Genomic DNA, 69,869 nt, shown 5'->3' on the forward strand with positions numbered 1-69,869 from the left:
TTAATGTGTTTTTCTCAGAGGTTTGTAGTTGGATATAAAAGACTTGGTCAGAGTTGCTATTCTATGTAACTTCCTTGTATATTTTTCTAGTTCTCAAATAGAATAATAAGAATGGAAGGTACTTCTCTCATTTGATTATTAATTGAAATTTGGTTAGAGAGAGAGCTGTAGAGTTGGTGTTAGATTGGAGATGCCGTTTTAAACTTGTCATGTACATTGTACATCAATATGTCATAAGAAGATTGATATTCAGCAGTGATGTCTTCTCCCTTGCTTGTGGTTATTATCTATAATCTTAAACGTTCCCTTACATTTTTACTTTAGCATATTGATGTCTGTATCTATCATTGCAGAAACTGTAGTTACAGTTCTATAGAAATCTTACAGGGCTGTTATTATGGTTGAACATTTTTTCATTTGAAGAAAAAAACTGTTGGAAGAAGATATGTCTATCCAGTTGCTACTGTACCCAAAGCTTTTGCATGTATAAATTGAAAAAAAAGAAATTTAAAACTTTCAATATTATCTTTTTTTTTTTACTATTGAACCTTGTAGAACACGTTGAGTTAGTTTAATGACGGTTATCCTTGAAAATTTTAATTGGTTTTTGGAATTTTAGAGCTTGATGACAAAGTAAAAAACAACAGATATAAATAAATTAACGTATAAAATAAAATAAAATTTGCTCTTATCAATTCATACATTCCTCTGAGAAAGAGAGCACCAAATCGAGTACCCTCTCTCGAAACCCTAGCACGATGCCATCAATGTCAGTCGAAGAAGTAACCGCCGACACTCCCCAGCCTCCTCCTCCACCTTCCTCCACCGCCACCGCCGCCGCCGCTTCAAGCAAAGCCGCGCCGTTAGGATCCTCCGTGATTCCGATCGTCAACAAGCTCCAAGACATATTCGCTCAGCTAGGAAGCCAGTCCTCGATCGAGCTTCCTCAGGTAGCCGTCGTCGGAAGCCAGAGCAGCGGCAAGTCCAGCGTCCTCGAGGCTCTCGTCGGCCGAGACTTCCTCCCTCGGGGTAACGACATCTGCACCCGCCGCCCTCTCGTCCTCCAGCTCCTCCAGACCAAGAGCAAGTCCAATGGCGGATCCGATGACGAGTGGGGCGAGTTCCTCCACCTCCCTAACAACCACCGTATCTATGATTTCTCGGAGATTCGTCGCGAAATCGAGGTTCGTAAATAGCTTTGATATTATGCTGACACGTGTTAGATTTTAACCAGAGCCGATCCTCAGCATAGTAAGATGAATATAATCAATGTTCAAAAAATCGTTATGCTGTAATTAGGCGATTAGCGTGTAGGTTGTAGCCTAGTGCTGCATTACCTTCAATTTGATTAAGAAAATATGAAACAGTATATACATTGTATCAGTGGCGCGCCTATTAGTGTTTTAGGCGCGCCACTGATACACTACCATTGTGTATATCATTAGGCCCCAAATTGATTAAGAAAAAATATATGTATTGATTATTTAGTAATTGTTTCAACTTTCGAGTCTCATGAATCTCAGAGCTAGCCCTAGATTCAATGCTCTAAACTGAACGTATTTTTTGTAGGCTGAGACGAATAGGTTAGCAGGAGATAACAAAGGTGTATCAGCCAAACAGATTCGTTTGAAGATATATTCACCTAATGTATTGGATATCACGCTTGTGGATCTCCCTGGTATAACCAAGGTGCCTGTGGGTGATCAGCCAAGTGACATTGAAGCACAGATAAGAACCATGATCTTGTCTTACATCAAGCAGCCTAGCTGTTTGATATTGGCTGTTACTCCTGCGAATTCTGATTTGGCGAACTCGGATGCACTTCAGGTTGCAAGAACCGCCGATCCTGATTGTAAGTTCTGCTAAAAGTTGATTACTTTCATGTGTAGTATCTGACATTGTTCATCTTCACCTTTCATGTATGCTGTCTCCAGGTCACAGAACAATAGGTGTTATCACGAAGGTGAATATTCCTTGTCTAGGCATTTGTTTGCTATCATTGTAGTGTGGTCGTGAAGCTAGTCGTCCCTGTTTTTTTTTCACGTGTTTTAATATTTTAATTGCTCATTGGTTTCAGTTGGATATCATGGACAAAGGTACTGATGCTCGTAATCTACTTGCTGGAAAAGTTGTTCCTCTACGGCTTGGATATGTGGGAGTGGTAAACCGTTGTCAGGAGGTAAAGCTGTGGTCTTGTGCTTATATTTCTCTTGCTGGCATATAGTATGCAGACTCTTTGTTTATTTTTTTTACTATTTCTTAGTCTTAACTCAACCAAATCTTTTCAATGCTGGTGATACTTTTTTCTGCTTTTATTTTGTGGCTTTGTATTCACGCAACGTTTGAATTTACTTTGTTTTTTTTTGTAAACAGGATATTATGCTGAACCGTTCAGTCAAGGAAGCTCTTAGGGCAGAAGAGAAATTCTTCCAGAGTCGTCCAGTATGATTGCATCATTTTCTACTCCCTTCCTGATACTCTAGCGATTTGTTCTTGTTATAGGTTTGTTTTTGTACTATACAGGCTTACCATGGTCTTGCTGATAGTCTGGGTATCCCTCAGCTAGCGAAGAAGTTAAATCAGGTATTTCTGCAGTTTTGAGAGTTATCTTCTTATTTCTATTAACTCATTTCTCAGCTCAACATACTGGATATATTTCTGGACAAATGTACTATTGTGAGATGATGTTAGAGTTTTATATGCATCTTTGTAGACAATATACTTCTGACAAGTTTATTATGATAATTTCAGAACTTTATTCTTCTTGACTTGTTGTTTCCTTTTAATAGGTTACATATTGGTAATTGTTATATTAGAACATGCAGCAACCATTTCTGTTTCTTTTTTTTCTAGATTCTTGTTCAACATATCAAGGCTCTCCTTCCTGATTTGAAGTCGCGTATAAGTAATGCTTTGGTTGCTACAGCTAAGGAGCATCAGAGCTATGGTGATATTACAGAATCCAGTGTACGTATTTATTACCCAGTTTGCGGTTCTTTTACCGAACTCTTTATTAATAAAGACACTGTTATTGACTTTGGTAACTTACCTTTTCTTGAAAACTGTAGGCTGGCCAAGGAGCTCTTCTCCTAAACTTCCTTTCAAAATACTGTGAAGGTAATATCCGAAGATGATATTTTGGTCGAGGCAGTAGATATTTTGTTTTATGCTTCTTTGGTTCATAGTGAGTCTTATGATTAACTTCTTTAAACAGCTTACTCTTCATTGCTGGAAGGAAAGAGTGAAGAAATGTCAACATCCGAGCTCTCCGGAGGAGCAAGAATTCACTATATTTTCCAGTCAATCTTTGTGAAGAGTTTGGAGGTTCGCTCGGCTTATACTTTTTTGTATGTTTTTGGAGCAATTTGAGGTGAATTTAGTCTAATAGACTTCCTTAACATTGCTTCTCCAGGAGGTTGATCCATGCGAAGACTTGACAGATGATGATATTCGGACTGCAATCCAGAATGCAACTGGTCCGAGATCCGCATTATTTGTTCCAGACGTACGTTTTCTAATATGTTTCTTAGTATGTTTGGATGTCACCCTGGTTGCAGGACTTCTAAGCATACATATGTTTCATTTTCTTACCTTTCTACTTCTCAAGATGTCTAATCACAGTCTCTTGATTCCAATCTTTTCTACATAGGTTCCATTTCAAGTTCTTGTTAGGAGGCAGATATCTCGTTTGTTAGATCCTAGCCTTCAGTGTGCTAGGTTCATTTTTGATGAGCTTGTGAAGGTGAGGTTTTGTTTTGGTAATTGATATGTTATGATAATAATCTTAAATTCATTTTCTTTATAAATTTGGATGTCTTTACAGATTAGCCATAGATGTATGATGAATGAGTTACAGCGCTTCCCGGTCCTGAGAAAACGCATGGATGAGGTTATCGGGGACTTCCTGCGAGAAGGTCTTGAACCCTCAGAAGCAATGATCGGGGATATCATTGATATGGAGGTCTGTTTAATAAATTGGAGATCCCTATGTTCGTTGAACGTTTGTTTCACAAGAATATATCTATTGAAATCCTGTATTGTGTGTAGGGAGTAGAGACTGATCGTTTCTGGTTTTTTGTTGACTAAGAGCCCTTTTAAATCTTGAGCAGCTACTCGTTTTTAGTGATTAGTTCCTTCTAAATTTGAAGTTAACTATTAGTGCTGGTTGTCATAATTGCTTCAGTGGTGATGTTGATTTTTTGAGTGCTGTTTACAGATGGATTACATAAACACTTCACATCCAAATTTTATTGGTGGAGCCAAGGCTGTAGAGGCTGCCATGGAAAAAGTGAAGTCTTCTAGGATTCCCCATACTGTGCCGCGACCAAAGGTATGAAGTTCTTTGAGCAACACAAAAAGTTAGTTTTGTGTTTCTTATATTCTCTGCAGTGTTTCTTATACGTTTAATTTGATGTAGCAGGATACAGTGGAGGCTGATAAAACATCTTCTTCCGCAAGTCAAGTGAAATCTCGATCTTTTCTCGGCCGACAAGCTAATGGAATTGCTGCTGATCAGGTATGCCTTTATATCCAATATAATATAGTTTTATCTATTTATCATCATGCACTGTTGGTTGGTACTCAACGCCCATGAGCAGATTAGAATTGTTTCAGCAAAATAGTTGTTATTTGACATTTTCACCTTGGCATGTTCCTAGGGAGTTGTATCTGCAGATGCTGAAAAAGCTGCACCAGCTGGTAATGTTCTAATTACTTTGATAATTTAGGATGTTTCGGAATATTTTTGGCTCTGTGATGAATCTATGTGTTTAAGATTCTAGGTAGAGTTTAACTATGGTTTTTATTGGACAATTGACACTTGACAGCAAATGGGAGTAGTGATTCAAGGTGGGGTCTCCCTTCGATTTTCCGAGGGAGTGATAGTCGGGCAGTTACCAAAGAAAACTTCTTAAACAAACCATCCAGTGAAGCTGTTGAGGATATGTCTCAGAACTTATCGATGATCTATCTGAAAGAGGTTTGTCTTCTCTGCCGTCTTAAATGAACTTATTGCCCATCAATTTTTTTTACTTGTTCAACTCAAACTGTTTGCTTTACTTTCCTGAAGCCCCCAGCTGTCTTGAGGCCGGCCGAAACCCACTCCGAACAGCAAGCAGTCGAGATTCAGATAACAAAGCTGTTACTTAAATCATACTATGACATTGTGAGGAAGAACATTGAGGACTCAGTACCAAAAGCAATCATGCATTTCCTGGCAAGTACCTTCAATACATCTCTAAATTTTTTTGCACTAACTCAAAACTCATACAAATCCCTGTTGCCGTCTTTAAAGTAACCGAACTCTGAAGATATTGATACCATTTCTATTATCATACTCAGGTTAACCACACGAAACGTGAGCTGCACAATGTGTTCATCAAGAAGCTTTACAGGTGATAGCCTTTGTTTTGTTTAATTGCTTCACATCTGTGTTTTGGATAGTCTCTTATTAGTGGGTAGTTGTATCATGTGGTGCAGGGAGAACTTGTTTGAGGAAATGCTCCAAGAGACAGATGAGATAGCAGTTAAGAGGAAACGCACTCAAGAGACTCTCCATGTTCTTCAGCAAGCTTACAGGGTATGTTCTCAGCCAAACCTGATTGTGTATCTCGTTCCCTTCAGCAAAAAAAAAAAAAAAAATTCATATATTCATGGTTTTGTGTGTTAAACAGACACTAGACGAGTTGCCTTTGGAAGCAGAATCAGTCTGCAATCGTGGTACCGAGACAACAGGTGTGTCAAAACATCTGGACTTACCGACCTCTTCTTCGAAGTATAGCTACACTGCATCTCCGGGTACAGGAAGAAGATCTAGAAGAGCTGGTGATCAACACCAAAACGGATATGGATTCTGACATGATCCCAAATCAACATATCTGACTTTTGATAGACACATTTCATTCATTTAATGGCTCTATAAGGTTTTGGTATTATTAAATTGTGTTGGCAAAATGAATAATTCTTTTATAGAAAATTGGTATACACTGGTTTTGGAGTCTGCATCTGCGTTTTGGCTGTTAAGAGAGTTGTGAAGGGAGTGACAAAAGGGTTGATACAGTTTGTATTTGTTTCAGACTGTAGAAATCCTATACGTTGGGGTATTAGTTAACAACCAATAGACGATTTGCTTACTCTTTAGTTCAGAAAAATTGAAAACACATCAATAATCAAATCTATGATTTTGTGATTAGTTTGATACTTTACTAATAATACCACAAATCAAGTACTCCAAGAAGGCTTTTAGTTTTGATTGATTCCGCTCGGCCAAGTCAGATTCTTTACAGGCTCGAGAATAGCTTCAACTTCAGATAGAGTTTCTTGATCCATCCCCAAACCAACAAGCTCTGTAAATGCTGCAACGTTTTCTTCTACCTGATTAAAACAAAAACACATATCTCATAAATCTAATTCCCACATGTTATATGGAACACTTTGAGGACTTTGAGAGGAAAGTTATGCACCTCTGAGACAGAGCCCATCCCAACCAGAACAGATGAAACCTCCTCGTTTGCTAAGCTGTACTGCAGTGCTAACTTTGTGATCTTCTTACCCCTTGATTTACAATGAGTAACTGCTGCTTTGCACGCAGACTACAAAAAGCAGCAAGGGGTTATCAGCGATTAACTCAAGAGTATTCCCTACTCTCCCAAACCTCAAATCAAGCAAAGATTCCAGAGTCTGTTCAAGCCTCTACTTAGTACCCATCAAAGACCAACAGATATGCTAATTGTACGGTTAGCTAAGCTGACGGTTTCCTAGGCAATGACTGCCCTCTCTATATCACCGTGTTAGTTCCAGTGAGGAATTGTCCGGCTAACAAGTATAGCATTTTAATCTACAGAAAAACAACCTGTCTATGCTACAAGTGACAACGTTCCAACACAAACAATACACTCTTCTTTGGTATTTTTCAATACGAGTGCTACAAATATTGTTAACAAATAAATGCATTCTTTCCAGAAAAAAACCTTGATCTCAGGAGAGGCAGGGTGCCATTCAGGAGGACCTTGTTCCGTAAAAAGACCCATTGCCAATGGAGAAGCAGTTATCACACCCACACCTTTTTTCTTCAAGTATGGTAACATATCAAGCAACGTTGAATCATTTATGCTGTAATGGCAGTATGATAATATCACATCCATCGTCCCTGGAGGCACTCTATCAAGAACATAAGTGAAAATATTAAACGGAAGACCAGTGATACCAATGAAACGTATCTTCCCTTCCTGTTTCAGTTTCTGGAGGGTGGGGATTGTTTCACTCACAATCTGGCAAGCCATGAAACAACAATTAGCAAATGTTGACACAGACAGAATAATAAACAAAGCGATGGAAGAGGTAAAACCTGATCAAGAGACCAGAACTCAATGTCATGGCAATGAAGTATGTCAACATAATCTAGCTGAAGATTCTCCAAGCTCTCGTCGACGCTCTTTCTTACTCTCTCAGCACTGAAGTCAAAACCTTTTCCATATCTTCCACACTTGGTCGCCACAATATAGTCACTTCTAGGTACTTGTAGAGTCTTGAGCGCCTTACCAAGCACTTTCTCAGAAACTGTGCCTCCATAATACCTTCACACATACCTAACGATTAAGCAGCCTCAACACTGTGAACGTTCTCACATGGTCATACACAAGTAGCAAAACTGTATGGAAAGATGATTATAAATGTCTTCAAGTAGAAGAAGTGATTACGGGGAGGTGTCGAAGAAGTTGATGCCATGCCGGAAAGCCTCACGCACGGCGGCGATGCCATCATCTTCGGCGACTTGACTGTAATGACTTCCGAGCGGAGATGCACCAAACCCAACTGCACTAACCTTAAGCCCTGTATTCCCCAGAGGACGAAGCTCCATTGTCAAGAGTCAACGAAGCTTGTAAGAAGACAACTCTTTTATTCAAGACTTTCAGACACATGGTTCTCAACTAACGCAATATACGAGAATACCCTTTTCAGACCAAACATAACTAGAGTTTTTTTTGGCACGTTCTCGGACTTTTGACGCATTAACGTTCTTCTCGCAATGATTGCAAACGTTTGTTTCTTAGTTGCTACAATTCAAGAAAACAAAGGAGACGATATTATTTTTTTCAATCCTGATTCGTAAAAGGAGGATAACGATGATGATGAATGATGATTACAAGAATCTTATTCATTTGTAAAGCTGCTTGAATCTCCGACACGCCTCCAAGATGTTCTCTCTGTGACCAAAGGCGCTAACGCGAACAAACCCTTCACCTCCTGGACCAAACCCACTCCCTGGAGTTGTAACCACATGAGTCTTCTCCAGAATCTCAGCAAACACATCCCACGAGCTTTGGTTTGGGAAGTGAACCCAAACGTAAGGCGCGTTCTTCCCTCCGTACACATCATACCCCAGAGAAGTGAACGTGTCGATGATTATGTTTGTGTTTTCTTTGTAGAACCCAACCACCTTCTGCATCGCCTGCAATGTTTTAAATATAAAGACAAAAAGTATATTATTACTTGTGGGAACTGTGTTAAGTTTTGAAATCTTATCTTTAGCTAAGCTAACCTCTAGTCCTTCTGGTGTTAGGCAAGCAAGAGCACCGGCTTGAGAGATATTAGATGCACCGTTGAAACAAGTGCAGACGATTCGGTTGAAGTCTTTTGCAACAGGGAAGCCGTCTGAATAGAGAAGCTGTTTGGGGATGACAGTCCAACCAAGTCTAACTCCAGTGAAACCGGCGTATTTGCTGAAGGAAGCTGTCTCCATAGCGACCTGTAAAGGACAATGAGTAAGAAGGTTGTTAAGAAAATGGACCTTTTGACACTTGTAATCATTCATTCTATTACCTCCTCTGCTCCAGGGATTTCGAAAATAGAGCGTGGGTTATCATCAGACATGTACATTGCATAAGCTGAATCATACACTATGATTGATCCATTCTTCTTTGCAAACTGTACTAACTGAGTCAGTTGCTCCCTGGTGGCAGCTGCACCGGTAGGGTTATTTGGGGAGCAGAAGAAGATTATGTCCGTCCTGCCAACGGTAGATAAGTCTGGGAAAAAGCCGTTCTCTGGAGTGCATCTCATGTACTGTATGTTTCCATACTTCTGCACATCTGTGTTAAATTGTCCGGTCTGACCCATAATGACACTGGAGTCGACATAAGCCTAAAGAAGATGAGAAAAGCAGAGTTAAAATGTCATACTGAAGCAAACATAGACAAAACTACAGCTGAAGTTTGGGTTCTGATCAGCTCAATTACCGGATATGAAGGATCCTGAACAGCAATAGTAACATTGGAACCAAACATAACCTGCAACAAGTGGAAAAAGGAAACAGATGCTAAGTTCTCCTGATCTTGTATATCAGCTAAGGGTGAACAGTTGGAAGTTAAGCAAACCTGAAGACGTGAGATATCGCATTTGGCACCATCAGATACAAAAATGTCGTCTTCACCTATGCCAAGGCCACTGTAGTATGTTTTCGCAAGAGCAGCTCTCAATGGCTGTTCAAATGTGTGAGATTTAAGGTTTCGTTTGGATAGAAAATTTAAACAAATAAAGCTATAGTTTTTTTTTTCTTCTTCAAATATGAGAGAGGTTTAAATCAATCTTCTCTTGGATTTATTTGGTGTAGTTCAAGACCATCCATATATGATATTAATTAAAGTGACTTGCAAATGCATATAATAACAAAACAATGTATAAGGTGCACTGACCTTTGCACCTTGTTCAGCACCATAACCGCTGTATCCCTCTAGTGTGGACAACTCATGAGCTTTCTGGCAGAGAGAAAGAAAGACAAAATCAATCTCTAATATAGTATAAAAAACTATGCTACCAGACCAATTTTATATTAAGTTTTTGTTGTTAGATGTGGCTCTTGTTATATTGCAGAGAAGTTCTCATCCATCAAACAAAAAAAAAAAAATTAAGAAAATGTACATGTTTTGTCAAGATGGTAAAGTAAATTAAAGGTACATGAAGATACGTTCAGAAGGAGGTACCTTTGCCATAGCAGAAGTGATCACTTCTGGAATAGGCTCGGTCGTGTCGCCTATTCCAAGACTTATAATTTGTGCATCTGGGTGTTTCAGCAAATGTGCAGACCTTCTTCTTGCAATCTGTTTTGCAATATTCCAAGAGAAAAGAGAGCGTCATTTAGAGAGAAAGACAAGAGGATAACTAAACTTATTGCCAAAGGCGACCCAATGGGTATATGGCTTATACATATTTCAGATGAAGAAAGAGTTGTATTCAAAGAAAGCCATTTTCTTTACAGATATTGGCAGAGCATAATGCAAACAAAGTATCAGAAGATCTCTTAAGTGTAAACAAAGAGAGCAAACCTCAGGGAATAAGTAGCCAGCCTGAAGTTTTGACATGTTTGGATTCCGTGACACATTTGTCTTATATTCTACAAACATTTAAAAACAAGTAACAGAGGTCAATAAACCATTAGCAGAATAACTAATCACTAGAGAAAAAAAAACAGCATGAAGTTATATTATTTCAAAAGAGTAAAGAAGAAGAAGTGCTACCGATCTTTTCTTGCGGGGTAGCGACGCATTTGCACGTATTGACCCGTTTTGCCATTGGTAAGCAAGCATTTCGAGTTCTGTATCAAAAAAAAAACAAAAAGAGGGAAAAATCACAAGAGAATAGATAAAAAAAAAAATTTAAAAGTCACCGCTAGCAAATGCACTGTTCAATGTCCAAACAAGAGTGAATCATAATGAAAGTACAATTGGTTTCTTCTAAATCAATCTTCATTTAAACAAGAAAGACCAAGTAAAGAAGTCATCTTTAATCCTCTTTAGAGTGAGAGCAAAGAAACACAAGTTGACTCTCACCTGCGGTTGAAAAGCGAAGGAGCTAAGAACGTGGAGGAAGAAGAAGAGATTATCGCAGAAGTTAGCTGATGATGAGTCGACGCCGATGACGACATTCTCTTCACACTTTGGCTCAGTGAGAAATTAGTTTGGAGATAGAGGCAACGAAACGTGTTTTGGGTTCAGACATATAATAATTAAAAACGAACTAGGGTTCTTCTTCTTCGGTTTTGTTCCCAAGGGACAACAATTCTTTCCATAAAACCGAACCAAACCGAAATATCTCCCGTTCCGGTTCGGTTTATTTATTTATTTATTTTTTTTGCACACCAATTGTTCTTCTTATCTAAACTTTTTTTACAAACGACGACTTTACACTAAGTTTAAATTTTGCTTTCATGAAAACTAGATTTTTGATGATGTTAGAGGCCGATCTACATTATATTTTCAGTGTTGTTAGAGCTGTAGGATGAAGACAAACCTTCCATGGTTTCACTTTTGCGCCTCTTTATTAGTGTTTACTTGGATCATCCATAGTTTTTTTTTCTCTTCTTTCTTGTATGCCTGGTTTATGTTAAAAGGAATCGAGTTTCTATGGTTTGTTTCTGTTAGGCATCATCATTTATAGATTCTGCTGTTTAACCTGCTTCTGTAACTCTGTTTTGATATTCCTGTCGAACAACTAGAATTCAAAACTCTTGTTTAAGTTGTTGTCTTATATGTTCCTTCTTTGCGCCTTTACAGCGAACAAAGCGGTAGAAACCGATGACATGTGGAGGTTGAGTTTGAAGAGAGGGGAGATCTCAAAATAAAATCAAGAAGGAACATATAAGACACAACTTAAACAAGAGATGTTGAGATTGATACTTTTTTCTCCAATCAAAGTATTTCCTTTATACTCTCAATCTAGATTAGTACATGTTACCTGGTTATTTTATATATGCATGAATCGAATTGGGATTTTATTAAACTTGTGACTCTACAGGGTACTGCTACTTCTTCGTCTTCAAATGAAGAGGTTCATGGGCGTTCTCATAGAAAAGTAAAGGAGGATAAGCAGAAACTTAGTAAGAAGCACAAGTCAAAAGAGAAGGAAAGAGAAGAAGAGAACACAAAACATGGTAGGGACTAGGTTTTTTTCTTCCCTAGGTTGTCTTTTACACTGGCAGAGATGTTGTGGTATTATGATGATCAAAATTTCAGTATGCTAATAGTGTTATCGATAAACCATAGATAAAAGTTGCCGCTCATGCCTAACATCGCATTACATTTCGTATTTCTTTCCCAGTTTGCTTCACAGTGTTATATTGGTCGGTACTCAACAACCAATTACTTTTTTGCTTCTACCTTTCGTAATAGATTCGCTTGGTTTCTCTCTAAAGGAGTAAACATTTTTTCCCGCTAGAATTGTTTCAAGGGAATGAAATGTCCTGCAAACACCAACATGGCAAGTGCAAAACGAGGAACAAGTGGAAGATCAGGGCAAAGAGAACACAACGCTCCACACAACATTAGGATAATGTTGATAACTTTTATCAATACGAGTTTATCCTTATCTCAATAATATCTTAGCTTATCACAATAATTATTAGACAAAAAGTGTCCAACATCCGTAGTTGTAAGAGATTCTCAGTAATATATAAATTGGATGGACCACTCCTCTTATCACCAATCTAAACTATCTTCTAAACTATTAAAGCTGAAGTACATTTTGTATTTAGCCCAGACTTTTCCTAAATAATTACCATTGTATACCACTGAACTAAACCATATCAATACAATTAAAACAGCAGCCTTTTTTTTGACATCCCCTTAAACTTTCAAAGTAATTACAAGTGTGCCACTACTATTTAATTTATAATTATATTGATTATTTATTTAAACTAATAACAATATTTCCTAAAACCACTCAACTATAATCTTGCCTAACATTATGTACCCTATTCCTATGTTTGATGCAACACAATATTCACATTTTTCTGTTTACGAAATACACAGTGTTCGAGAATAATGGTCAAAATCAGTATTGTTAAAACCGGACCGGCAAGCGAACCGGAATTCTTTTGGGTCATGGGTCAATGTGGTTCGACCGGGTTCGATCCAGATTTGATTAGACTAAATTGAATTTAATGATATTCTTACAAAGATAAATATTATATCAAATAAAATATTTCAATAACCATAGTATTAAAAAAAAATTAAAAAGTACCAAACTGAAAATGTAATAAAAGTAAAACAATGTAATAGTTCAAATCTGAAATCCATAGAAAAACACATTTAAATTTTATTCTCTAGATTTTTGTCACTCCAAATCTTCATGAGCTTTAAAAAAATTATAGACACATTAGTTAAAAATTTATACTATAAAATAAAATTAAAAATTATACCATGATTGAGACGGCTTTACTTTATTAATCTGAAACCCTATTTTTATTTTAAAAAGAAAATGTTAATTGTTTCATTAATAATTTTTTGGTTTATACAAGAACCATGGTTTAGCCGGTTCGTTGGGTCGTCGGTTCACGGATTTTTAACGGTTCGATAGGGGGTTTTAACCGGTTCAACTATAGGGTTTTATCATTAACCCAAACCGCATTTGTGTCCGGTTCGTGGTTGAAACTGGTCCGATCGCCGGTTCGATTCGGGTTTAATAACACTGGTCAAAATCTAGATTATCTTCTTGGAATATATAGGGCTAATCAAAGGTTTTGGAAACATGAGATACATAGTGTACAAATTTATTTTTTGTTAAAAAATAATAACTTTGAATTTCTTTTACATTAAAAGATCTAAAAATATTGAACAAATAAAATTTGAAATCTTATTCATTTAAAATTAATGAATTAAATAACCAATTTGTTGTTTTTTTAAACAATAAATTTAATTTATATTAACACTAAATTTAAGTATCTAATTAATTATATTTTATTAATTAATATAAAAGAATTAATTCTTATAGATAGAGTACTGAAATATACAGATATATATATATATATATATATATATATATTTAATAAAATAAATATTAGTAGTTAAATATTATTAATATTTAGTGAAACGATAAAATATGTTATTATTAATATTTTTATGAGTATAGTTTTACGGGTTGTTCCAACAAACATTTAAAATATTTATCAAATATAAAATTAACTAAAAACTAAAACACATTTGTAGTTAGGTTTGAACGTTTAAGTATTTGTTAGAATACATACTGGATATTTTGAATTTTGGTATATCACATCCTAAGTTTCATACTGGTAAATTTGTATTACAAATCAGGTTCGGATATAACACAATGGTTTTAGTTTTAATTTGTATCATATCATAAAACTCATAAATTAACCATATATCGTTTCCGGATTCAGATTATATTGGTTCGGTTTGGAAATATTTGAAGTTAAATCTAAAATTTAAAAGCAAAACACAATAAATAATTATTTCTTTTTAAAATAATTATTTAAATTTAAACTTATTTTAGATATTATTTCAAAATAAATATAGAACTGAATATTTGAAGTATATATTTATGTTTCAATATTTATATTTATGATTAATTTGGACATATGGATCAGTTATTCGGATTTTCGGGGTTTTTCTGTTTTTTTGGTTATTCGTTCGTGTTTGAATAATAACACTTTGGATTCGTATATGTTTTATACCTGTTTTATTTTTAGACCATGTAAAAATTAGATTTCTTTTGGTTTGGGTTTGGTTCGAACTTCGGGTTACAAATCTTATGCACATGTCTACTTAAATAAAGAGAAAATGCTTGTGATTATATGAAGTTTTTGTCAAAAAATATCCCGCGCTTTGAAAGCGCGGGTCAAAATCTAGTTTAATACTTAAATTAAACCACTTAAATTTAATTAAACAGTTAACCAAACATACATAAATACTACATTTTAAATAAACCGGACTGCCCAATATAATCAAATCTAAACAGTTATGACACGTATTTGTTAAAATCTAACATTCCAAATTAGGAATAATAATAAGAATATTCTCAATTACAGTGAAACCTCTATAAATTAATAATGTTGGACTACACCAAAACTATAATTTTTTATTAATTTATAGAGATTATTAATTTATCGAGATACTAATTAAACCAAAAACTAAATTTGGGACTAATATTAATTAATAGAGATATTAATCTATCGATTATTAATTTAAAAGGTTATACTGTATATCAACTTTACTATCAAGCAACATCTAACTATAAATTAGGGATACCAATACCTAATAATAGCATGCAATATATCAATGTTTATATATATCTACACAACTTCTCAGTTTTGATTGGGAACAAGAATATATCGTTTGACGACTTCGAAGATATTTAGAGATAAAGTTTGTTGTTATAAAAGACTAAAAGTAAAACAAAATTAGTTTTTTTTTAATAATAAAATACTACGTTGTTTGTTTTTCTGGAAAGAAAATCAACATACACTTAATGGGCTTTCATTCTTATTCATATCTATATTATAAAACTGAATATTAAAATTGAAATATAAATTAAATTTGTTTGAAAATATCGATAACAATTTTTAAAAAGATGTTTATTTGAAAATTTGGATAATAGTTTTTTTTAAAATAGGTTTGTCTGAAAATTTGAATAAAATTTTAAAAAAGATTTGTTTGGAAATATGAATAGTAGTATAAAAATATATAATGTTGTTTGAAAACATAGATTGCAGTATATTAAGGAAATAATGAATTTATATTATTAAGAAAAATTGAAAATCTATTATATCATGAGAAACTATATATCTGGGTCAACTTTAAAATATATTAAAATGAGTTAATTTAATTATCTAAAAATATAATTGTTTAAAATAATCATCAAACAAAACTTAAACTTTATATATATACATATTTCATCTAACTATTAAAGCTGAAGTACATTTTATACTTAGCCCAGACTTTTCCTAAATAATTACCATTGTATGCCACTGAACTAAACCATATTAATACTTAAATTAAACCACTTAAATTTAATTAAACAGTTAACCAAACATACATAAATACTACATTTCAAATAAACCGGACTGCTCAATATAATCAAATCTAAACAGTTATGACACGTATTTGTTAAAATCTAACATTCCAAATTAGAAATAATAATAAGAATATTCTCAATTATATCAACTTTACTATCAAGCAACATCTAACTATAAATTAGGGATACTAATACCTAATAATAGCATCAATATATCAATATTTATATATATCTACACAACTTCTCAGTTTTGATTAGGAACAAGAATATATCGTTTGACGACTTCGGAGATATTTAGAGATAAAGTTTGTTGTTATAAAAGACTAAAAGTAAAACAAAATTAGTTTTTTTTGTTAATAAGCAAAGACCACGTTGTTTGTTTTTTTGGAAAGAAAATCAACATACACTTAATGGGCTTTCATTCTTATTCATATCTATATTATTAAAATTGAATATTAAAATTGAAATATAAATTAAATTTGTTTGAAAATATTGATAACAATTTTAAAAGATGTTTATTTGAAAATTTGGATAATAGTTTTTTAAAAATAGGTTTGTCTGAAAATATGAATAATTTTTTTAAAAAAAAAATTGTTTGGAAATATGAATAGCAGTATAAAAAGATATAATGTTGTGTGAAAACATAGATAGCAGTATATTAAGGAAATAATGAATTTATGTTATTAAGAAAAATTGAAAATCTATTATATCATGAAAAACTATATATCTGGGTCAACTTTAAAATATATTAAAATGAGTTAATTTAATTATCTAAAAATATAATTTGTTTAAAATAATCATCAAACAAAACTTAAACTTTATATATATATATATATATACACATTTCAAATCAAAATAATAATTTAAAGTTTATTTATATCAAAAATTGATTCAAAAAATATATATATATATATATATATATATATATATTCAAACATTTATTTTTACTAAAATATTTTCCAATAACCATTATTAAAAAATGTTTCCAATTAGTTAAAAAATATACTCATGCGGAGGGAGTATATGTTTTATTTTCCTTATTCAATTCAAAATATAGATATATATAATTATTTATATGATACTAAAATACTATTAATTATATGTTTGCTATGTTTTTAAAGAAAAAAAAATAGATTGTGAAACTAGGGGTGGGCGTTCGGGTACCCGTTCGGGTTCGGTTTGGGTCTGTATGGATTTCGAATTTCCGGGGTCAAAGATTTCAGTCACATTCGAATATTTCTAAATTTTGGTTCGGATTCAATTCGGATCTTTGCGGGTTGCTCGGGTTCAGATAACCCATTCGAATTATTTTTAAAATTCATTAATACTTTAAATTTTTCAAAATATATAAACAAAATAATATATTACATATAAATTTGAATAACATATATCAAAATGCCTGAACTTAGCATATAAATTGGTTTGATTTAAATATGTGGATAGAGAATCAATAATTATTTTAATTATTTTTGGTGTTTTAAATATACTTTAACTATTTTAGATATTACATTTGACTATTTATATATATTTTCAATTATTTAAACCAAATTAAAAGTACCATATATATTCTGGATGTTTTTATATACATCAAATGTAAAAAAAAAATATAAGTATATAAATTTATTTTGAATACATTTGGGTATCCGAAATACTTCGGTTCGATGAATTTAGTTTCAGTTCTCTAAATACTAAAATTTTGAAATTAAATCAATTTCGGTTTGGGTTTAATATTTCTTTTTGGATCGAGATCGGTTCGATTTTTTGGATTTTGGTTTTTTGCCCAACTCTAATATTGACATGAAAAAAATATTTATAAGAATATATATCCGCACGGGCGTGCGGATCAAAATCTAGTCTATCTTATTAAAGCTGAAGTACAATTTCGGTGTGTTTGGATACTTGAATAGGAGGATTAAAAAAAATTGGAGTGTTTGGAAACTTGAATAGTAGTCTTAATGTGTTTGGATACATAAATAGTAGTATCTATTAATTGTGTTTCCATATTTCACTTAGTTTAACAATTTAATTAATTATATTACCTTAATAATAAATTACATCATTAATTATATTTACCATAGTAATAATACTGCATATTTTTGTTATTAATTAATCAATATTAACTTTGTGCCAATTATAAAATCAAAAATGTTAAATAATAAGGTTTTACATATGATTAAACGTTTGGTTTAATTTATTTTAGTAAAATATTTTTATTTTAGTTTCAATCGGTGGAAAATTACGTACCCAAAAACATAGTTCAAAGATATGTTTTGTGAATAAAATAATAACTTAAATCAAAATAATTGCCACTTAATTTTTCACTCCATATAATTATTTTACTTGATAAAAAAACTCTTTCTATTTCACTTAATTTAGCTAAACACATAGAAAGTGTTTTTTTATTAATTTATAAAATCAGTTAGACATGAACATTATCTATCCATTAGGTAGATGTTGTTCCTTTCGGGTATCATCTACTCTATTAAAATAGAGTCCTAAATTTATCTACCATTGAAGTTGTCATTTAATTTTTAGGCTGTTTCAAGTTTGTTAGGATGTTGCATAAATTATGGACCATATCAAATTAGTTACAATTAATTATATTATATGCTACAATTAAATTAAAACCAGACTACTTAAATTAAACCAACAATGTACTCTAATATAAGTAAATCAAACGACTTATGTTCTATTAAACCAATCTTTCTGGGATTTTTAAATTAATCATGAAAAAAAGTGCATGAGGAAGGGCCACTAATGCTAATAAAAACGAGAATTATGGTTTGAGTTATGCACATTTGATTGGAGCTAGATTGAACACGTGGTTTTGTGCATTCTGATATCGACCTAATCTTTGCGTATATATATATATATATTATTTTGTTTATAAAACATATATATACATAGAGATGAATATAGAATATCCATTCGAGTTTGGTTCGGATCTATTCGAGTTTCACATTTTTGGATGAAAGATTTCAGCCTCATCAGAGTAATTATAAATTTCGGCTCTCGATCTTTGCGGATTCGTAAAACCTATTTAAATTATTTTGAAATTTTAAAATTTAAATATTTTAAAAAAATTTCTCAAAATCTAAGAAAATAATATATAACAAATAAATTTAAATAATGTATGCCAAATTACCTAACCTTAACACAACAATTAGTTTAGATTGAATATTTGGATGAAAAATTAATAGATATTCTAAATACTTTTGGTATTTTTTACCTATTTTATATATTTAATTTTGACTATTTTTTATCAAGTATTTTGGACAATTTCATAATATATTATATATTTAAAATATTTTTTGGATATAATTCTGAAAATAATTAATATATTTAAGTATTAAAATCTGATTCTGATCGATTCGGATATTCGAGATATTTCGGTTCAGACCGGAGTTTGATTCTAATTTTATACCAAGTTTGAATCTTTAACCAGTTTTGGTTCAGATTCGTGATTATTTTTGTGGACCGGATTCGTTTTGATTTATCGGATTCGGGTTTTCTGCCAAGCCTCTATATTTCATTGAATAGATTTGTGGTTTGCCTTTGGTAGCATTTATTTGATTTAACTCCCAGTCATATTAAGATCATTCATAACAAAAAAAAAACTACGAGGTTATAAATTTCAAAGAATATATCATTTTTAATGGGAAAATTTAAACATCTCCTCCTTTCTCGAGAATTTTTCATATTTTTAATTTTTTTAGCTTTTTAGTATAAATATAAATCACTTTTACAGTTTAACAGAGAATTTTTTTTTTCAAAAACTTAATGTAAATATATTTACCTTCTTCAAATTAGAATCTGTATATTCGAACTAATTAATGTACACATAATTTATCTTCACATGCTATTATACACACAAATTATCTTCAATTGTTTTTCAATGATTACAACATAAGTAATAAAATCAGATATGATTGCTCCTACATTAGTAACACAGGTCCAAGCAACAAAACATTTAATTAACATTCATAATAATTTAATTTACCGGTTTTATAAATCAAACAACAAAAAAACATAATCCGCGTTTTAACGCGGGTCAGAATCTAGTTTTTTTTTGAAACCAAGTCCCGTTTGAATATTATAAACTTATGTGTGGATTCTGAGTTGGGTCATTCTGGATTTGGTTCTGATGTATCTAAAAATATCTAAATAACCAATATATCTAAAAAAGGTCCGGATATTTGTAACAAAAATAGCCATATAACTTGATTCGGTCTAGGTCTTTTGAATATCATTAGTTATATTATGATACATCTAAAATATATAACACTAATTATGAAAAATAAATATCTATGTATAAAAAACTCTTTCTATTTCATTTAATTTAGCCAAACACATAAAAGATTTTTTTTATTAATTTATAAAATCAATTAGAGATGAACATTATATGTCCATTTAGGTACATGTTGTTTCTTTCGGGTATTTTTTTTTGTTTAAAACCAAGTCCCGCTTGAATATTATAAACTTATGTGTGAATTTTGAGTTGGATCATTCTAGATCTGAATGAATTCGGTTCTCATGTATAGGAACCTAAAAATATATAAATAATCAATGTATCTAAAATAGGTTCAGATATTTGTAACAAAAATGACCATATAACCTGATTCGGTCCAGATCTTTTGAAAATTGTTAGTTATATTATGATACATCTAAAATATATAACGCTAATTATGAAAAATAAATATCGATGTATAAAAATATATTTAAGGGGCCAATTTAACAAAATATTAGTTAGTTCAATTGAAATAAATATATTAAAAGAATTTATATGAACTGAAAAAAATCAATATAAAAGTACTGATACATTTGGATTCAAAATCATTTCTTTTAACAACAAACTATGATTTGTATACAAATTTAAATTACAATGTAAATATTTAATTAATATAGAATATGTCACATTTATTGTTCAGTTGCGTTCTAAAATCATTTATTTTAACAACAAGCCAAATAAATGTGTTGATTGGAGAAGGAATAAAACAAAGCTAGAGAAACACATAGTTTACGAGAGACACTCTATGTGTCGAATTTATTATAAAGAAAGTTTTACTAAGATAAATACATTCAATAATTACAAACAAATAATATATTTCATAAAAGTGAAAAATAATACCCGCGCTTTCGAAGCGCGGATCAAAATCTAGTTAATTTTAAGTGTGAAGTCTATCTATCTTAACATGGTATAAGAGCCCGATCCAAATAATCCAAACCGATCCACATCGATCTGGTCCAATGTTGGCCCATAGATCCTTGTCCGAGCATTCCAAAATTGACGCTCAAAAATTCATCATTTCAAAGGAGTGTATTAGACACAAAGTGTCCAAAGTGTCTCACATCGGTAGTTGTAAGAGATCCCATCTAGCTTGACACAAGAAACGTGAAGAGAATCGAGAAACGATTTGAGACGGAGAAACACTCATCGATTCAGAATCTCAAAGGTGGAATAGCACGAATCTGAGCTAAAATCGAGCTGAAATCAAGGTGAAATCGAGGTAAAAGATGAAAAGAAAAGTGAATTTTTCGATCGAGAAAATGCTGAAGAGAAAGTCAGTTAGATCTCTGGTACCATATTAAACTCTTTCTCATTAAGCTTAAAGTGTATCTGTACAGTCATCGCATATATATAGTATCCCGTATTATGTACACGTATACAAAGCTATATACAGTATAACTACTACTCTAATAGAGGTATGCATGGTGTTATATCATGAAACAATGAAGAATCAACCATTCAAAAGCTCAATATAGCAAATGCTTTTTTTTTATTCAAACGAGTCAATACATGATGATATGATGCCCTGTACTTTTTTTTTGAATAGACAGCTCTCTTAAATCTTGCTTCCTGCTAGAAATCGGCTATAGAAATCCAACGCCTCTCGCGGTTTGTACTCAGGAACTGTATGTCCTGCACCCTGAAATTACAAACGTACACAAGGATAAAAATAAGAATATAGAACAAATCATTTAATTTTCCAATTTGAGTAGAGAATTGGATTCAATGCCTTGATGGTTAAAAATGTGAGATCGTTTGCATATCTCTGGGTATACCTGCAAGAAAATATGCATGAACTTTTGAAAACATTAATTTAGAGCTCCAGAAAAGATTACTAAAAGATTACCCCGCGACTTGGTCATTTGATATCCATGCCCTCCATTCATCAATCACCTTGTATCCAAGAGAGCGTGTCCAAGCTTCAGAGCCAGTAAATGGAACACACAGATCGAGATCACCGCTTCAAATGATCAAAACTTAGATTCATTATTTTTCGAAACTAAAGGCTTTCATGAGAGTCATTGTTATAAATTTTCATTTGAAGTACCTGTAAATGAGTGCTCTATATCCACTTAGAGTGAGGTTTCTATGGAAACTGATCATACTCCCTGCATCGTGATGGAACGATAGCTTACTTGTGCAGAGTGCCCATCTTCCTATCTCGCTCTCCTGTAAAAAATTCCAGCACATCAGTAATCAGTGGTCCGGTTTTTTGTTTTTTTTTGTTTTTAATATATAAAAATATATCAGCAGGATCAAAACAAGAGTTTGAGACCTCTTTAGCATGAATAGCTTTCCTGGTCGCTGGATCGTTTAGCCAAGCTGTTGCAATTCTATCATCCTGCAAATATAAAACGTAGACTACTGTTTCATCTTATTCTGTGATTGGTATGAGAGAGAGGCACTATCTTTTTTTCTTGTTTCTTACGATGCAAGGAACAGAGACGTCAGCAAGGAGTTGAGACCAGCTAGGAACAATTCCTGGAAGAATAGGCGCACGAACAGGCCACGCTCGACCAAACATTCTTTTTCTTACAGCCAAAGGTTTCTCGGTTTTGCCTGCCTGTAGAAGACTTGAAGGCAGCGATTTTATGTCAAATGCGGATAGCGATGTTCCATGGTAACATGGCTCAAGAATGTTGTATATGTTCAACCTGTCAATATCCTGAAAAAATATATACACATATGAAACTTTATATGATCACACTATATTAGTCTTTAAATTAACATCTTGGAGAACCATTATATATTTACCATTGAAACTTTAGCCATCTGTTCTTCGCAATCAGGGCTAAAATTGTCATAGAAATTTCCATTGCAAACTTTTGTAACGTTCTGCGGGTTTTCTCGTTAGGTGTTTAGATATGTTAACCAGAAAAGAAGTGGAGAACAAGTAAGAATCCATTAAACAAACCTCAAAGAGCTGATCAGAGATTAGTCCCATCCCGTGTGCAAACGGGACAAGAGCGTTTCCGTCATACATGGAATCTGCAACTCCATTTCCAACCAAATATCCCTGTACCAAAGCAAGAGTACAGATCACATCCAATCCTTGTACGAAAACCAAACGACAATTCGTGAAACTGAATCTTGACTCTTCTCATATCGCTACCTTTAAATTAAGAGCCGGCTTTAACCCTTCTTTGTTCCCTGAAACATAAGCAAAACAACATGGAGGAAAAAAGCTCAGGAAGATATATGGTCGTTATGTTTATTTATGAAAGGGGAAGGTAATTTACCTTTGACAACTTCTGAAGCCAGAGTTGGGACGTAAACTCCAGCATAAGATTCTCCAGAGATGTAAAACGGATTCGACTGAAACTCGGAAAACATCTCGAACCACTAGTTGAGTAACATTGGAAAGAAGCGTTTAGTGATCTGAATAACACCCAAACTTATGCGGGCGTATTCAGTCTAGAGGTTGAAGTGATCTTTTATTAATCAGTTTTTAGATGATTGTATATAAATAAGAGAGTTAAATATTTAAATATGATTTCATATATCACTGTCGAATCTCAACAAAAACTATGATAATTTCAATAGTAATAGATTTTGAAGTATTTTATGAAATATCAAATTTAATAACAATAGATTTTAAATGAGTTTGTACATTTCATGTTTGAGTCATTTTATTACAAATCAACTCAAAATTTGATTATTCAAAGAGATACATTTATATCTAACAATTTATAATTTCTGTAAGAACTCTTTTGTTACTTTTATTACTGGAAGGAGTATTTGAAAATCGTTTGTTCTTCTAAATTTATTTGTTAAATTCCATTAGTTGTTAGAGTTTTCATGGTAATGCCTACCAAAAAAGAAAGAGTTTTCATGGTAATTTCAGGGAAAATATTCATTCAAGCTCTCATTTTGATAGCATAAATTAAAATCTTATAAAGCTTTACACTTAGAAAAGTATATAGCTTTTTCTTTTTCAAACAAAAAAAAACAGAACATATATTTAACAAGGAGCTCTTTAAAAATTAAATTAAATACAGTATATTGTTTATGAGTTCATCGGAATTAAGTTTTATCTTTGAATGTAAACATTTGTTTGGTTTTTTTTTGTCTGGTTAATTATGACATTTGTTTGGTTTACCTTGAGAAGAAACGCGTGAGAGTCAACCGCGGTTTTCATATCACCGGTTATGTAGTCAGATTCGTTCTTTGAGTAAGAGAAACCCACACCAACAGGTGAATCAAGGTATATCATGTTAGACACCTGATAATGAAAACAAATCGTACATGAAAAACATTATTTACAACTAGGTAAAAGAAATAGCAAATATTGATACGATTTATAGACTTCGAAAATTTACCTTTGACCAACTGTAAGGATTAAGATGCAGGAGTGGGAGACTATAATTTGTCTTTGCTGGTTCGAAATTGAAAGGACCATGCTCGTACACAAATCCATCCATGCTTGAGCAGCCTGGACCACCATTGAGCCAGAGTACAACCGGATCTTTCAAAGGATTCATCTCTGATTCAACAAAGTAATACCACAGATTCTTCCCATGCTCCTTATCAATTGTGATGTACCTTTAGAATCAAAACCAAAGAATAATAAATAAAAAAAAAACAAAGAATAACATAGACCCTCGAAAATGCAAAAAGATAGAACATGATCTAAAGTACAAAATTGAAAAATAAACGAGAACTCAATTTTGGCCATTGTACAAAATTCAGCTTGAAAGAAAGAAAACAGAGAACTCAATTTTTACCCAGAGTAGTGTTTTGAAGGAAAAGTGCCACTGAAACCAGGAAGTTTGGTGATAAGAGCAGATTCAGGAGCTGATTCTGTTGTTATTACAAACACTAAAAGTAATGCCACAAAGGCAAGAAATTTCAGTAAGGAGCTCATTGGGATCAACAACATAAACTCAGGACAAAGAGATTTTCACAGTGTAATAGTAAGAATTGTGGTATTGCTTTATATAGAACAACAAGATAGGAAAAACACTTGAGAATATTCGGGTTAAGTTAGGAAATAATTTAGCAAGAGTTATTGGTGAATAAAAGGAGACAAAAGAGATGATGTGGAGAAAAACTGATTATAAGAAGAAATTGTGGAACATAGGATGGGATAAGTAAATATGTGATTCTGCAAGCTACAGTTACCTTAAAAGGCACGATCTGATATTTGAGCATCTCAATAAATAATATGCCTGTATACACATGTATGTATCTATCTATCTAGTGATGTGAGGCTGTGAGCTTTGCGTATTTGTTGAGTTGCGTAAGCAAATTGAGTGGAAGCAGAGAAGCGGGAGTTGACTTGGGGACCGCCTACGTAATAAATCCACAAGTTACAGGCGGTTACTTCAAGTGACGACTGGGTAACCGAACAGTGACATGTGGCAAGAATTCAGGATTTTTTTTTACTACCGTTTTCTTCAACAATGAATTAACTTGCAGGTTCCTATTATTAAATCCTGTAAAGAAGGCTAAAAGCGAAGACAAAACTTTCTAACTTTTAGTTTTACCAAAAGAAAAAAAAAACTTTCTAATTTTTTTTCTTCCATTTGATTTTTTATTACTTTAAAATGAAATACAAGTTCGAATACAGAAACTAGTTACTTAAAATGAAGATATCCCCAAAAACTAAATTCCAAAGAAAAAAAAAAAACTAAAACCCACATTTTACAACGGCGCAAAACGAAAACCCACACCAAACAAAAAAAAAATCGCAACTAAATCCTAAATTTAAAAAGAATTCACGATTTTAAAGGAAAAGAGATATTTTGTATATCAATAAACCAAACGAATATCCAACAAGAAGAAAGCCACCTAACTAGATTGACAACCCATTCAAAGGACAGAAAAAACAGGCTGCCACAAGAACTAGCAATACTAAAAGAAGCCACTGTAATGTTTCAAGATCAAACCTTTTCACCGAGAAAAACCAATGATAATTCTTTTGCAAAAAAGAAAAACCAATGATAATAATTTTAACATTTTACCAAAAAAAAACCCAATGATAACCCAGGATCTTTGAGACAACGCATCATTGTAGAAAAAGGGTCAAGACACCAACAAATTCCAATCAAAACCAGAACCAGTTGGAGAAGCCACCGCAGAATAAAGACCATCCGAAGAGACAAAGCAAGATGAGTTCTTTTTGTTGAGTTTTATACTTTTTTTCTAAAAAGTGTTCTTTTATATTTATTATTTGCTGTATTTTTTTTCAAAACAAAAAATCATTCTATTACTCAAACAAAAAGTGAGGGAAAATCGCATAAAAAACTCTCAAAGTGTCACTCACTAGCACTTTGAACCTTGAAGTTTTTTCACTAACACTTTTAACCTTCAAAGTGATATTTGTATCATAAAAAACCTCCAAAGAAAAAAATTGACCGGTTCAGCAGGTAATTTTTCAAAAATAATTATTTAATTAATAAAATAAACAAAATAAATAAATAAAAATCCATAAATAAATAAAAATCGAAAATTTTAATAAAACTTTTTAAAAATTAAAAAAAAAAAAAAATTAAAATTTTAGAAAATAAACAAATATATTAAAAATTAATAATAAATAAGATTAAATTTAAATAGAGAATAACTAAATAAAAAGTTCACAATTTTTTAAAAAAATGGAAAATATAAAATTCAAAATTCAAAATTTACAAGTGACGATGATGGTTTCTCACATAACCATTAACAATGAGGATAATTGCCATATCTCCAATGATAGTTTCCAACATCATCTTAAAAATGACAAAAAAACTTTTTCAAACTTTTGAATTTTCATTTTTTTGAAATATATGAATTTTTTTATTTTCTGTTTTTAGTTTGATCTGATTTATTTTTGAATTTTAATTTTCTAAATAATAATTAATTTCGGAAAATTTTCTAACTTTTTTGATTCTTATGTAATTATATATTAATTAATAAAAATCAGAAAATTAGAAAAAAATCAGAAAATTAATTAAAATTTAGAAAATTAAAATTCAAAACTAAATGAGATCAAATTACAAAAACAGAAAAATAAAAAATTCATATATTTCAAAAAAATGAAAATTCAAAAGTTTGAAAAAGTTTTTTTTTGTCATTTTCAAGATGTTGTTGGAAACTATCGTTGGAGATATGACAATTATCGTCATTGTTAATGGTTATGTGAGAAACCATCATCGTCACTAGTGAATTTTGAATTTTATATTTTCCATTTTTTAAAAAAAATTGTGAACTTTTTATTTAGTTCTTCTCTATTTAAATTTAGGGGAGTGTATTCAATTTAACATTTGATGTGATTTGATTTTTAATGGAGTTTTAGATGATTTTAATAAATTGCAGAGATTTAGGTGATTTTTGTTAAACTACTCTAGAATATCACCTAAAACCATAGGATTTGAGTTTTAATTTTTTAACTAAGGAACTCCATCCAAACACCCTAAAATCACCTCAAAACTTTAAAACTCCACAACTTAAAATATTTACAATAACAGTGGGTTTCGAAATACTTTACGAAATGTCAAGTTCAATAATAGTGGATTTTAAATGATTTTTTAAAATTCATGTTTGAATAACAGTGGATTTGTCATTTTAATACAAATCACTTAAAACTCTCGGTTGAATACACCCCCCTTAATCTTATTTATTATTATTTTTTTAGCTATTTTTTATTAATATTTTAGAAAATAATTAAATTTTTAATATATTTATTTAATTTTCTAAAATTTTAATTTATTTTTTTGATTTTTTTTATTTTTGTAAATTTTATTAGAATTTTGATTTTTATTTATTTTGGATTTTTATTTATTTATTTTGTTTATTTTATTAATTAAATAATTATTTTTGAAAAATTACCTGCTGAACCAGTCAATTTTTTTATTTGGAGGTTTTTTATGATACAAATGTCATTTTGAAGGTTAAAAGTGTTAGTGAAAAAACTTCAAGGTTTAAAGTGATAGTAAGTGACACTTTGAGGGTTTTAAGCGATTTTCTCCAAAAAGTGATATAGATATCTAGATCAGAATATTATGAAAAGGTCGCATAGTTCTAGGGAAAAGGGTGAATTTCAACCCCGACAATCCGTGTCGTGTGTTTTCATACCCAAACAAAGAAGCAGTGCATATACATACCCAAACTAAGATATTTTTAAAATTTCCAACCCGAACTTAGTTCCGTAACGTGAAATCCGACATTGACTAACGTTTCGTTAATTCACCGTTAAACCATGCTTAGTCAGATAATATGTGGCATATTGATTTAATCAAAGACAAAACAAAACGACGTCGTTTGACTCATTAATCAAAACGACGTCGTATTCAATTGGGGGAAAATCAAAATTAAAAACCCTAATTCCCTTTGTTCTTCTTCTTCGACTCACGACTCTCACCTCTCTCTCTCAGACCTGAACTCGAACCAGAAGCTCTCGTCGAACGCTTGTATTAGTGAAGTGGAAAGAAACTTTCGAAAGTAAATGCAAAGGCGTTAGCGACTTGGAAAAGAGGTAAAGCTTTCAATTTTATTGAAGATACAGCTTTTGATTTGTATCGATTTTAATCAAACCGAGTTTGATTTTCCAGTGTATTAAAGTTGAAATTTCCTCCTCTCATTTACAGAATGTTCGAGATTGTGACGTTTAATATTAGTTGCGGTGGATATTGGGTGAAGAAAAGAACCGGTGATGTTGGGTATATCGGTGGAGATGTGAAAACAATTGAGTGCAAACCGACAGAGTTGTTCACATTGTTATCAGATGAGTTTGGGGAGGGATTATATATCAACAAGTTGTGGTACACGCTTCCTTTTGAGGATCACAAGGATAGAAAGAAACTGAGCTATGTTAGAGATGATGCTTTTAAAGAGATGTGTGAAGCTGGTGAGTGGAAAGGAGTTGTTAATTTGTTCCTAGTGAACACAGTCGATCATCCTGAAGATCAGTTTCAGGAACCTTGCGAAGAAGAGATCAGAGTAGAAAGAAATGTTGCTGGCTTTGTGGATGAAGATGAAGATTTCGACTATCATAACACACCTCCCAATTCTGATGGCGAGGAAGAAGTAGAGCCTTTGTTGAGATTCAAACCAGGCAGTGGTCACCTAGAGCTAAAGCAAGTGTTCGACACCATTGAAGATTTCAAAGATGCATTGGTTGAGTATGCATTGAAGGGAGGGTGGAACATTAAGTTGAACAAATGGGGGGGGCATTAAATCTGGGGCTGTGTGTGGGACTGAAGACAACTGCCCATGGAGAATCTATTGCTCTTATGAAGAGAGATATGGAAAGTGGATGGTGAAGACATATGAAGCTGACCACAAATGCCAAAAGGATGGGTATAGTAAGATATTAAAGTCGGGTGTGATCATGAAGATCTTCATGGACGAGATTAGGAATGATATCGATTTGAAGCCTAAGTATATTCAAGAGCAGATTGAGCAAAGGTTCAACTTGATAACCACAATTGACAAGTGTAAGAATGCGAAGAAGATGGCAAAAATCATCATCAACCGTGACCATGAAGAGCAGTTTAGTAGGCTAAAAGACTACCGACTTGCGATTCTGGCGTAAGTGAAGTTTTTATAATAATTGTAGTTTTTTTTTTAATTATTGTCTCTGTTTTTAATAAATTAACTAACATTTTCATTTCTCTTTTGTAGTACCAATCCAGGATCAACTGTCGTGCTAGACACGGTCTTAAATGATGATGGAGCTGAAGTGTTTCAAAGATTCTATGTGTGTTTTGAAACCATCAAAAGCTGTGGACTATGTGGTGTCGGCCTATATTTGGATTGGATGGATGCTTCCTCAAATGCACACTGAAAGGTCAACTCTTGGCTGCTGTAGGAAGAGATGCAAATAATGGAATGTACCCAATTGCTTGGGCTGTTGTTGATGTGGAGAACGAGGATAACTGGACTTGGTTCCTACAGAAGCTGCAGTTTGATTTTAACCTACAAGGAGGTCAAAATTTCACCATAATATCTGATAGACAAAAGGTATCACTTGATTTTGTTGAGTCAAAGTTTATTAGTTTATTTACATTCATTCTGATTTTAGTTATTTAAATCATCCAGGGGCTGTTGAATGCTGTTGAGAGGATTTTACCACATGTTGAACACAGGATGTATGCTCGCCATATATATGGCAATCTGAAGAAACTCTTCCCGCGCCAAGCCGAGATGAAGACTCTGTTTTGGAGAGTAGCTGAGAGCACCACAGTTCGTGAGTATGAAGCTAGTATTGCGGCGGTCCAAAGGTATGATATGCGTGTCTATGAAGCCATGATGGAGAAAAATCCCAAGAATTGCAGTCTCGCTTTCTGCTCTCCGATGTCTTCTTGTTTGGATGTACACAACAACATCTCAGAGTCATTCAACAACGCCATTGATCCTGCTAGATACATGCCGATGGTTGAGATGCTTGAAACTATTAGAAGAACAACAATGGTCCGTATTGATCTGAGAAAGAGGATTGCAGCTGACAATGATAGGAGGTTCCCTTCTAGAATCACAAAGATCATAGAGGCTGAGCAGAGAAAGCTGAAGTATTGTAAGATGATCCCCGGTGGTGATGGTAGATGTGAGGTGAAAGAGGCGAGCATATCTTACAGCGTGAATATGAGGCAGCGGACATGTGCATGCCGTAAATGGGAACTAGGTGGTATTCCTTGTCGCCATGCATTACGTGTGATCACAGAGAAGAAGCTGAATTATGAAGATTACATTTCTAGTTGGTACCTCAACACAAGGCAGCAACAAATTTATAGTGATTCAATTAGGCCGGTGAATGGAATGCGTTTTTGGGAACAAACCGGTACCATTGTTATTCCACCTCCTAGCTTGGAAGAAGAACTCGAGAACATGAAAGGAAGGAAGCCAAAACCAAAGAGGAAGAAAGGTAAAAACGAGTCACCAACAAAGAAGAAGGTCAACCGAAGTGGTAGAGTGATGCATTGTAGTCGATGTGGCGGTGAAAATCACAATATTACGAAGTGCCCACGTCCAGGAGTGCCAAAGAAGAGACCACCCCCAAGAAAGAAGACAAGAACGATGGCAGAAAATGAGCAAGACTTCATGAATTGTGATGACTTTGCTGGACCAAGTCAGCCAACACAAGAATAAATGAAAGATGAAGGTACACAACTCTCTCTTCTCTTCAGCTGTGTTTTGATGGTTTTGCTGTGTTTTGATGGTCGTTTGGATCTGTTTTGATGCTTTTCTGTCTGTCTATTTTTGCTAGAAGCATGAACCATGAAGGCGGTTTTTGATGGATCATGAAGGCTGTTGCGGATTTATCTATTTTGTTGTTATGTTGCTTTTGTTAAGACTTATGTATTGACTCTTTTTTCCTTTTTATCTTGATTTGTAATGACTAATAGTCTTGTTTCAAGCATGGTTTTTATGATTTTTAGTGATTCAAAATGAAAAAAAATCAGACTCTTTTAGTGATTAAAAATGAAAAATAACAGTCTTTTAGTGATTCAAAATGAAAAAAAAAACAGAAGCTTTTAGTGATTAAAAATGAAGAAAACAGAGTCTTGTATTGATTCAAAATGAAAAAAAAAACAGTCTTTTAATGATTCAAAGCATACATAAGCTTGATAAGATCATCATCATCATCGTTCATACAACATCATCGTTCACACAGCATTACACAAGGCAGTTTCACTACACTAAACCATACATAAGCTTGATAAGAGCTTTACTACATCATCAATACATGAACTTGAAGAACAAAATCATGACCAAAGCAAACACTACTATGTTCTTCAAGCTTCGGAGTTGCATTTTACACTCTCGAATTTCTTTCTCAACAACCGCTTCACAAACCCGAGTCTCCATTGTCAATGTTTCAATCTCAGCTTCACAAGTGTTCACTCCCTTTTGCAAAGTGATTGAAGCTCCTTCAATGTTATCCATTTTCTCAATCAAGTCTTCAAGCTCTTCATACATACATACATCAGTCCACTTAAAAGTATGATACCAATCCTGTAACATAACAATATTGAAACTCATTTCCGAAAGGAAAGCATCAAACAATCTACATATATATATCGACACTTACCCCATCTCTAGCAAAAGGACAAGCATGAAACAGTCTACCCGGATTTTTCACAGTTTTTGATGTTTTCATTGATACAGCTTCTCCACAACGACATATCTTAGGAATTCCTCTTCCTTGTTCACCCATTTTCGCCACTGTAACATTCATCAATTTGATTCAAATACATTGATTCATCATCTATAACCTAACTAAGCAAGTTCTTCTTGAATAACAAAAGCTATGGAAGCTTACCTCGACGAGAGCTTTCGGTTCTTCAAGTTGTTGTCTCTGGTTCGAGTTCGGGTCTAAGAGAGAGAGAGAGGTGAGAGTCGTGAGTCGAAGAAGAAGAACAAAGGGGATTAGGGTTTTTAATTTTGATTTTCCCCCAATTGAATACGACGTCGTTTTGATTAATGAGTCAAACGACGTCGTTTTGTTTTGTCTTTGATTAAATCAATATGCTACATATTATCTGACTAAGCAGGGTTTAACGGTGAATTAACAAAACGTTAGTCAATGTCGGATTTCACATTACGAAACTAAGTTCGGGTTGGAAATTTTAAAAATATCTTAGTTTGGGTATGTATATGCACTGCTTCTTTGTTTGGGTATGAAAACACACGACACGGATTGTCGGGGTTGAAATTCACCCTTTTCCCCATAGTTCTAACTGAAGAATCAGCATTCACATTTTGTCTATGAGTTATCTAATTATATATATAAAAAAATGTTCTATTCTTCACAGCCCTCTATGTCATCGCCAGCCTGGAAAGTCGAGCGTTCTCCAGCCGACACACGTCCAAACGCAAGAAGTCTTGCCGTTTCATTTAATCGTCGGCGTTCTGGGCTTCGTTTGTGTCTTTTTTATCTGGGCTTCTGGCTGCTGAGTTTCTTCCATTTTCTGGTCCAATATCACAGGACTAAAATCTGATATGGACCAAGTGGTGAAAAAAAAATCTCCAACATCCAAAAATATTCTACATGGACCAAGTCATTACAAATTACAATAGTATCTTTAATGAAAGAATAATAAGAACCATTAGATCATTCCAACTATCTTTTAATCTTAGCCACACGATTTTCCAGATATTTCATTCTCTCTCTTCCTGTTTTTTAATCTCAATCACTCACAACCACACAATTTTCTTTATCTCATCCACTCATTCGAATATGTACAACTAGTATAACTCGTATAACTAAACATATTAAAATTATATAAATGATATATAATAAATGTTATAATTTACATATGAATAAACAAGTAAATGTTCTAATTGGTATATAATGACAAAATTTCATACATTTTATTTGAGATTTTTCATTTCTTATTACATTATTACATTACACTTTTAATTTAATTTAATTTTACATTATATGCTCTATACTTAAGATTTATTAACTATATTAGCAATATTATTATTTGATAAACATACATCAAACATATTTTTACAAAGCTATGATGCGAAAATATTGGTACAACCCCTAAAACTAAATATATAAACAATTGACGTAGTTTTTATTATATATTAAACAAGTATTACTGGTACAACTGGTACAACTTTGACATTTCAGAAATTAAAAAAAAAAATTAGTATTCCATATGAGAAAATAATTAAATACATCAACTGGTATGTACTCATACAGTTTCTCTTAACTTATTTGAAGTTTTTGAAAAATAAAATAAAAATTATTACACAACTCCATAAATCTACATGATCTATCTTATACTTTTAAGGTTTGTTAACTTCTTTGTCAACATATTTTTTGGAAAACATATATGAACTGTATTTTAACAAAATTGATGATTTCATTTTATTAGGGCAAAGTCATGTACACATAAGGAAGTGGTACAACTCAGATAAGTTTAAATTTTATGTGGTACAACTAGTTTTTCGATTTCACTACCAAAGTACAACTATGTACAAACCGGTATAACTCAAAAACTAGTACAACTATGTACACACCGGTACAACTCGAATACTAGTACAACTATGTATAAACCAGTACAACTCCAATACTAGTACAACTATATACAAACATGTACAACTTGAATATTAGTACAACTATATTACTTCATTTTGTATGCACAATCAAATATTTGATTGGTATTCTATATGAGAAAAAACAATCAAATATCTCAATTTGTATGTACTCATAAAGTTCCTCTTATTTATTTGAATTTTGGATTTTTTTCTGAAAATTATTACAGAATTCCACAAGTTTACATGATATACCTTATACTTTTGAGGTTTGTTAACTTATTTGTCCACTTAATTTTTGTAAAACATACATGAAATGTATTTTTACGAAATTGATGATTTCATTGTAGCTAGGCAAAGACATGTAAACATTAATAAGTGGTACAACTGAGGTAAATGTATTTATTATGTGGTACAACTAATATTTTCCGATTTTATTGCCAAAGTACAACTATGCACAAATTGGTACAACTCAAAAACTAGTACAACTATGTACAGCCAGTACAATTAAAAAACTGGTATAACTACTTGTTATTTTATTTATTGTAAATGATTGAAGAATTTTTTGGCTCTGCATCTAGCTTTTTGGCCTCGAGACCAGAAAGATGAAGATGATTTTTTTCCAAAAATCGTACAACTAGTATAACTAGAACAATTTGTAAACGTATAATTCCAAATCAATTATTATTAAAAATATACTATTTATATATTTGACACATGCCGGCGAGGAAGACTAGACCAGTATGTCTTATTGGTTCTACATTATTCTTTTTTCTAGTATTTTCATATGCTGAAAACAATAAATAAAGGAATTTATACATCTCATAATTAAGTGATGGCATTTCATAATTTCTCAAAGCCATGTCATTTTTTTGTGAGAATGGATATGATGATGACACATAAGAAATTCACTTCTCAAATAATATATATGAGATACCCAATCTATTTATACTAGTTATACTCGTTTTAGTTGTACTAGTTGTACTAATTTGATTTGTGCAAGTTGTACTAGTTATATTAGTGCGAGTTGTACTAGTTATACTAGTTTAAGTTGTACTAGTTGTACTAGTAATACTTTGCGTTCTTTATTATCTTGAATATTGTTTGTAAAAGATAAAATTTGAAGTTGGATAAGATATAATTGATTAAATATTACTATAGGTTAATCGATTTGAGATAAGAAAGGGAAAATTAATGGATAGTTGAAAAAAAAAATTTGATTTTGTCTTGAGGTGAAGGAACTATGAATGGAGAAGAAAAGGGGAAGAAGAAGGAAAAATGGTTGGGTTTCGGGTCTAGATCCGGGTCTGGTTTCAGGTCTGGATCCGGGTTGGATAGTAATGGCATAAGTTAGTAAATATGTTGAAGTTCTTAAGTTTTTTAGTTATTTTACTTAGGTTTCTATTTAAATTTAAATATAAAATAAAATAAAAAAGGGATGGGTCTAATTGAGATTTTTTGGAGACCAAGTGGTCCATATCAGCATTTGATCCAATATCACATCGTCTGTAAATGTTGTTAGGACAAGAAAACGACAGTTGCATCCCCTCTCCGTTGACGGCAAGTCGATGCCGTTTCAGCTTTCACTCACCATACGAAATGCTCCGAGTAAAGGATTCCTATTTAATCCACTAAATTTGCCTCCCCCACTATGTGTATTCAAAGCATTCTTCAAGGTCAGAGGCGGTGTGGTATATGTATAAATAGATGTGATATTTCTCCCTTTCAACTCATCTTCTCTTATTCATCCTCATATATAAAACAGCTAACTCATCAATCTTTTTTTTAAGATTTGAAGTCCAAGACAATGTTCTTCCACCTTGGAGGTGAGATTGCTTAGAGTCTGGGTTTTAAGTTCATGTATAAATGTTTAGATGTTCATTGTCTCTGACTAGGATACACTAACAGAACAGTCCGCCTTAGAGACAGAGCTTGACAGATGTTGGTGATGCCCTCAAGCTCCACCACTTTGTTCATTGCTCACTAATACAACATTGAAAATTATATTGGTCACCACTGATTTGGATGTCAGAGAAACCATTGTGAGAAATGTAAGCAGCTTTCCATCTCAGTTACTACTTAAATTTAATTTTAAACTAACTTCCTGCAACCCAATATTTCATGCTCTCTCTATGTCGATGAAGAAAAAGGCTAAGCTTCTTAAAGTTTTTTCTAAGAACTTTTGCATATTCTCAAGAACAGGGTTTGGTTGCTGACGTTGACAATAAGAAATCGTGGTAAGATTTTTTCAACATTGTAAACTGATGATCTCTTATGTAATTTGACTATTTAGTGGTGAAGACTGATTGGATTTTGATTGGATTTTGAAAAAAAGCAGGAAGCAACATAGATTCTGGTTAAGCAATTGGGTCAGTTGAAAGCAAAGAAGAAACTATTCCAGAAACAGAGGAAATAAGAAAATCCAAAAGCTAAAGCCATGATGATTATGACTGAAACTGAATCATAATCAAAGGACAGTGATTATGGCATAGGAAAAGTTGTTGACATGAGCTCTTTTGGAGATAAGGCTACACTGATTCTTGAGTTGTTACAGCCATAATCTGGAGTAGAAACCCTTGCTAGAATGTAAGAACACTGAGAAAGCATTGAAGCTTGCTCTACCGCAATCAGCTGCTCATCGATAGCCTTTTTTCTCTATTGTTAGTCATTGACAGATATTGAAGAATGTAGAAGTAGTTTCAGTTGTTAGATTGCCTTTAAAAAGAGTAGAAGTTTGTACTGGAAGAAATTGCAAGAAGTAAGGAAGAGTTGTGTTATTGGATAAGTTTCAGAAGGCGTTAACGGTCATGGAAGGGTCTGTTGTGGCTTGCAAGTGCTTGGGGGAAGTGATGAGATTGTCAAAACGTTAAAAGTACTAAACGAGTCTGATCTGTGATGACTTTCTGTCAACACTTTTCAAGGCTTTTTGTATTGGAGTTGGGTTGCAGGATGTGGAAACTATTGTTGTGAAAAGATTACTTTATTTTGATATATTCTGATCTTCATCTCTCTCCCTCTGCACTGTCAAAATATGTACCAATTTTTTTCGCTGTTGCTAATGATAGAACTGAAAGTAAAATGAAATTAAGATGGTGTTTAAAAAATGTAGAACCAAAACCCATCAGGGTTAACCGGACTTGGTATCACATATTGGTATTTTCTAGACTAAGGTTTCCTTTAGGTTTCATCATTACGCTTACTATAAAACACATACAAGTAAAAGTACAAATAAATATGAAAAAGATCAGAAGAAAAAAATTACATAGGTATCAGAAGAAAATAAAAACAAGCATAGATATCAAAAGATATCAAAAGAAAATAAAAATGTATAAGACGTAGTTGATTGTATTGGGTTGCAAACATAGTAGTGACATTCTCCAACGATACATTCTCTTTGCATTTCCAACATTAGATCTTCTCTATAGACAAGATTTGTTTGATGTCTAGCGAGTCTTTCTTCGTTATGACCAGGATTGAAGAAAATCCTCAGTGTGACCAAATTGAAAATTTCACTGAAAGTTCAGATATATAGCAACACCGAAATAGAATCAAAAGATAAATGTGAAACATAAAAACAGGGACACCCATGAACATCAATATAATGAATTGTAGAATCAAAAGATAAATGTGAAACATAAAAACAGTGACACCCAGGAACATCAATATAATGAATTATTTATCTCTTTTATACAACTTTAAAGGTCTCACATAGGCTGTGATTTTGAGTTATAGCTCATTCGTCTTTATCCAAATAATATTTCAATTTGAAATGAACAATATAACAAAAATAAAATAACTTCTTAATCCAAAAAGTCTTACGAAAAAAGAAGAAGCAGGAAAAAAGAATGTTTTGGACTTATCTACTCTAATTTTTTGTTTTGAGTAAAAAGAAAATGTCAATTCATTAATAAGTCTTTTCCAAAAAATTACACATAAAATTTATATAAAACACATAACTAGCTAGGATGGGATCTAACCATTTTCATTACAACTTACTCTAAGCACTCACTGTAAACATGTCTTCAAGCTAAAAGAACATGCTCAACAACAGGATTTTGAAATAATTTTAAAATTGTCTAATGACTTATATTTTATAAGATATAAATATAAATACAAAATATATGCTGCACGAAACAAAATACAAACATATAATCAAACTTATAGAAAACCCCCGGATGCAGAGATTATAAGAATAATACAAGTATTGAAAAATGTAAATACATAATAAAATGCAATCTCTTTATGAACTACATAAACATAATAAAAATAAAAATTAAATATTATTTTTTTTACAACTCGCCCGTAAGACGGGCCGATCCTAGTGTATTATATGTTGAAGGCATGAAATCTTTTTGTAGTTATGCTATCTTCTTCAACTCTTTCGAGAAAGTCAGTCATACTTGAGGTTTTTCTAACATCGAAAATTGAGTGCTAAGTGTTTCTATCTCTGAATGCAAAACATATTTTCTCATCTTTGATTTCTTGTACTGATTTGTCCAAATTAGAGTATCTTTCCAAACCCATCCAAAACAACTAATAATTGATGTAGAGCTTTAAGATCATCTACCAATCATGTGTTCTCTAAGAATAAGGCTTGAGAAATTAATATAGTTTGATTCAAACTAACCTCTGGTGCATTTACCGTGAACCAAGCATGACATTTTCCTTCTGCATATCTGATCAGATCAAGTAGGTCTTTGTTAACTTCTGAATAATTTTATCGTTTTATTTTTCAAGAAATACCGTATTTTCTATGTATAATAATATCCGCTTCGTGACTAGTCTGGACCACTTCTGTGGGACCAGGATACCTCTGTATAATTCAAAAAAAAAAAATAATATCCGCTTCGTTTTAAATATCTCCTATATATTAATCCTGGAACATTGCAACATTGTTTGGTAGCCACGTGTCATCATGAGAATTATTCTGAGGATTGTTAGAGAAATAATTTGGTCCATCTACACATATATTATAGTTTTTATTAAATAACTATTAAATCAATTATTAATATACAAAAGAATATTCTCTATTGTTTCCTTAAATAAAAGCTACGGAACTTCCTAATATGATTGACATATATATCACCATTAATGATTATGAATAATAAAGATTTGATAATAATTTTTTATCCTCTATACTTTTCGTTTAATTTTATTTGTTAAAATAAATTAAACAATCACATTAAGCATATAATAAAAAAATTATATTTTTTCTTATATGTTGTATTTCGAATTTTTTAAAACGATTATAAATTACTAAAAATGGTACAAGCCTCACATTGAAAATTTTGTGATCAATGGTAACTTTTTTTCAGTTCAGCCTATCGTTTTTAATGGGTCTTGAACATTTTTTAATGATTAACTAAATAAATCACGTACATAAAAGAAAATGTTTTGGTTTAAAAATTGTTGCATACCCAAAATCAGTATGAACCATCGTCACTTTCATTTAAAATTTGGTTACAATAAAAAATATATGGTTGGGAAAAAAATCCGAATCCAAATAACCGAACCAAATCCAATCTACAAAATAGTATAGAACTTTAATCAATTTGGTTAGATATCTGAACATGTTTAAAATTTTGGTATCTAAAAACCAGAACCGAACCCGATTCAGACCAAAATATTTTGGGTATCCGAGTATATTCGAATCAAATTTATATACTTAAATATATTATTTAAAAAAAATAATATCTCAAATAAATATACAAAATAGTTAAGATAATTCATATTAAACATATGCTAGAGTTTGATACTTAAGATAATTATTTAAGGGATAAGCAACAAAAACAAAAGTTTTTACCATAGTTGTTTACAATCATTTTCTTTTGTACTGTCTGTTTGATTATGCTCCTTCGTGCTATCAATACTTGTGGCATTGTGAGAAAGTACTGAAAGTGGAGGTCATGCCTGCTGTTTGACACCTATCTTTAGATGTAAGCTATACCCATAGCTACTGATCTCTTTATAATCTGGAATGTGACTTCTCCTCAAATAAAGAGCATGACCAAAGCATGTCAATTCACGTTAAAGAGAAAACAAAACAGGTTTCTCACCTCGTTTTCATAGCAAGAGGGGATTCACTCTCAGATTTTCTTGGTGTACGAATACCATATGGGAAAACAATTATTTTGTTGTTTGAGTTTACACAGAAGTAATCCCATCTCCTTAGCCATAGCTTCATACTTAAGTCTTTTCTTGGATAGTGTTGTGAACCTGTTCTTCACTGTTATCTGTTCTATACAAACCACAAAGAACATTTTTGTTTGTTAGCACAGATATTTTACCATCTACTCATTTTCAGCACTTCATTCACCAAAAAAGCATTTTCAGCACTTCATTCACCAAAAAAGCTTCTTTCTTTTAGTCTCTCATACATACCTGTCTAAGACAACTTTTGCTATCTCAGTTAATCAGTTTTTGTGCCTATAAACAAAACATACACACGATCAGACACAAACTTTATAACCTCTTCATTTGTGTAATAAAAAAGATGTTTAAGCTTATATCATCGAAATGATATCCATTGAATCTTCAAGCCCTTAAGATAGCAAAACTGTTATAGATAGAGATGCACACCTCCATTTAATTAGTGTTTGAAGGATAAAGATTCTTCATAAAGTGAGGCGGGGGGTAATGTGGCTCGCAACTCCGTAGAGAAGGATGATAGTGATGAAAGTGATGTAGAGTGTCCAGGTGAATTCATCAGATATTTAAAGGTTAAGAGATCCTTCTCACAAGAAGAATAAAGCAATGGAAACAAAATAGCTTCGGTAATAATCTCGGTGAATCCAACGATAATCATTCGAAACTTGACCAAAGAGGCCAAATTCCCCCACACACAGATGGGCTTTGAAGCAAGGCTTCAAAGGGTTATGAATTAGATCAGTGATAGCTTTTGGATTTTTCAGACCCACCTCATAAATTGTAATCCCAGCCCAATAGAGAGAGCACACTGTCCTCGCCGGTGAAACCACAGAGCGGCGGAGAAGGAGCAGTGGCGGATGAACGGCCGGGGGTTATCCGGTGAGGGGATTGTGGTCAGTACAGAGATTTTAAAAATTTGAAGATCTAAATTTTTTTTTTTACAAATTTAAGAATTTATATACATATAAATTTTTTAAAAAATTTTGGAGGGCTTAAGACGAATGTTTCGTTAGGTTTGCCTAGTGCCGACCTTGGAGGAGCCGGCGAGAGTCTTGACTGCGTATAACTTCGATGTACTTCTCATTTTGCTGTTTCCCAAGATAGTACTATAGTAGTTCTGGCTATACCATCGAACTAGATGTATTATTTTATCACACTTAGTTACCAGAGAATTAGGCGACTAATGGAAGAACATGGTGAACCAAAATGCTAAGTCAAAATTTTCTTAAAAAATCTAAAACCACAGCCTAAACAAATAATTTTAAAGATATTGTTCGACACACTTAGCTGTCCGAGATAGTCGGCTCTACGAACTTGCCACACTTTTGCACATGTAGAAGTATAAACAAATAAATAACGTGCATAGAGCATTCCACAATGTTTAAGATTTAAGAACTGTTTTAAATACAGGGTCTAGTCAACTGAAAGTCTGAAAACGTGACACCAACTAGACCATAAACGTCCTTACTAGTTTTATATATTAGCCTCGCCTCCTTTTCCACATGCTCCAAATAATTGTTATTCATACTTCACCAATGACCAATTCACCAAATCTCAAATATAAAAATTCATATCTATAAGGTTACAGTATATGCCAGAATCTCTGAAAATTGCAAATGTATAATACGTATATTTTCATACATGACTAATACTTATATTCGTAGTCATAACTCATAAGAGAAGGCAAAGCATCTACACATATTCGACTTCTAATTTCACCGGCCACTGCATTCAGAATATAGTTCTTAAAAAATTGGCCAACTATATTTGACTGAAGACACATTATTTTCTAAAAGATTAACAATATAAAATTTACAAGTGACTGTCTCGGAAATAAAAAAAACGTGTCAAGAAGTTTCCTTGTCACCGACTATATAACTTGGCTAAAATCCTCACTTTTAAAAACCACCAAGGCTTAAATAAAAAATCTAAACGTCAAAAACGAAAAGGAAAAAAAGAGATGAAAATCTGTATCCCTTCTCGAAACCTAATATTAGCCACAACCATTTTTCTAGTTTTTATTGTTCCCCTGAGAGCCCAAAACTGGTCACACGATTATTGGATAGCTCACAACAACGCACGAGCCGCGGTGGGGGTGAGTCCTTTAAGGTGGAACAATTATGTGGCTTCTTATGCTCAACACGTCGCGGAGTTGCGTAAAGGAACCTGCGCTACGCATAGCTCGGGAGGGGCCTTTGGCGAGAACATCGCTCGGGGTGATGGTAGCATGTCAGGCGTTGAAGCGGTTGCCAAGTGGGTGAACGAGAAATTTGACTACGATTATGATTCCAACGCATGTGCTTCGGGCAAAGTGTGCAGCCACTATACTCAGGTTGTGTGGAGGACCTCGGAGAAGCTGGGATGTGCAAGAGTGAGATGCGACAATGGTCAAATATTGGTTATTTGCAGCTATGATCCTCCCGGTAACGATGTTGGCGAGCGACCTTACTTTAAGGAAATTAAAAGCTCGTCCATTTGAATATGTTTACAAATATATGTGTTGTATTGTTTTTTTTTTTTTGTGAACGTGTAGTATTGTTTCTATATGTTGTTCATCTATATCAATCTTACTGTCGTCAGCTAATAGAGATTGGTTTGTCCAGTCAGGTCCTCTTTTGTACCACTGAAATAAGAAAAATACAATGCTACAACATGCACTTTGCTTTGTTTGGTATATTAACATCATTATTTTTCTCAAATGAATATATAATGAGTTCAGTATTAATAGAATTAATTTTATTTAATTAAATAACTATTTGCAAAATTGACTCAAAACTCAGAGTCAACCCTAAAATTAACCCATGTTTTTTTTTTGCCCTATTAACCCTACAAACTCTTTTTTGTCATTAGTTTTGTTTCTTTTCAAATATGACATTTTCACTCACTCTCAACCTCATCATCTTCAAATATTTACAAGATTATCATTGTCATCAATATACCAACTATCATGAACAATCAATTTGAAACTCTTAATGCACCTCAAATCGATTTAAACTCATTCTTTCTCAATTTTTATGAACTAAAAACAACATCTCTTTCACTTTCTCTTCATATTCATCCAAAAAAATCCAAGTCTTAATTTTAAAAATTTTATGGTTTACAGAGCCATTGAAGCTTACAATTCTTGGTGGGCCATTTTTGTTTGAGATTTTAGGTGTTTGGAGAATACTTCTGTATGCTAAACAAGTTATTTCACTGGTTGAAACTATGAAATTAGTCTTTTTTTTTCAGATCTGTTCGCCCAGATCTTTTATAATTCCATTCCAATGATTTGTACAACTTTGGTATACAATCAATAATGAACTCTTTAACCAAATCACTGTATTTTGATCCCAAAAGAAAACCAACTCACTGTACTAAGAACTAAGAAGATTCAACTTTATATATTTGGATTAAAGACTGCGAGGGGGAATGAATACAATAACAGCTTCTTTAAAACTTGTTTGTATCATTTTAAAACAAAGAATTCACTAAACAAAATTTGTTATCTGACACAGCTTCCAAAAGGGGTGAGAGCTAATTCTATACAAATCAATCACTAGTTTAGTCAGTATTCTATTCCCACTGCTCATTGCATGAGTTTAAAACACTCCTCAGAAGAACATCTGCTACATCACCAATCTTTCTTTATTTACACCGTCTCTTGTCTTGCGCCATGTTGTGGAAGAAGTCAACAAATACTTGCTCGTAATCTGGCATCTTTGCGTAACCTGCAAATCGAGATTTTCAAAGACTGTATAAGTTCATTTATCTGACAAAATCATATTCAAACTTACCCAAAAGGCTTCTGATACAAACCAGGAAAATAATTGATGTCAATGACATAAAACACGTTATTGCTCCCATGTTCTCTGATCATGTCTATGTTGAAAAGCCGAAGTCCCTATCAAAAAAAATAGCAGCGACAACTTTCATAAAAAAAAAAAAAACCAAAAAAAAAAAAAAACAGACTTGCATTGGCAAAAATGTGAAGAAGGAGCAAGTTCATACCAATAAGCTTCGTAGCTCTTTCACTAGGGCTTCGAGGAAAGGCTTTGGAGGTAGCTCAGCAACACTAGGGTCCAACTCTGCGTTATCCGCTGAAGCAGCAGCAGATGAAACCCTGGGGAACTTGAAGACGCCATCAACTTTTCCTTTTTCGCAGTTACTAATATTTGGTAGAGACAACCGTCTCACAACTTTTATAGTATCACCCACCACAAAAACCTTGAACAAAACTCCACCTTCAGCCACCACATGTAAATTAAGATCCATTCAATAATTTGATATATGGAGCCGGTTCTTTGCATAGGCACAAGCCAGTGAAACATTAGCACCAAATGTTTTGAAGGTAATATGCATAATTATAGGCCCCTAAACTGTTAAAAAACTATTAAAATTCTTAACAAATATCATGGAATGTCTCCAAAATTTGAAGACCTGCCATGTGTTGAGATAGTTGAGTACTAAACTGTAACGTAAAAACACAACAGTACCATGATTAACAAATTCTTGCAGGACTATAGGCGGATCAAGTTCTGCAAGTGAGAACCTGTCATAAGCTAGGAACAACTGATGTGACTTTGCAGTTCCATCGATCCAGAGTGGCTTTGCAACTGAGACAAAGTTACAAGAGTCAAGTTTGAACCAATTATATACAAGAACATTTAGTGAAAAAAATTTATCCAAAAAAAACATTTAATGAACAAGTTATATATTGAGTTGTTGTACCTAGTGGAAATTTAAGACCAGCTTCCACAACTTTATCAGCACTAGAAGCTGAATCTTTCAAGACAACCATTTGCTTTGGAACAAAAATGCTGCCTACAAAGATTTTGCCAAAATCACTTATAGAGAAATTTACAAAAGTGCTTGATCTTAATGTCAAAAGAACAAAATGTGAATTATTACCACTGCAATCAGACAAATTCAAATCTGCCAAACCCTGAAGCATCGATTGTCGATTATGTATACGCTGTATTTCACCTGGAGGGTCAAGCACAGTCACTTCCGGGTGATTCTGCTGGTAATCCTACAAGCATAGTGATGCAAACATGATATGTCTAACAAGATGTTGTGTTTGACGATACTAGTCTCATGACATGGATTATCTACACAAGATATTGTGTTTGAAGACACTAGTCTTATGACATGGAAAATACTCTCAACCCAAAAGGCAGCCACTAACCTCAATAATATCTTGCCACTCTTTTCCCAGCAACTAAAAATGCAGAATCATATAACTTATTAGACTTCCAGCGGAAAGGTTTGAATTGAAAGCATTCTTATAGTTCTCACAAACCTTATGCAAAACGACATCAAATGGTCCTTGTTCAGAAAGCGGACGGTTTAAATCAATGGCGACAAAGTAAATGCCTTTTCTCCTAAAATAGACACACAAGTAGTACTATTAGCACTTTGTTCAAAAACTCTGCTTGAAAATGAACAAAAGGATGAAAGCTATGGGGTGATTTGAAAGATGTAAAAGTATTAGATCCTTGTTTTAAGTTTTAACTAAAACACCCATGTGGCTAAAGAAATTTTCCAAGCCATAGAAAAGGCAGAACATCAAGTATATGTTTTTTAAAAGGATGGTAAAGTCAAAGTTCAACAGAGACTAATCCAAAAGGAATATTCCGATAGAAACAAGGTTCCTGATACCATAAGTATACTAGTGTAAATCTAAGCAAGGACAAATACATGGTACATGACAAAACAACAGCTAGTGGCTATGGTCCTCCCCTCTACAATAGAATCATGCAAACAAACAACAGCTCTTACCAAAACAAGAGTAAGAAACAAGAACCAAATCTAGGGAAATTGTCAAAGTCCTAAATGTCACATCGAAGACTATAACATGATTTTGGAAACTAATATGTAAGTCTATTTGTGTTGTGTTTAATTACCTAGCCAGGGTTTCAAGCTTGGGCTGCAAGAAACTCTTCTTCTTCTTAGAAGTCAGAGCATACCCCACAACGAATCTCTGCGTCTGCTGAAATGGCTCTGTTTCAGTCACCTGTTCTCCTTCTCCTTCACCTCGGTGCGGCACCATGTTCTCGCCTTCCATTCTCATACCCAAGTCCTCAAATCCACCGCATGAAAGCCCTAAATCACGACTTAGTCTGGCGGTTTCGAGTTCTCTGGAAGCGAGAGTCCCAAACATTTATATATATACAGAGAGAGTGGGTTAGAAGAAAGGAAGATACTTTATAGATCCCTCTAAGATTCTATCTCCGCTCACACGCGCAAGTGATGGAATTGGCTCTGCCCTACAGTCTCGAGAAGAGGGGTAGCGAGAGAGAGAGAGATGAGTACGACACTACACGTATAGTATAGGGTCGAAGGTTAGAAACGAGAGATATCAGAGAAGAATGTTTGATGGAGAGATTGGTCTTGAAATCATATATTTATTCAAGAATAGAGATTGAAAGAGTTGCAGACAAACAACATATGTTACAGTGAAATGGTCGTTGAATTATTTTTGTGATTAATATCTATTTCATAAACGTTAATACACTGTGGCAGGCAGAGTCTTTCCATAATCTCACAGTACTTTCGCACATGTTAACCTTTTCTAATATTTGTCAATGAATTCCACGTAGGTTCAACATCAATCCATATTGTATATTATATGTTTGAAAACTATCTCCATACTGTAAACGTTAAAGTGACAAACTGTTTTCCCATCACTATGATATAATGAATTGCCTAATGTTTTCTTTTAATAAAATCTCTGTATTTTATAACAAATGAAATTCTATATTTTTAGCGTTACTATATAACAAATGAATTCTATATTTTTATTAAAATAATCTATGCAGTTTAAAAAATATAACATAGTAAATAGGGGAAATTTCACTTTTACCACATTATTGATACTATTTTTCATTAAAAATACAAATGACTCTTATATCATTGCTTTATAGATATATACAATTATTGATGTTATAAAATAAATATAAATAGCTATTTAAAAATTAAAAATATATTTTTCATTAAAAAGACAAATGACTCTTATATCATTGCTTTATAGATATATATATATATAACTATTGATGTTATAAAAGAAATACAAATAACTATTTAAAAAAAAATTCATAGTTTCGAATTTATAACTTTTCAAATCCGAATTTTTTTAAAATTTTTAAATTTTTTTTTATTTTTTGAGAACTTCTTTTAGAAATTCAAAAGTTATTTTTGAATATATTTTAAAAATAAAATAAAAATTTAGGTATTTATTTATATCTTTATTAAAATCATAAACCCCACATTCCAAAATTCCACTCCTCAACTTTAAACTCTTAGTTTAGATTAGTTAATCCTATAGTTATAAGTGTCTATTTACCTCTTTAAGAATGAGGACAAATATGGTTGAGATAAACATGAAAAGTGATATTAGAAATGTTGTAGTTGTGGTGATTATTGTAGTTAACTAAGTGGGTGTTAGATTTATAAAGAGTTTGTTGATTTTAAAAGTATAGAGATTTTTTAATTTGAAAAGAATTAGAGAGAAATTTGCATATTATGGTAATCTATGAAAATAAAATAGCTAAAATGATTTTAAGAATCCAAAGAATATATGTAGTATTCTCAAAATCTTGTTATATGAGTTAAACTGTTAAGAATACAACTCTCAATAATACTAACTTGAATAAATTTATAGAATCATTAAAGTTTATTTTTTTTAATAACAAATAATTTTGTATAGAATTACAAAACTTTCAATCCAATAACACTAGATTTTATTAGGAGTACGAAAATTTATAAACCAATAAAATTAGATTTTTAAAATTCTAACGATCATTATAAATGTCACTTCCACTAAGTTATATAGCAAGTAAGTTCAAGATGTGTAAGATGATATGTGTCAAACAATAATTACAAATGATTATAATTCATATATCATAATTCTTAAAATAATGTAAAAATAGAAAACGATGAACGTAAATACATTAAACTAAAGTTTAGGCTGGATCTCTTAAATTTTGGTCTAGTTCTAATGTTGATAGAAGTTGGTACTAAAAATATTAATTCAATGATGTATGTACACAAATTGTTAATATAATTATGTCTCGATATAATTTTGTTTTAGTGATGTATTAGCTGCCGATTAATATTAGAAAATGCGATGGACACTATAATTAATTAATTACTAGGTGATTTTCCCGTGCTCATGCACGGATATAAATATTTATAAAGTAAATATAATATACTAATTAATTGTTATTTACTTTTAATTTTTAATTAATTTATATTAATAATATTATATTATTTTAATTAGACATATGATTTTAGATATATTATATCTAGTCGGTTTTGTTATTTTTACAGTCGATTTAGTTATGATTTGGGTATATTGGATTGCATCTATTTCTCTGAATTCAACTATAATATTTTTATTATATTATAGTCGGGTTTTTTTCTAAATATATTAAAATTTTGATTAGTTTTCTTATTAACATTTAGGTTCGTTGTTGTCTTAAATATGTAATTATATTTTAGGAAGATTATGTATAACTTAAGATATATTGTGCTGCAACAACCGTCTTACGTCATTCATATAGATTCGGAGCTACCAGTTTGGTTCACAGAGTCCATATGAGTCTGTTTTGTTGTTGACAAAAAAAAAGATATATTGTGCTTAAAATGAAATAAAAAATAAACTAAAGTGTTTGAATCAAAATTATGTAAATAAATATAATGATAATATTCTGAAGTCTCATGCATATATATAAATTTTACAAAAAACTAAATTGTTACATTTGATTAATATTTTATTTTCATTTTTCAATGTGTTTTGAGTCATCCTATAATTTATATTTATGAAATAAATTATTATTATTGTAAATTATATTTTCTTATTATAGTTAAATCTATGATTTTAGATATAAGTTGGATTAGTCGAGTAACTCATGTTGTGAGTATATTAACTTACATATATTCTTTCAAATCCAAGCTGAAGTATAATTTTTTATTATAATTAAGTCAAGTCAAATTAATTTATTTATCGTTTAAATGTGAATGTATTTTTATAATATATATCAAATTAAATATTGATTTTATAAATTATATTAGAAAAGATGATATATAGAAAGTTACTTCTCGTTCTTTTTGGAAAGCTCGTGAACTCATATCAATATTTATAATAAAAATATTTTTATAAATTCTAACTAATTTCATGTCTTCTCTGATTATGGTTATATTAAAAAGTTACACAAACATAAAAACATTGAATTTAAAAGCAAATTTAATATTAAAAAACATACAATTTTAATAATGATAAAATATAATATATTTACCTCGTTAAAGTATATAGTGTGATTTTAAATATTTTATAAGTATTTGATCAAAAAGATATTTATTGTTAACCTTTATTTCTCGTTATATCTCTTAAAAATAAGCAGAAAAAATTGTGATTGCATCTGAGAAATCATATGATATAAGTAAAGTATAATTTATAGATATTTTTGTTGTAATTGAAATATATTATAGTAACCAAAATATAGGAAATACAAATAGCATTTCAATAATACTAACTATAAATGATTTTAGTCAATATATCAGTTTATGTTACTTAATTATTTTATGTAATCATCTAAAAAATAGATAGATATATAAAAATTATTTCTGTTACTTTGAAAAATATAAAGAAAGTATTTTATTAGTATATTTTATGTTATTTTAAAAAATATATTTAATACAATATTACTATTTTGTGAACTTTCCTTTTTAATGATAGCATATTATTTATTCATATATTTTTGTTTCTAAATTCAATTTATAGCCTTTATAAATATTTCCTTTTTTATTATATATTTTATTTGTAAAATTTTACAAAAGAAATTTAAATAAAAAATCAATTATAGTATTTAAATATTATATTTTTGATTCATTAAGGGTATCAATGTAATCAACCACCGTGAGAGTTAACGTGAGCGCGACACATAGGAAACTGACTTCTCAAATAATATTATAAAGATATGATAATTGTATTACGCAGTAATATAAAGGTGATATAGATATTGATGATATGCGAAATCAGAATTATACATATAGGGGATAATATGAGGAGATATTTAGGAAGATTACTTTTTTTTGTCTAAAAGATTATTTAGTTGGTCTAGAAAATTAATGAATTGGTGCAACAATTAGATTTTTAAAATGTTTTTATTTTAATAAAATACTATCTATGCATATTTATGTAGTTGTCGTAGATGTATAATATAATACTAAAATTTGATTCGCATTCCCGTGCGATGTTTGATTTAATTAATGTTCAACGTAAATTTTTAAACCGTCGGTTTTAAAAAAAAAATCCCATATATGTTTTTTATGTTTTGTAATTTGACGATTTAGTTAATCCCATGAAAATGGTTATCTCCTTTTAATACATGCGATTTGGTTAATATTCGTACAATATTGATAATGGTCACTATATAAATATTGATTTGGTTAGATAAACTTTGGAAATGTAATTAATTAATTTAAATTAATTATAAATACACCTGCAGAATCTGTAAATAAAAGAAATGTAAAAGGAAAGTACATAATTTATTGTAAATGTAATAGCTAAATGTGTAAATAAAAGAAAATACCAAAAATACTACTATCCAAGTTACCAAAAAATCTTCATTTAAAATGTTATCCATTTTTCTAAACATTTAATAACATAGATTTAAATTGATTATAAATACACATACAGAATCTGTAAATAAAAAGAAATATAAAAAGAAAGTACATAATTTATTGTAAATGTAATAGCTAAATGTGTAAATAAAAGAAAATACCAAAAATACTACTATCCAAGTTACCAAACAATTTTCATTTAAAATGTTATCCATGTTTCTAAACAATACTAAAAGGTACTTCAGTTTTAATAATATAGATTCTAAGATATTAATAATATTCAAAAATCAGAATCATACAAATATGGAACAATATTAGGAAATATTTAGAAATACTTGACTGGAAATATTAAGGGTTGGGTGGAACTAGGTGCAACCATTTTTAGTGTAGTTTTTTAAAATGACTATTTAATATATGTATAGATTATCATAATCATTACTTCATTAGTAGAGCCTTTTCGCACTTACAAACTTTATAATGTAATCTATTATGATAAAATTGGGTTTTTCTCTATTCTTAAAGATCCAATTCAGCAAGGTAATGCCAAATTTTGACGCATGCTATAAATTTTAAAAATTTTAAAAAATATCTCATATTTTTTTATTTTCTTGTTATTTAAATCAAATCTGTTAAAAACATTTGGAATCCATAATTAGTACTATATTCTCAATTCAACCAAAATTTTGACATCAATCATTCTATCCACATATATTAATTTAACAACAAATTATAGTAAAAAGTAAGAAAATTTTAAGAATAAACAGAAAATTCATAGAAAGAGAACCATTTACAATATTTTAAATTTTTAATCAAATATAACTAAGATGAATTTTACGAACTATTTTCTCTTTTCTGGTATCAAATTTTTAACCCTAAAAGGAAAAGAAACAATGAAAAAATTAAATTAATGATTAATACATAACAAATATTTTTTTAAAAGATCACTTTGAAAACAAAAAAAAAATACAAATACAACAATAAAAGTTTAGTTAAAAATACATAATATACTTGAATTTAATGAAAAATTAAAAAAACAACTAACGATTTAATGAAAAGTAAGTTTCAAAATAAATATACAAATTAAAAGAGGGAAATCAACTTACGATATCGTTTTTAATTTTTCACCAACCATAAAATAATAAAAACAAAAATAATGGCTCCACGGAAGGTTATTTTACATCTTTGTCACCGAACTCAAGTTTAGAGAAACTAACAAAATGCTAAAAGCAACAACCAAAAGTTAATACATAATTTAAAAATTAAAAAAATTCAGTTTGAAATAATATAAAATAAATAATATATAACTAAAACAATACAACTTTAGTAAAAATAAATAATTTAACTTAATCTTGGTAAAAAGTTAATATAACTCACATTTCATCAAAATCACACAAACAAAAAAATTAAAACAAATCTAACAAGAAATATAATTGTTCTAATAACAAAAATCAAACTTAAAAATAACAAAAAATAGAAAACCATAACTAAATATTAATAAATAATTGATTTTAAAATTGAGAACCAAAAGTAAACATATAAATAAAATAAATTTTAATGAAAAAATTATATAACTTTATTTATGTGAAAACTTTAGTCAAATAATAATTTAGTGAAAATTAATCATATAACCTGTTAATCTGAAATTTAAATAATAAATAGAAATTTTAGTAAATAAAAACTTAAACTAATCTATTTTACAATATTATTTTTGGGTTTCACAAATACATGCCAAAAATAAGAAAGAGTGAATCTAACATAATTTTGGTTTGCCACCAAACTCAAACTTTGAAAAAAAACTGAAACAATTTTAGAAAATAACAACCAATTATTAATTAATAAGTAAAAAATAGAAAATAATTTGTAAAACTTAAAATAAAACAATAAAAATCAGTAAAACATATAAAATAACTCAAATACCTAGTATAACAAAAACATGAATTTCAAAAACAGATATACAATACTCATAACAATAAAAATTAGGAAAATCCATTTATTATCAACTAAATAAAAAATGAGTAAATTTTTTTTTGCAGTTCTTTTTTTTATTTTTGATCACTAAGCTCAAACCAACATTAATTAACAAGAAATTGATGAAAACCTATAACCAAAAAATAATTCATCAAAGTGAAGACTTCAAGAACAATTATAAAAAAACAGCTCAAGTATTTCAACAATCAAAACAATCTGAGCAGTATTCTTTTGTTATGAAGCTAGACTTTACATAGGTGATAGAATAATGCATTTAGGTTAGCTACAAATTATATCTGAACTTTTGTTTTTCGATAAATGTTCATTATTATGAATCTAAACTTTACATAGGTGATAGAGCAATACATTTAGGCTGCATGCGTACATTTGATTAGTCACCAGACACCTTGGCTAAGGGAGCTCTCTCCTTCCCAGCTTGTAGTTTTCATTTTTTTCATATGAATGACTTGGTTGACCAAAAAAAAGATCAGTGAAATAATTAGCGAGACGTAATAACTTTAGAGAAGGACAATGCAAAGTTTGAAGATTCTCGATTGTCTAACGATCAAGTGGAATGTTGCTAAAAGAGATAAAGTATATCTGACCTCTTAAATTCCTTATCTCATACCACTCAGGTGAAGCTACTCTCTACGGCTCCACTAGCAACAAGTTTTCTTATGCGTGGTGCATGGTACGGTGGTCTGGCTCTAAGATCGCGTTCAGGTAAGAACTTATTGAAGAAGGACTTTACTATTTTAGGACACTTATAGTTACGGCCACTGTTCACTGGGGCTTTTGTCAACATACATTCGTTATAGGTTAGGATATGATTCTAGCTAGCGTTTGCAAACACTATATTCAGACCATTTAATTTGTTGATTTAGTGCATTGTCCATCACAGAGTTCCGATAAAACAGAAAACGTCTCGAAGAATTCATCAAAAACATTTTGCAGTAATGCTAGAGAGCAAAAAACAAACCGTTTTGAGATAAATAAGATACATTTTGTGAAAGTGCTACAGAGCAAATCGCAAACACGTCACAGAAACCGTTTACAAAACCTTAAATAAACCGTGTTATAAATCGTTTTTCAATCCGATTAAAGCTTTAAACATAAAGCGATAAAGAGTTAAGACAAGTAAACACTGTATGGCTTTAATGAAGTTATGTGATAATATTACTATCTATCTTATTAAAACAGAAACATTCTGTTAGACTTAACATTTATTTTGTAAGTTTTTAAATTAAATACACATTTATACTTTATAGTTAAACATACATTAAGTCACTAATGTTTCTTTCTTTATACTACTATCCATGTTTCCAAACAATATACTTATTTCTTTATAGTACTATCAATGTTTCCAAACAATATATTTTTTATACTACTATCAATGTTTCCAAATAATACAATAATTAATCTTAGTTATTTTATATCTATCATTTTCTTTTTAAAATTTTGTAGAAACGTCATAATTTCATAAATTGCAAAATAGTGAACTTTAAAATTTCGATTATAAGATTACAAATTATGAAACTATTACAATTTAAATCCAATTAGATTACATATCGATCATCCATCAATTCAATCGGTTAGTCTCGGGTTTTAGTGATTTTTTAATATGAATATTTTAAAAACATAAATTGAATTATCAGATCTCCGGATTAACCGGTATAATCACAATCGGGTTGAATTTAAAAATACTGATTTAAATACAAAAATATTTTAAATACACACTCTTTAAAAATAACCAAAATATTTGTTAAATTATTAGTGAAATTTTTCATCGTAAAATATCCCGCGCTTCAAAAGCGCGGGTCAAAATCTAGTTACTATTACTGTAACATGGAATTAGTAGCTATTTTCAATATAAGCTACTGTTAACTCATATAGATTACACAAGACGGTAAAGATAAAAATATACTGAAAAAATATATCCTTATAGAGATACAGATGCTGAAATTAGAAATACAAACAACCCAGGTCAACAACACTGTTTTCCCAATAAGGCGAACCCGGGTTCAAACCCCACCGGTCACACGGATATGAGCTATTGCTTTCGGCTCATTTGAATGCCCAGGAGAGGGTCTATCCGTGGGCTGTACCTTCATCCGGGGATTAGGCTTGTGTCATCATTGACCCGGGTTTAACCATTTTTTTAGCAAAAAAAAAAAAACAACACTGTTTTGAAAACATAGCCAAATGAAAACAGATCAACGAGTAGTATATTTTCCACATAATTTCTACTCTTTTGATCACGATAAAATAAATATTACGGAAATGATATCACTAGAAAACGTACTTAACCAGCCCAGGAATATGTGTATTCACAAAATAGTCGTCCCAATTGATAATCTTTGGATCAAAACAGAACATCTCTGTTTCGAGTCCGGTCTTCAACACCATTCTTTGCAGTTTTTCTGTGTTTGAATCATTAAATCTGCGCATATGTAAAGCATAACATATATTTTGAATCTCAAATCACATTACATTAGAAAAAAGAGCTTAGTGAGAAGCTCAAAAAGTCACTTACACCCCATAGAAAAAGAGGTAAGGCTGATAGAGATCAACAAGCCGCAATGCAAGATTTATCTTCCTATGAAAATCTTTAACGTTTTTATCCAACAACTTGCAAAGTACCATGTTTAGTACTGCAAGTCCCTGTAATAATGCAAAAAGAATCATGAATTAGGAAAGCTCAATTAAGAAACAACCCCGTTCTATTCAAAAATTTAACATTGTAAATGGTAACCATGAGGCTCCTGCTACTCGAAGATTCACGGAATTGTATCTGATATCACTCTTTTAGCAAGTTCGATGGAGTTTGTTTCTTTTAGATTTTGCAATCGCAATTATGTTCCTTTTTAGGATGGTTTAGCTAAGCAGAGGCTTGGTTCTTTTGTACCGAATTCTGGTTAATTGATTTATAAAATCATCGTTTTGACAAAAAAAAATGCTAACCATGAGGAAATGGTTATCAAAGGGAAGGGAATTTGGTTGAAAATAAAATACATTCATTCCATTCATTTTTAATCCAAATTATATATAGAAAAATGTTCAGAAATATTTTTCTTTGTATTTTTCGAATTATTGTGGAATTGATAGAATGATTATTGCATTCTGTTTAAGTTAAATGATTAAAAATTATGGAATTAATGGAATAAATCATTACACATCATTTTATTCCAAAATTAACAATCCATTTGGAGCCTAGGAATTGTGTACCTTTAGTGGAATCGAGTAATGTATGGCCATGTATCGGTGGAAACTTGACATAGAACTCAGAATCTCTATTTTTCGAACACGAACTGGCTTTCCATCTTGGTTATTCCATGGTTTGGTAATAAAATACTGGTATGCTACTTCAGGAAATTTCTCATTCTTCAACGGATTTCTTTGCGAGGAACCCACATGATAAATAGTCTCTTTTTGTTTCCCGGCTTGAGCGACCATCGATACTAGAACCGAATTTACTACCATATCTGCTGGCATCTGGTCCATAGATTGTGTCAAAACCGAGTAAATAATATAGAATGTATATTAAGATGAATAAGTAAATATTATAGAATGTATATTAAGATGAACGTGAAGCCTTAACAAATGTACGGAGGAAATGTTAATGTAGAATGTAGATTAAGATGAATGTGAAGGAAAAGAGGTACCACATCAGAAATAGCATTAAGATCACCAAGGAAGCATGTGAGTCTGCCTTTACCATATCCGACAGCTAAACTATCAATAGTCCTGTAACATTAGAGTAATTGATTAACGGACAAGGACAAGCACACTAATATCACAAGTATTTATTTTCTACAAAACTTTCTAATACTCATAGTTTGCTATAAGTATATTTATAGGATTTTTAACATATAATATATTAAGAAAATATTTAACTTTTTATGTGGTTTTTAATGATTCTAGTCAAATATTAAAGTACTAGGAATAAAAATTAAATTTTATCTAAGAAAAAAAAATACAAAACGACGTTATTTTATGTGTCCTAACCTGATACCCTCGGTCCAACCAGGGAATGGTTCTTTGAAAGTGCTGGTAATAATTGATGGACGGATCAATACAAGTGATATATTGTCTCTTTTTTCTCCTACCATCATCTCTCCCATTGCTTTTGTGAAAACGTATGTGTTTGGCCACCCGTACATTTTTGCCCTATAAATGTTATTTAAATTTATAAATTTCCCCATTTCAAGGTTTAACACTAAATATCTTTTATTGCAATAAACAATATATTAAAAATTTAAAACCTGGCGAGTCCCATATCCTTCATGGCTTGTGTGATTGTTTCGGGAGGGGCTTTGATGACTAAGAGCTGGTCAAGTTTCTCCTGGACCAATTTCTTCTCATGGTTGATGTCTAAGCCGGTGGTTCCATTCAACGTCTCACCCATACGGTATGGTGTTTCCATTATCAACCCAGATTTTTCCCCGCACACGTAAGCTGTATTATACAAATCTTATTAGTTGTTGGTTTTAATTATGGAATATTCCTTAATATTAATGAAATATTCTGAGAAAGAATACTAAAATTGTGCTAAAAAGGAAAGTGTAAGAACCAAAAAATATCTCTACTGTATTGGGACTACTTAGTAGTTTTATTTTTGGGACTTAGTAGTTATATGTCAAAATCGATCGTCTTAACCTAAGCTACTTTGCATTATGGTCTCTTGTTGCCACATAAAGTCCTAATCCCATTTAATCTTCCATGTGACCACTTGTATTTCTTGATATAAATTCAAAATGTCTTTTTCGTTTCATACTATTCTAAACCATGCGTTTTGAGAAATGACCTTATAATAGAAAACTGTAAACGTATATATTATTAGCTGATGTCCACTTAAAAGATTAGTTAACATGGAAGAACACTTGTACGTAAAATAAATATCACTTGCGACATGATAACGCGAGGTCTTTTTTTTTTTGGATAAACGCGAGTTATTTCAGTCACTAACAGCATAGTTTTGTTTCTGTATTTGCCTGTTGATACATGAACAAAGATCTTAACATTTCCACATTTCTTGGCGAAATCCAAGAAATTGAGGGGACCCAGTGTGTAAAATACGGTATGGTGTTTTCACTTGAAACTTGAAAGATTCGTTAACATGAAATAACACTTGTACGTAAAATAAATATCACTTGCGATAAAATAAACACGAGTTATTTTACAGTCATTCACAGCATAGTTTTATTTCAGTATTTACCTGTTGATACATGAACAAAGATCTTAATGTTTTCACATTTCTTGGCGAAATCCAAGATATTGAGGGGACCCAATGTGTTGATCCCAAGTGCTATATCGTATCTGCGGTTAATGTAAACATTCCTTTAGTAATATAAAACATATCAATTGTAATTACTGAACAGTATAAAAAACAATCGTAATCACTGAACACTATATGGATTTCTCCATCGGTCTATAACTTAACTTTTATAAACAGTAACAATATTGTACGTCGTTCTAAGAACATTTCCAATTGTTAGGTTTCATTTTTATCTTTAAAAGTTTATTTTCTGCAAAACGAAAAAAATAAAATAACATTCACTCCAATAATTTATTTTATTTTTTTTTGAAATAAATATTTCAAATATATTTTATCTTCACTTTATCATTACTTACTAATAAAACTTTAATAATTTTCCATATTTACTAACTTTACTTAACTATTTTGTTTTAACAATAATCCAATATAACTTTTATTTCGTATAAATTAAACATTATTATATACTAAATTTATTACATAACATGAATAAACAAAACATGAAACATCATAATTTGTAAAAAAATCACCATAGATACATATATATAATTTTCTATAATTGATTATCAAAAACATTTAGAAGTAAGAGATGAGTTTATTTATTTCTGATCCTTTTTAATTGAACTAAAAGTTCTTAAAATAAATATTCATATTATTTTTGATATAAATATTTGACTAAATGAAAATAATAGTCAAACTTTTGAAACTAATTGAATAATATTAACATATATAATTTATTTTGGTAAAAATAAGAATAAGTTAAAGTTAAAGACCAATTTACAATTTAAAAAGTTCATCTTGAAAAATGAAGATATGAACAATACATCTTCAAATTAGAGCAACTCTGTTCATTATTTTATTTTGAAGTAAAAAATGAAATAGTATTAGAGCAAAACTTATTTCAAAATAAAATAAAATAAATGAAAAATGAAGTAAGATTGGAACTGGTCTAATATGTTGTTGGTTTTGATTTGACTGATGACATATTTATTGCTACGGGGGTAAATATATACCGACAGAAAGCAGTCACTACATAAGAGTTTTAGTTTGGTATTGTCAGCAATAAATAAAATTCAGTTCATGTGGGTTGGATAAATCAACAAAGATATTAATACCTTTCATCAAACTTGGTCGTTGCAGCTAAATTAACAATGGCATCAACTTGGTGGATCATCTCATGTGCCAAAGAGTCTTGAATACCCAAATCCGCAAGGCAAATGTCCCCATTGACGACAGTGACTTTCTCAGATATAAGTTCAGTTAGATTTGGACCATACTTCTCTTTCACCACCTTGTACAAATCCTTCCCCAAAATCTGCATTGATCTCAAACACCTTAAAAAGTTGGCAGCCCATATGAGCATTTGAATTATTTGAATACATTAAGCTTATTAATTTGGCAATATGGGAGTTCTTTTTCATGCACAACAACTAAACTCAACACTCCAAACCTAAGTACGCAGAGACAAACCTCATCATTAAACCTCTGGGTAGCAGATTTTTCATTTGATGCTCTTAGAAGAAGATAGAGTTTCTTCACGTTTGGTGCCACCCTTAATATCTTCTCCATAAAAACTGCATATGAATGTATACAACATTATTATAGGGATTAAAGCTAGTTTAATTAAATAATAGTCTATAGAAAAGTATTTATAATTTGTATCTAAAATGAATATATACATATACGCAATCTTGTATGGACCCATACCGTAATACAGGGTCCATACAACTAAAATGAATTGCATATGCTTTTCTTATAACAACCCCGTTACTGAGAACTAATCAAATAACTATTCTTTATGGTGATCGCTTCAAGCATTTTACAATGCTAGACTTTATTGCTTCTAAGTCACACGTGCCATATTGCAATCTATACTGTTCGAGTGTAGCTGAAGTATTTTTTTTTCATAATCATAATGCATGGCCTTCTATTACTTTTTCTGTCATTTTTCTAATCTTGGGTGATCCAAATCTTTGGGATTGGTCTTGATCGGGTCGAGGTTCAACTTGTATTGTAAGAAGCAAGCCAACATAATCATGAGGCAACACAGACGAGTCTGAATAACTCCAAAGGTGACCTAGCCTGACCGGAGAAATCAGCCCCCTGGTTAGTCAACCGAATTACCCATGCACAACATGATTGTTCCAGTACAATGCCAAATTTTATCACGTGCGAAAAAATCCAAGGAATTACTTGTGTTTGTTGAGTCACTGCTAATGTTCATACAATACAAGGAGGAAAAAGTTCATTCATACCACCAAAAAAAAAGAAAAACATGATTGCTCCAGAAAATATTTAAATTATACAAATAGAACTTCTAAATTACAAGATATGTTCGTTACTTGTTTTAGAATGTGTTACATTGGCTCCGATTGGTAACCATCGCTTAATCGCGGAACCGCGAAAAAAATAGTTAAGTTCCGAAAAAATATTTAAGCTGCGGAAAAATTTAAAATTTGCGGAATGATGGAATAAATGTTTAATTGATCAAAATATTTTATATAATATTCATCTTTTATAAAAAATAAATATCAATCATAAAACTAATTATTACATAATATGAAAATAACTAATATTTATTAAATTATTTTAGCTCTTATTATAAATATTTAGCTTATCTTTTAATGAGATATTTAATAATAGATTGACATTCCATAATATTATAAATAAATATAATATAACTTTATTTTTAACACAACTATTTATCATAAAAATTATTGCCATCTATTTAAAAATTTAAAATAGTTTTAGCATATAATTAATAATATGAAAGTGTTGAATTTATAATTTTTTCCACCATAATCTAGTAAACTCACTTTTCCACTTAATAAAAATTCTCTTTATATTTCTGTCAGCAATGCGTTTTTACGTTTTTTTATTATTACGCAATTTTTATTGATTGGTAACTTTTTTGCGGAATCGCGTAAAAACGTCATTCCGCCGTTACGTAATGTAAAAATTTACATGCATGTAAAATGCATTTTAAGACTATTTAGCCCTTTACATGCATTTAAGAAAATTTTACATGCATGTAAAATGCATTTAAGACTATTTAGCCATTTTTATCAAAAATGGTTAAATAGTAAAAATGGCTAAATAGTAAAAATTACATTTTAAATAGTAATTTTTTTTTACTATTTAGCCTTTTACATGCATTTAAGAAAATTTTGCATGCATGTAAAATGCATTTTAAGACTATCTAGCTCTTTTTATCAAAAAAATCATGATTTCTTTCCAAATGTGAGCTCATATAAAACGAACTTACTGCATATTCTAAGAGCATCAATAATAAAGAATTTTTTATTAATGGTTTTATCAACTTTAAAAAATAAATATTTTAAAATAGTTTGATTATGTGACTAAAATTCAACGGTACGAAAAGAAATATATGAGTCAGAAGAGGACAATAGGATATGAGAGTCGCTTACCATTTTTAATTTAAGAGTTTCTCCAAGAAATTTTTTTTTTTGAGAAAAAAAAGTTTATTAATTCTCCAAGAAAATTTTTGCCAGAGTTTCTCACTTTTTCTTCTTCTCTAATATTTTTTAACTTTTTCTTTTATAAGAAAACTACCGATGCGGATGCACTTTTTCGTTTATCCGATGCACTTTTTCAATTATTTTACCAAAAAAAAAATTGTATTGTCAATAACTTCATAGTTTCTAACTAGTAGGATTTATGTATACTAATATAAGTATATATGCATGAATAGAGAGATAAGGGTGAGAGAGTATACTATTTGCTAAGAATCCCGCCGCTCCAATGACCAATATGGACTTGTTGTCAAGGTACTGAAGAACACTTACGGCCTCCATTTCCGTCGACATAATTTATGTTTGTATGCACTTTGAGTGAGAGAAAGAATCCTACCAGTACAACAACAAAATATGCAGAGTCCCGATTTATAATTATGAACTTTACAAGGTGAAATCAATGTGTGCACCTATATTTTTGTCCTCTCCCAACTACTTGGCATTAGCTGTCAACAATTCTCATAAAATTGACTATTCATTTCAAATTTTACAGATCATAGATATGGACATCTTCAACTCATTAGAAACAAAAAGATAAAAACATCACTCCTTTCATATTATATACAGTGATGTTTTAACCAAAAGTTTCAAATGATGTTTTTTTTTTCTTGAAAAAAAAATTCAAATGATGTTTTACTATAAGAAATGTTTTGTGATGATTTATCATTGGTTATACTGTTTTTAGAAAAACTCCACACTTGATGATACTATAAAATCTCGATAAGGTATGCGTCGTGTCTAATAATGGAAACAGCATATAAACTATATAAAAACACGGTCCTTTAACCCGTAAAAACACGGTCCTTTAACCCGTATCTCGAAACATGAAAACAGTCTAGGCTGGATTTCTGTCGGCACATGTACATTTGTAAATTTCTATATTTAAATGAGAATGAATCGGAGAAAGTACAACAACCAAATCATATAGTCCTAACATTTACAATTTTAGGTTTTAAAAAATGAAACTAATTACAGCAAGCTACCTTCTTCTCCGTTTTAATCACACGTACTTTGGATATGAACTTCTTCAATTCAAAGCTGACTTAACTAGGTGATGGTAACCAAATAAACATAGTTATCAAAGAGTAGACAAATTTGGGTACCAAGTGGGGCTTCTGAAAATTAATGGGGATTTTAATCTAAATTTGCATGGTTAACCAGATACTTAATTAAGCTTGACTGAATTATTATATCTGATTAAAATTTAAAGTATTCTACCTTAGAAGTTAGAACCTACCAACATTGAAGAGAAAATTAGATCCAACTTACAACCATATAGACGACTAACGTGGGTTAGTTATAATCAAGACATGATTAACCACAAAAGACTAAACAACTAGATTATCAAAGTGGTATTTTGGTCATGTGCTCATATTCGAATTATAGAAAATAAAATTAACTAATGAAAATAAATACAGCAGTTTATTCTTCTTTTGGTTTAAGTTTTATTCCCCGTTCTCTAAACATCCGTGCGGATTCTCTTGCGAAAGAGGCCCGATCACGTGTTTTAAACTACTCAGTTGTTAACGTTTTGGCTCCAGAACCGCTAGCTCAAGAGGCTAGTATGTTCGGGCAAGTTTGATTGAATAAATCTTTGGATGACAAAAAAGGTATATTTATGGCTAACTGAAACTATATCGACTAGACAAGTAACATATATATTATTAAACTTCTAATCAAAATAAAATCAAAGAATATTTATAACTATTTAAATACAAAAATATATAAATAAATATAATATGTTCATGAAAATATTTAAACTATACCGATAGAACTTCTAAATTACAATATGTTTTCATTAATTCTTTTAGAGTACGTTACATTGTAAAATACTTTTATGTTTTTTCTTCACACACACAATCACATTACGATGGAGAACACAATTTTTTGATTTTGAAATGCATTTAGGACTATTTAGCAGTTGGGCAAGTAATCCCCCCCCCCCCCACATATATTTTTTTGTTAGTTTGTTTATTCTATAATAAACAATAAGCCTATTGTTTTAGTATATAAATTATAGTTTCTAATCTTTAGATTTAACATATATTTGATATATTTTACGCAATTGTAGCTCAAAATTTCTGGATATGAAAGTGGACATATTTACGTGGACGAAAGATAAAACAAGGTGAAAATCTTTTTACGGACAAAAATATTGGACATGATGCAGTGAATAATTAATGGTGAGCATTACATTTTTAATAGGTATTTAGATATAGTAAACAAGTTAAACAAATTTAATTACCCATTAAATAGAAGATGTATCATGTATAGACGAGAAAATTAGTTTCAAAAACAAAAAAATAGACAAAAAAATTAGATGAGAAAAACGTGGACGGAAAAGTTATAGTTAAAATGTGTACTTGGATATATTAAAAATAGCTTATACATGTATTACATCAAAAATATATCTTAATATTACTCAAAATAAATAAATATATATATTATATATATATATATATATATATATATATCTTAATATATTTTTGAAATATATCTTACACTTATCTTTCAATAAGTTGTTCATAATAGGGTTAATGCTTATTATATCACTAAAAATGTACCATCTCTTTTTTTTTCCCAAATTAAAATTATATTAAAGGCCTAAAGCCCGAAAGTTACAGCCTATTTATATAATTATATATGTATATATATATATTTACCAAAATTATTGTAAATTGGCATCAACAAATACAAAACTAAAATAGCACTAATCAATTTTTTTGATAGTTAAATGATGAAAAATTTATTTAATTTTCTTTTTACATCAGGTTAATTAATAAATAGATTTCTAAGTTAACATATTTTAACCAAGACAAACAAAATCTCAAAATTATTAGAATTTATATTTATATATATGCATATATTTAAAATAAGTAATCATTAAATATAATATAATATACTTAAAAATATTTTTATAAAATGAAATTTAACTTTATTATAATTTAAATAAAGTCAAATTGAAATAGTTAAACTAAATCAATAGAAATAAGACTACAAAAATAAGTTTATGATTTTTTTCAAACGTCGAAATTAAAATATGTAAATAGTAATGTTAAAATAAAATTATATATTTTAATATAAAATATAATATTATATATAAAATTGGCGCATGAAAAATCCTAGTATATATATACTAGGTGTTTTGTCCGCACATGCGGGCATAAATTTCTTATAAATACTTATTAGTTTATGTCTTATTAATCTAAAACCAGCATAACAAATTATTATTAATGTTTTTAAATAGTTAAATCTATATATGTCAAATACTTTTAATCAAAATATATATTTATTATTGTGTTAAGTTTTTTTAAAACACTCATATCTTAGAGATAGTTTAGAAAATATATTTATATTTTTGGTTGAGTAATATTTAATAATAAATTGTTTTGTATCTTAATTTTTTTTAAATTTTATAATAAAAATATTGTTTTCAGATAGGCACAAAAAGAATATATATATAAGAATTATCTTTTTGATAATTCTAAAATATTATTTTGTAATCAATTATTTAATATAGCATATAACATATAAACTTTATATCATTAAAATAAATTAGTGAATAGTTAGAAACTAATAATAAATTAATAACCTATCTAAAAGTCTAAAACCTAATAAAAATATGACAAATAAGAAAAGCTAATATAACATATAAATTTAATATTAATAAAATAAAATTCGCTTTTATTTATATAGAATATTCATCAAGCTATTATTTTCAATTAATGATTTAATGACTCAGCTCAAAACAAATAATACATCAATGATATTTAGCTTAAACTTAATAAAAAATATGACAAATAAGCAAAATTAGCTAAAATCATGGAGAACATGACAAGTAAGCAAAATCACTTCATAAATAATAGTATAGATATAGTTATGACATGGTTTAACATAATTATAACAAAGTTCAATTATATAAATTTAAATATAAACCAATGGTAACTACCATAATTAAATAATTATAAGAAAATATTTAAAATCTTAGATAAAATTATTAGTATTTTATATATTTTCAATGTTTCTAATAAGATTTCATCCATATATGGTAAATTGTAAGAATATATATTTATTTTATACATATATTTAATTATTATATATACTGTTTATTTTTATTTGTCAAAATATAATGTATACATGATACTATACTTAAGACATAAAATACCAAAATATAATTAACATGTGTCAATAAAAAGTGCTTTATATTAAAGCTTTCAAAATATTTTAAAATATGAAAATACTTTTTTTGCGAAATAATACGTAATTTATATTCCAAAAGATATTTATTTTTCAAAATATATTAAAAATTTTAACATTGCTTTTAAAATTATATCATTAACAAATTCTTTATAAGTAATATAGTATTACTTTTTAAAATATACCACATGATACTAAAATTATTATAATATGATCAAGTTATTATAGATATCTATAATTTGATAAGTTTTAGACATTTTTAATTTTTATAAATATCTATATTTTTATTAGATAGTTAAATAAGTAAATTATATAAAATTTATTATTAAATGTAACTATAAGTCTAAAAAACTGAACGCATTCAAAATTTAACTGTGATAAAATAATTTAATTTGATTCATATTCGATTCATTAAATTTAATAAATATATTTTGTAATTTAAATATTTAAGCTAAAGCAAAAAATATAATTTACTAAATTTTACTTTTAAAGAAATAAAATTGTATACAAATTATTATTTTAGAAAAATGGAAAATAATTTATGAAATTAAACTTATTTAAATATCATCAAATTAGAAAACTAATTAACTAAAAATAATTACTTTATACTTTTCAAAAATAATGATTTCAAAAATTAAGTGTAATAAAAAGTTTTAATTAAAATTTTATTTAAAAATATTATTTTGTGTATGGCGCAGAAAACTTTTAGCTTTGATTGATATAACGAAGGAATTCAACAGCTAGAAAAATCAGTCATGCAAGTGGACACGTGTCCATGTAAAAAAGAAATACGCAAGATTCAACAAATACGCACATGTGCGCACGTGCAAGAACATACACTTCGACCCACTACACACTTTTGTATATTCAAAACAAAAGATGAATGTCAAAGTTTTATATCATCATCATATGATATCTTACGGATTAAGAATTTACTAGGATAAAACATGCGCCTTGCGAAAGGTGAATTTATGATAAATATTTAAAATATAAAATATTGATAAATGATATCAAGTCAGCAATATCTCGGTTTTATTAGGGGTAAACATATCGGTTTAACTACATGATTACATTTTGTTCAAAAAAAAAACTACGGGTTCAAGTTTGGTTTGATTTATTAAGGTCTAAGAGACTCTTAACCAAAGTCAATTCAAATTATTTTGGTTTGATTTGTGTTCGGTTTTATTTCGATTTGGATTGTGTTCGATTCAGTTTTAATTTAGTTTGGTTTGTATTTGGTTCGTTTTATTTTGGTTTTGTTTGTGTTTGTTTAATTCAATCGAATTGATTTTTCTAGTATTGTTTTAGTTACAAAAATATAATTTATAAGAACATAAACAAATCATCACTTGACACTAAGATATTATTTTGTTCATTAATATTAGTATACATTTTTAGTGGAACCTTCGAATAATTCATATATTGATAAATTAATTGCATGATTTTAAATTTTAATTATCTTATACTTTCTTCGCTTATTAACCAATCTTTCTAATTAATACAAATATTCTTTTTACTGAAACTTATGAAAATTATATACTACATATATCAATTGCACGCATCATATTGTGCAATATTTTATATTTACTATTTATTTTCTGTTTTTCTGTAAATTATGAAATTATAAAATAATAATATATATATATATTGAATAACTAAGAAATCAATTACTATATGTAATAAATTGGTGTGCCATATAAATCAAACGACCACTCTTGTTTTTTGCAATCATTTTAGGGTAAATAAATCAAAACAATCACTTTTATTTGTCGTATATAATATGTAACTAAATTTAAATGATATTAAAATAGATATTACTTTTAATATTAATTTTATTAAATGAGGTTTCTACTCATATGATTTTATGATTATTTGCATATTTGTGAAACAAAATTTTGCACCAACGATTTTTAATGTGGATGTTTAATAGTTTCAAAGATTTATAATCATTTAAAAAACAATGAAGATTTCAAAATAAAAATATTAACTTTTCAATATATGTTCAATGCAAATATCAAAATATTAGTATGTATTTTACTATTTTCATACGATGTTTAGTTTAATTTAAACGATATGAATTTTATATATATATATGTAAACCTACTAAAATGAAATTATTTATTCATACGATCTTATAATCATTGTATCCTAATATAGGAAAAATTTAAACCTTGATCACAAAAGTTTATATGAGACTTTTAACAGTTTTAGTAATTTATACTCGTTTTGAAAAATTTAAAATAAAACATATACAAAAAAATCTAATTTTTATTATATGTTAACGTAGTTGTGTAATTTATTTTAATAATAAAGAATTAAACAAAAATGATAGAAAGTATATAAATTGTTATCAAATCTTTATTATTTAAGGCTATTAGTTGTCGTATATATATTTTAGTCACATTAGGTAATTTCGTCGGTTATATTTAAAGAAAGATATTTGCGACCAATGTAATGCTAGAGAGTATAATTTTTAAACTATAGTTTATATGAGATGTTCTAGAAATTTTTGAAATAAGATTTGGAAGACATACAGAAATGCCACATAAGATGGAGTCATTTTTTAATTCTTACAAAACTAAAATTCATATATATATTTTTAAATGATTTTCAAATAATACTAGGTGTCTTCCTGCACCATGTGCAGTAAAAAAAATTAAAATATGTTTTAACAGATAAATATCAATTATATTTAAATTTTTTATTAATATTATAAATTTTCTTTTTCTTATCAATATTTTAGTATAAGTTTGATTTAACTAAACATAAAAATAAAGATAAAAATAAATTGTTTATTTTAAATTATAATTAAGAATATGCAAATATATATTTAAAATTCCAATCTTAGATAGATTTTTCTATCTATTTATTTTAATTAAATATATTAAATAAATATGTAAAAATTGCATATTTTCAAAAAATTAAAATTAAACAACACTTATAAAATTTGTAGATATATATAAGAAACTAATGATTTACGATTTAAATTTATAATTTTTAAAAAAATTGTATACATTTTTTGAAAATTTATAATTTTAAAATAAATAAATAAATGATATTTCGAAATTTTAAAAATATTTGTAACAGATAAATATGAATTATACTTAATTTTTTTATTAATATTGTAAATTTTGTTTTTATTATCAATATTTTAGTATAAATTTGATTTAACTAAACATAAAAATAAAGATAAAACAATTTTGTTTATTTTAAATTATAATTGAGAATATGCATGTATATATTGAAAATTCTAATCTTAGATATATTTTTTCTATCTATTTATTTTAATTAAATATATTAAATAAATATGTAAAAATTGCATAATTTTCAAAAATTAAAATTAAACAATACTTATAAAATTTGTAGATATATATAAGAAACTAATGATTTACGATTTAATTTTATAATTTTTAAAAAAATTGTATACATTTTTTTTTGAAAATTTCATAATTTTAAAATAAACAATTAAATGATATTTCGAAATTTTCAAAAAAAATTAAAATTAAACAATACTTATAAAATTTGTAGATATATATAAGAAACTAATGATTTACGATTTAATTTTATAATTTTTTAAAAAATTGTATACATTTTTTGAAAATTTTATTTAAAATAAAAAATTAAATGATATTTCAAAATTTTAGATGCCATAGTTGAATATATTTATTTAATGATGATTTATGTGTTATTACCATATTCTAAAAAAAATCCAAAATATAAATCAACAATAAGTGTAATATATGAGTTGTTACCATATTTTAAAAAATTTACAAAAATTTAAATTAACATTAAATGTAAGTGTAATATATGAGTTGTTACCATATTTTAAAAATTTTACCAAAAATATAAATTAATATTAAATGTAATTGTCCATGTCATATTAATCTATAAGTCATGTCATCAATATTAGTAGCCATGTCATATTATTTTTTCTGAAAACGATTGTAAAGATGACATGTGGCAAAATCACTTTTCAAATATAGTCTAGGAGATATAGGGGATAATGGTAAGCATTAATTACAACTCTATCCACCCGAAGCTGACCCATCTCCCTAGCTAGTTACGTCCAAGCTCAAACTTGTGGACCGTG

At 30.2% G+C, this 69,869-nt stretch overlaps 10 protein-coding genes, 1 long non-coding RNA gene and 1 pseudogene across 17 annotated transcripts in view; 5 read left to right on the top strand and 7 right to left on the bottom strand.

Annotated features, from left to right (window-relative positions):
* LOC108833395 (protein EXECUTER 1, chloroplastic) overlaps positions 1-130 on the top strand; it is a 3,868-nt gene extending 3,738 nt beyond the window's left edge. For both annotated transcript variants that reach the window (XR_001946684.2, XM_018606822.2), the window contains one exon: positions 1-130. This exon is cut by the window's left edge. The gene's annotated coding sequence lies outside the window, so the exon portion shown is untranslated.
* Positions 131-673: 543 nt separating this feature from the next.
* Positions 674-5,986, top strand: LOC108822418 (dynamin-related protein 3A). 2 transcript variants are annotated; one of them, XM_018595482.2, is made up of 20 exons: positions 674-1,184; positions 1,570-1,852; positions 1,935-1,963; positions 2,078-2,179; positions 2,374-2,442; positions 2,524-2,583; positions 2,854-2,967; positions 3,069-3,117; positions 3,215-3,324; positions 3,413-3,505; positions 3,650-3,742; positions 3,824-3,961; positions 4,217-4,330; positions 4,418-4,516; positions 4,659-4,698; positions 4,827-4,978; positions 5,069-5,215; positions 5,341-5,393; positions 5,479-5,578; positions 5,673-5,986. In XM_018595482.2, exons 1-20 carry the CDS (start codon positions 759-761, stop codon positions 5,853-5,855), a joined length of 2,454 nt encoding a protein of 817 aa, XP_018450984.1. In that variant the 5' UTR covers positions 674-758; the 3' UTR covers positions 5,856-5,986. The 2 variants fall into 2 exon arrangements, with proteins under 2 accessions (XP_018450984.1, XP_018450985.1); XM_018595483.2 differs by having other exon boundaries at positions 4,421-4,516.
* A 161-nt stretch (positions 5,987-6,147) lies between these two features.
* Positions 6,148-7,858, bottom strand: LOC108822420 (L-galactose dehydrogenase-like). Its single transcript, XM_018595486.2, has 5 exons — positions 7,698-7,858; positions 7,346-7,574; positions 6,969-7,268; positions 6,462-6,590; positions 6,148-6,372 (listed from the first exon to the last, which is right to left on the bottom strand). The coding sequence occupies exons 1-5, from the start codon at positions 7,856-7,858 to the stop codon at positions 6,241-6,243; spliced, it is 951 nt and encodes a 316-aa protein (XP_018450988.1). The 3' UTR covers positions 6,148-6,240.
* A 141-nt stretch (positions 7,859-7,999) lies between these two features.
* LOC108822419 (LL-diaminopimelate aminotransferase, chloroplastic) lies at positions 8,000-10,995 on the bottom strand. The gene is made up of 10 exons (XM_018595485.2): positions 10,827-10,995; positions 10,515-10,591; positions 10,323-10,390; positions 9,981-10,097; positions 9,693-9,755; positions 9,375-9,479; positions 9,237-9,287; positions 8,821-9,141; positions 8,540-8,746; positions 8,000-8,449 (listed from the first exon to the last, which is right to left on the bottom strand). The coding sequence occupies exons 1-10, from the start codon at positions 10,919-10,921 to the stop codon at positions 8,156-8,158; spliced, it is 1,398 nt and encodes a 465-aa protein (XP_018450987.1). The 5' UTR covers positions 10,922-10,995; the 3' UTR covers positions 8,000-8,155.
* Positions 10,996-21,480: 10,485 nt separating this feature from the next.
* On the bottom strand, positions 21,481-25,214 carry LOC108819404 (serine carboxypeptidase-like 20). Of its 2 annotated transcripts, none has more exons than XM_018592434.2 (13): positions 24,817-25,214; positions 24,412-24,634; positions 24,192-24,314; positions 23,332-23,434; positions 23,205-23,242; positions 23,007-23,108; positions 22,847-22,927; positions 22,521-22,757; positions 22,368-22,433; positions 22,140-22,261; positions 21,939-22,052; positions 21,822-21,888; positions 21,481-21,731 (listed from the first exon to the last, which is right to left on the bottom strand). In XM_018592434.2, exons 1-13 carry the CDS (start codon positions 24,969-24,971, stop codon positions 21,648-21,650), a joined length of 1,515 nt encoding a protein of 504 aa, XP_018447936.1. In that variant the 5' UTR covers positions 24,972-25,214; the 3' UTR covers positions 21,481-21,647. The 2 variants fall into 2 exon arrangements, with proteins under 2 accessions (XP_018447936.1, XP_018447937.1); XM_018592435.2 differs by having other exon boundaries at positions 21,822-21,867; positions 24,817-25,212.
* A 4,042-nt stretch (positions 25,215-29,256) lies between these two features.
* LOC108821675 (uncharacterized) lies at positions 29,257-31,345 on the top strand. The gene is made up of 4 exons (XM_056991916.1): positions 29,257-29,599; positions 29,693-30,031; positions 30,110-31,169; positions 31,275-31,345. The coding sequence occupies exons 2-3, from the start codon at positions 29,801-29,803 to the stop codon at positions 31,154-31,156; spliced, it is 1,278 nt and encodes a 425-aa protein (XP_056847896.1). The 5' UTR covers positions 29,257-29,599; positions 29,693-29,800; the 3' UTR covers positions 31,157-31,169; positions 31,275-31,345.
* Positions 31,346-31,747: 402 nt separating this feature from the next.
* On the bottom strand, positions 31,748-32,225 carry LOC108819937 (uncharacterized protein At1g43920, Chloroplastic-like). The gene is made up of 2 exons (XM_018592945.1): positions 32,100-32,225; positions 31,748-32,023 (listed from the first exon to the last, which is right to left on the bottom strand). Exons 1-2 carry the CDS (start codon positions 32,223-32,225, stop codon positions 31,748-31,750), a joined length of 402 nt encoding a protein of 133 aa, XP_018448447.1.
* A 3,253-nt stretch (positions 32,226-35,478) lies between these two features.
* Positions 35,479-37,066, top strand: LOC108820735 (diacylglycerol O-acyltransferase 3-like; annotated as a pseudogene).
* Positions 37,067-39,826: 2,760 nt separating this feature from the next.
* LOC108821507 (uncharacterized) lies at positions 39,827-40,751 on the bottom strand. Of its 3 annotated transcripts, XR_001944580.2 has the most exons (4): positions 40,637-40,751; positions 40,439-40,483; positions 40,114-40,290; positions 39,827-40,029 (listed from the first exon to the last, which is right to left on the bottom strand). It is a non-coding gene; the product is annotated as an uncharacterized LOC108821507 (long non-coding RNA). The 3 variants fall into 3 exon arrangements; XR_001944578.2 differs by having other exon boundaries at positions 39,827-40,290; XR_001944579.2 differs by having other exon boundaries at positions 39,827-40,295.
* A 1,381-nt stretch (positions 40,752-42,132) lies between these two features.
* Positions 42,133-42,810, top strand: LOC108821485 (pathogenesis-related protein 1-like). Its single transcript, XM_018594515.2, has one exon. The coding sequence runs from the start codon at positions 42,165-42,167 to the stop codon at positions 42,681-42,683; it is 519 nt and encodes a 172-aa protein (XP_018450017.1). The 5' UTR covers positions 42,133-42,164; the 3' UTR covers positions 42,684-42,810.
* An 898-nt stretch (positions 42,811-43,708) lies between these two features.
* On the bottom strand, positions 43,709-46,508 carry LOC108819938 (inositol-tetrakisphosphate 1-kinase 2). 2 transcript variants are annotated; one of them, XM_018592946.2, is made up of 9 exons: positions 46,090-46,508; positions 45,486-45,567; positions 45,372-45,404; positions 45,095-45,215; positions 44,915-45,007; positions 44,680-44,799; positions 44,195-44,427; positions 44,003-44,087; positions 43,709-43,914 (listed from the first exon to the last, which is right to left on the bottom strand). In XM_018592946.2, exons 1-9 carry the CDS (start codon positions 46,344-46,346, stop codon positions 43,832-43,834), a joined length of 1,107 nt encoding a protein of 368 aa, XP_018448448.1. In that variant the 5' UTR covers positions 46,347-46,508; the 3' UTR covers positions 43,709-43,831. The 2 variants fall into 2 exon arrangements, with proteins under 2 accessions (XP_018448448.1, XP_056847916.1); XM_056991936.1 differs by lacking the exons at positions 45,372-45,404; positions 45,486-45,567 and having other exon boundaries at positions 46,090-46,191.
* Positions 46,509-54,684: 8,176 nt separating this feature from the next.
* On the bottom strand, positions 54,685-61,942 carry LOC108819294 (fatty acyl-CoA reductase 3). Its single transcript, XM_018592301.2, has 10 exons — positions 61,786-61,942; positions 59,520-59,623; positions 59,165-59,364; positions 57,993-58,093; positions 57,040-57,232; positions 56,783-56,944; positions 56,440-56,521; positions 56,003-56,269; positions 55,311-55,438; positions 54,685-55,217 (listed from the first exon to the last, which is right to left on the bottom strand). The coding sequence occupies exons 1-10, from the start codon at positions 61,874-61,876 to the stop codon at positions 55,067-55,069; spliced, it is 1,479 nt and encodes a 492-aa protein (XP_018447803.1). The 5' UTR covers positions 61,877-61,942; the 3' UTR covers positions 54,685-55,066.
* Between the last annotated feature and the right edge of the window lie 7,927 nt (positions 61,943-69,869).

Source organism: Raphanus sativus, chromosome 8, assembly GCF_000801105.2.
Source record: "Raphanus sativus cultivar WK10039 chromosome 8, ASM80110v3, whole genome shotgun sequence".
Taxonomy (NCBI): Eukaryota; Viridiplantae; Streptophyta; class Magnoliopsida; order Brassicales; family Brassicaceae; genus Raphanus; species Raphanus sativus.

What these genes read in the sequence shown, in the direction of transcription:
- LOC108821485 (XM_018594515.2), top strand. Translation starts at nt 42,165, where the DNA reads ATGAAAATCTGTATCCCTTCTCGAAACCTAATATTAGCCACAACCATT.
- LOC108822420 (XM_018595486.2), bottom strand. Translation starts at nt 7,858, where the DNA reads ATGGAGCTTCGTCCTCTGGGGAATACAGGGCTTAAGGTTAGTGCAGTT. An exon ending in AACTTCTTCGACACCTCCCC is followed by an intron (nt 7,575 to 7,697) that starts GTAATCACTTCT and finishes GTATGTGTGAAG; the next exon opens with GTATTATGGAGGCACAGTTT. An exon ending in GGATGGGCTCTGTCTCAGAG is followed by an intron (nt 6,373 to 6,461) that starts GTGCATAACTTT and finishes TGTTTTAATCAG; the next exon opens with GTAGAAGAAAACGTTGCAGC.
- LOC108819937 (XM_018592945.1), bottom strand. Translation starts at nt 32,225, where the DNA reads ATGGGTGAACAAGGAAGAGGAATTCCTAAGATATGTCGTTGTGGAGAA. An exon ending in GTCCTTTTGCTAGAGATGGG is followed by an intron (nt 32,024 to 32,099) that starts GTAAGTGTCGAT and finishes GTTATGTTACAG; the next exon opens with GATTGGTATCATACTTTTAA.
- LOC108822418 (XM_018595482.2), top strand. Translation starts at nt 759, where the DNA reads ATGCCATCAATGTCAGTCGAAGAAGTAACCGCCGACACTCCCCAGCCT. An exon ending in TGGTAAACCGTTGTCAGGAG is followed by an intron (nt 2,180 to 2,373) that starts GTAAAGCTGTGG and finishes TTTTGTAAACAG; the next exon opens with GATATTATGCTGAACCGTTC. An exon ending in GTGATATTACAGAATCCAGT is followed by an intron (nt 2,968 to 3,068) that starts GTACGTATTTAT and finishes TGAAAACTGTAG; the next exon opens with GCTGGCCAAGGAGCTCTTCT.
- LOC108822419 (XM_018595485.2), bottom strand. Translation starts at nt 10,921, where the DNA reads ATGTCGTCATCGGCGTCGACTCATCATCAGCTAACTTCTGCGATAATC. An exon ending in CTGGCTACTTATTCCCTGAG is followed by an intron (nt 10,098 to 10,322) that starts GTTTGCTCTCTT and finishes ATTGCAAAACAG; the next exon opens with ATTGCAAGAAGAAGGTCTGC. An exon ending in AAATCCCTGGAGCAGAGGAG is followed by an intron (nt 8,747 to 8,820) that starts GTAATAGAATGA and finishes TGTCCTTTACAG; the next exon opens with GTCGCTATGGAGACAGCTTC.
- LOC108819294 (XM_018592301.2), bottom strand. Translation starts at nt 61,876, where the DNA reads ATGTCGACGGAAATGGAGGCCGTAAGTGTTCTTCAGTACCTTGACAAC. An exon ending in GGTTGGACCGAGGGTATCAG is followed by an intron (nt 56,522 to 56,782) that starts GTTAGGACACAT and finishes CTAATGTTACAG; the next exon opens with GACTATTGATAGTTTAGCTG. An exon ending in ATTACTCGATTCCACTAAAG is followed by an intron (nt 55,439 to 56,002) that starts GTACACAATTCC and finishes GCATTATTACAG; the next exon opens with GGACTTGCAGTACTAAACAT.
- LOC108819938 (XM_018592946.2), bottom strand. Translation starts at nt 46,346, where the DNA reads ATGTTTGGGACTCTCGCTTCCAGAGAACTCGAAACCGCCAGACTAAGT. An exon ending in AAGCTTGAAACCCTGGCTAG is followed by an intron (nt 45,568 to 46,089) that starts GTAATTAAACAC and finishes TGTCTATTTTAG; the next exon opens with GAGAAAAGGCATTTACTTTG. An exon ending in GCAAGAATTTGTTAATCATG is followed by an intron (nt 44,428 to 44,679) that starts GTACTGTTGTGT and finishes TGGTGGCTGAAG; the next exon opens with GTGGAGTTTTGTTCAAGGTT.
- LOC108819404 (XM_018592434.2), bottom strand. Translation starts at nt 24,971, where the DNA reads ATGTTGTTGATCCCAATGAGCTCCTTACTGAAATTTCTTGCCTTTGTG. An exon ending in GGCTTCAGAAGTTGTCAAAG is followed by an intron (nt 23,243 to 23,331) that starts GTAAATTACCTT and finishes CTTATGTTTCAG; the next exon opens with GGAACAAAGAAGGGTTAAAG. An exon ending in AGATGGCTAAAGTTTCAATG is followed by an intron (nt 22,758 to 22,846) that starts GTAAATATATAA and finishes ATATTTTTTCAG; the next exon opens with GATATTGACAGGTTGAACAT.
- LOC108821675 (XM_056991916.1), top strand. Translation starts at nt 29,801, where the DNA reads ATGTGGTGTCGGCCTATATTTGGATTGGATGGATGCTTCCTCAAATGC. An exon ending in TAATATCTGATAGACAAAAG is followed by an intron (nt 30,032 to 30,109) that starts GTATCACTTGAT and finishes TAAATCATCCAG; the next exon opens with GGGCTGTTGAATGCTGTTGA.